Source organism: Pavona decussata, unplaced genomic scaffold (assembly GCF_977016875.1).
Source record: "Pavona decussata unplaced genomic scaffold, jaPavDecu1.1 SCAFFOLD_170, whole genome shotgun sequence".
Classification (NCBI taxonomy): Eukaryota; Metazoa; Cnidaria; class Anthozoa; order Scleractinia; family Agariciidae; genus Pavona; species Pavona decussata.
This window is the reverse complement of record NW_028145581.1, coordinates 12578-84666: the sequence shown is the minus strand read 5'-3', so window position 1 is coordinate 84666 and position 72089 is coordinate 12578. Positions and strand designations below refer to the sequence as shown.

Sequence of the window (72089 nt, the reverse complement as noted above, 5' to 3'; positions counted from 1 at the left end):
AGTCATTTCCTTAGTTTTACAACCTCGTTAATCCGACCAACCCGTTAAATTATTACGATCACATTTTCGAGGCCCGAAGGTGATCGTGTTAACGGGGTTCCACTGTAGTTCGATGAGTAATCTTGTTAAGTGTCACCCACCCATAAAAAAAAAAAAAAAAAAAAAAAAAAAAAAAAAAAAAAAAAAAAAAAAAAAAAAAATGTACATTTATCCAGTTAAATGAATGTAATACTTATGAATATAAAATATACATATCACCTCATTTTTTGCAAAAGCTATGACGTTCCACGAAGGAGACCGATTTACGTTTTTAGTACTCGTGACTACATTTGTGTTTTAATAGTTATGTCACTCTGCAATACCCATTGCAAGTGTCCTCTTCTTTCTCAATGAAAAGAAGAAAAAAGCTTCCAGAGTGACTAATTTATCTGATTGGAAGTGTCCTCTTCTTTCTCAATGAAAAGAAGAAAAAAGCTTCCAGAGTACTAATTTATCTGATTGGAAGTGTCCTCTTCTTTCTCAATGAAAAGAAGAAAAAAGCTTCCAGAGTACTAATTTATCTGATTGGAAGTGTCCTCTTCTTTCTCAATGAAAAGAAGAAAAAAGCTTCCAGAGTGACTAATTTATCCTTTTTGCGTTTCTCTTCCCCGTTAAAAGCCATTGTTTATAGGTTCCTTTCATGTCATTTTTCAAACGTTTCTCCTTTTCGTAAAGGACTTGCTTGGATGCAAAACTAAGACCAATCAAAAAGAAAAAAGACCCTCGCAGTTATTCATGCAACTTAATTAGTTGCGAAAAGAGTTTTTTGGATAAAAGAATGCCCGATGATTAAAACTCGAGTGGGCGCCATTTCGCAAAAAAGTTGCGATACAAATGAAAAAGAAAATTAAACTACTCTAGAAGAACACAAATGCCAAAAAACAAGGGATTGCTTCGACAAAAAAACAAAAACAAGAATATTCAAAGTGAATAGGAATATAAGTGATAACTTGACTGAATTGGTTTGTGAGGAAAATAACTTGTCTCTTGATATGAACACTCTGATAACAAGGGAAAGAAGGACGCTTTTAACAAGGACTGTCGGCTATAAACCTAGTCGGAACCGCCCTAACACCTCATTGGTTAGACTTTACGCAATCTTGGTACCTAGCACCGATGACCTCAACGCGTTTTTACGAGGGCATCATGTCGAGAGATAAATAACATTATGGCTTCCATAGTGCTTGTTTTTTTTTGTTTTGTTTTTTTTCTTTTTCAGGCTTTCTTTTCGCAAATGCTTATTAATAGTTACATAAATCACTGTGAGGGTCTTTCTTCTATTAACGCTTTTACCCATAGTCAAATGTATATCTCATATATTCACATTATATTCAAAAACAAGTCCATTGATTTATTTATAAAAGCTTGTGTAATTTCAACTTATGCAACCGGATATCGCAAGTTGGAAAAAAGGATGAGTTTTCAGTACTTGTAAGCATCTCAAGTACGTGAAAGCGACACAGCCTTGAACATTTTTAATCTGATTACACAGTGATTACTTTATTAATTTGATAATCATTGTTTGACTAAAGGGCCCCGAACATTTTGTTAAGGTAGACGACATATTTACCGTATTATTTCAGGCAAGCTTTGGTAAACAAAAACAAGCGCCTGACCCTAAATAAATATTTGATCTGAGGGATGACCGGGGCAGACTCACGAAACTCACGATAAGAGATATCATCGGTTTCTTAGCAATAGTCAATTGATATACCATCGAGAGACTTGGTCAAGAAAAAGTATTAAGCATACATGTGAACTTGGGAGAGCTTCGTGTATCTTGCCCTTTGCCACGGCATTGTCAGTTTTGACAAGGACAGAAGGACCAATTGTCGCTAGTTTGCGACATGTATTTGTTCTTATCCAATATTTGGGAATATTTTCCGATGAAAGTTGTTAATGGCATTACATGTAGCGACTGGAATTTGTCTCAAGTCGTCCTTTGGAGGTTTTGACTTTCATGCATTTTTTCCGCATTAATCAACCGATAAGATCGATATGTTTATGCGTTACAAAAGAGATGGCTGCAAGCTAACAGGGCTAGCCGTGTAAACGACACGGAACCAGCTCTTTAAGGCCGGATAATCGGTGGAAAACAGTTCGTTGCTAGGTAATTTGGCACGAAACGATAAACGTCCAATTCACGGACGTCTCGGAAGATTAAATTCCTTTTAACGGATTGACGTTTTTTATGAAAATTGGAGCGCCCGAAGATTTAATTTACCGAATTGGTTTAATTTACGGTGAGGGTAAAAGGAGGAATGAGTTTGCGGAATGGAATGTGGAATGACGTGCGGTATGGCATAATTATGCAAAATACGAATTGCGGAATGACATAATTATGCGAGATACGATTTATGCATAATGACTCACAGAAATACATTAAACTGAAAAAGCGCGCCATTTTTTTGGGCGTCAATTTGCAAATACAGCCTTTTTGTAACCATTCAACCGAAGAATACATCACAAAAACCCAAACGATGGTATCCTCGAATTCAAACTTTTTTCCTTCGATTCTCATCGCATGGCCGTTGATGCAACATAGCAGCTCGTGGACTTTTATCGTTCGCGAGTGAACACAAGATTTGTAATACATTTGCATTAAAGGGGCTTGTTTATTTACGTGACCTGGTTCCCATTCCACAGGAGTCGTCCGCCATTACGGGAGATGTATACAACTCAATCGAAGGCTGGTTAAACTTGACATGTTTCAAGCTTTCACAGCGCCTCGCAGGAAAAAGACGTGAGTAAAGAACCGCCTCTGTTTATTTTTGAAACGATTTATGTCACTTGTCGAGGATTTATCTGGTTATGACGAATGTGTTGTGGTTCGGTCATGCTCATTTCCGTTGTTTTACGTTTTATATTAATCAATTTATCATACACAGCCAAACACACACACACGCAAAAAAATAAATAAATAAATAAATGAAAACGAAAATTAAAATTTAACCCCAATCTAAACCGCAAAACTCTTTCCTCGTATTTTGACGTGGAGATTTCGGTTTTTTATTTTCGAAGGAAGCATCTTGATGTAACAAATTTTCAACTCCAACATTTTATAAGAAACTATATCTAAGCAATTCGGGAAAGATTTCCGCACAGCTCCATACATTATTTATCCATGCACAACTGGCTAGGTTCCACATTAAATCATTTTTTTTTTTTGACATTTTACAAACTGTAAGCAAGAACATTACAACATCACTTTGAAAACGATAAGTTTGTTGAGTTGTTTTCAAATTACATTACATAACTAATTATGTAATGAACAACTCATTTTTTGGCGTGAAAACAGCCTTGTTTTTATTATGCTTAAGTATCTTCAAACTTTATGTTAAATGAAGATACTGTTTGTAGAGTTTTCATATTACAAGCGTTATATATGTTGACATGGAAACTGCTATGACAACTAGATAGAATTACCAGCTAAAGTTATGGTGGATATAGTTTTGGTTGTCATAAGAGAGGATCAAGTTTATGTGTGGGCTTAATCCTCTAATGGTCATACATGACTTTTTGGAATGATGACGATTCCCCTTGGTTTATATTTAGGTCAGTCATCAAGAATCATAAAAATTAATTTTTAAAAAATTCTGTGTACGTAAACAAAAAAAAAAAAAAAAACTGGTTGTATGGTTGACCTAAAAAAAAGTCATAAATAGTGAACAGCTGGGTAAGTATCGGAACATGTATGGAGAATTCATACTTTTGATCCTCTCTTGCTTGTTGTTGTTGTTGCCAAACGTTAACTCCATGTGAACAGTTAGTTATTATTGCTCTACACCCCTAGGGGAAATGGGAGGTCAATTTTAGGGCGATTTAAAAATGCTTGTCCCTGACAGGGGTTGAAAATGTGCAGTTTTGTACCATTGCGGTGGAAATCTAAATCTCTGTTTTCCAAACCTCAAAGGAAAGCTTTTTTGTTCTGTGCAATGAGGAAACTGCTTGATTATTTCAATATTTTGTTTTGGTAACCCTTAAGGAAACTACATTGGGGCCACACCTATGCCAAGAGAATCTGCTACAATTGGGAACATTCTGTTCAACATTTTTGACGGCTTGTCCCTTCAGTTTTATGGAAGAGTCCCCCCTTCCCCTAGGGTGTAAGTGTAGTTACATTACATGTTTGTAGAGCTACTTGAGTTACTGTTGTTGAGCTACTGAGCAATCCAACCATTTATGGGTTTACCTCTGCGAGACCTGTGATACTCACCAATCAAATAAAACAAGGAAAACCAAAAAAGTCAAAAATAGGTTGAGTCTAGAAAAACTTCACAGGTTCTTGTAATGAGGCACAGACCATAATACCGGAAAATTCCGGTTATGGGTGGGGATACATAAAAGGGAAATGTCACCGGCTTTTTTAGGGGCAAGGGGGCAAGGGGTGTTACGTGTTTATATAAAGATCAAAGATGGGCCTATAAGTGGAAGGGTGGTAGGGTTTTATCACGGAATAAAATTTTCGTTTACAAATAGATGGCCCAAAAGTCGAGGCGATTTATTAGCAGGGGAGGGGGACTTAAAACCGGGATTTCATGGTATGGGATAACCAGTACAATACAAGCTTATATCGATTCTTTAAAATAAAAAAAAAAAAGAAAAAGAAAAGAAAGTAGATAAGAATTACGGTATGGTATTAATTACCATAACTTCAAGTGACATTAGTCTCTTACAGTATTTTTAGTACGAGTTGCGTCAAGATATCTGCACAGCCCCATGCATAATTATCTATACATTTTGCGACTCACACTCTGTTTTCACGCTCGTCGTTTTTGGAAGTGGGTTAGTGTGACAGTTGTGCATGGATGAATAATGTATGGGGCTGTGCGGAAATCTTTCCCGAATTGCTTAGATATAGTTTCTTATAAAATGTTGGAGTTGAAAATTTGTTACATCAAGATCCTTCCGTCGAAAATAAAAAACCGAAATCTACACGTCAAAATACGGGGAAAGAGTTTTGCGGTATAGATTGCGGTTAAATTTTAATTTCCGTTTTCATTTATTTATTTATTTTTTGCGGCGTGTGTGAGTGTTCGGCTGTGAGCATGACCGAACCACAACACATTCGTCATAACCAGATAAATCCTCGACAAGTGACATAAATCGTTTCAAAAATAAACAGAGGCGGTTCTTCACTCGCGTCTTTTTCCTGCGAGGCGCTGTGAAAGCTTGAAACATGTCAAGTTTAATCAGCCTTCGATTGAGTTGTATACATCTCCCGTAATGGCGGACGACTCCTGTGGAATGGAAACCAGGTCACGTAAATAAACAAGCCCCTTTAATGCAAATGTATTACAAATCTTGTGTTCACTCGCGAACGATAAAAGTCCACGAGCTGCTATGTTGCATCAACGGCCATGCGATGAGAATCGAAGGAAAAAAGTTTGAATTCGAGGATACCATCGTTTGGGTTTTTGTGATGTATTCTTCGGTTGAATGGTTACAAAAAGGCTGTATTTGCAAATTGACGCCCAAAAAAATGGCGCGCTTTTTCAGTTTAATGTATTTCTGTGAGTCATTATGCATAAATCGTATCTCGCATAATTATGTCATTCCGCAATTCGTATTTTGCATAATTATGCCATACCGCACGTCATTCCACATTCCATTCCGCAAACTCATTCCTCCTTTTACCCTCACCGCTTTTATTCTCCGTGCTTATGGTACCAAGCTTGTGCAACATGTTTCGGAGTAATCGGTGTGAATGCAAAAAAAAAAAAAAAAATAAAAAAAAAAAAAATAAAAAGAAGAAGAATTGAATTTTTTTTATCATTTTTTTTTTTATTACTGAGCAGTTAAGGTACTTTCTTTCAATTACAAAATGTTTGGGATTTTTAGCAGGAAGCTGTGTTAAGATTTAGGTGATATGTTTTCAGAAGATTATATTCATATAATCCGACATTCTTGAAGTTTCAAACCGGATGCGAAACCTAAGTGATTTTGCACGGAACGCCTTTTTTACGAGAGTAATTTTGGAACTATTGAAATCTCGTGATTTGAGCAAACAAAAAAGTGCTGATTGCCTATGATGAAACAGGTGACAGGTTCGGAGACAGCTTGGAATCGACAAAGTGTGACCTTATTGGCTAAGTCCTCAAGTACCTAAGTGATTTTGCACGGAACGCCCTTCTAATAGGAGTTATTTTGGAAAAAAAAAATAGAAATCCCGTAATTTGGGTAAACAAAAAAGTGCTAACTGCTTATGATGACAGATACGGATTGGAAGCGACAACGTAGAAGCGACAACGCGGAAGCGACAACTTGGAAGTGACAGTGTACGGTGAGACCCTTATCGGCAATACGGTCAAGCGAACGCAATCGTAGTTCATCCTCTCTTAACAGTATAGATAACGATATTTCACGTTAGCACTTTCTGCTAATGCATTAATGGAGGTGAACAGTTGTTTTGGGCTTAGTTTGAAGCCCGTATCAGTCGAAGGTTTGGAACAAGACCATTGTTTAGAAGGGTCTTCGAGTTAACTAAATATTACAGCACCATTTTTTTTTTAAGAGGTGCCCCGCCTTTTTTCAAATCTGAATGCATGTCCCTTACAGCGGTATTAACAAGATAAACTTTAGCTTTAGAAATTCTTTTATTCGTTTTTATACTGTTAATTGGAAACGATTTGCAGGAAATTTAATGTTAAGAATAATTTAGGATAGTTTGTTCTGCCGTGCTCTAACCGGTTCGAAACTGTCCTTAAAGGTTCCTGTAGTGTGACGAAATCAGAAAAGCGTTAAATGGATTTATCTCGGTTGACCTCTTCCGGCTGCTCCAATAAACAGCTGACCAATCTACATAATTAAACGAGGAACAATCAAACTTCTTAAATGATTTCATCCACAAACCGAAAACATGGAACCATTTTGTGTAGTGCAGTAGAGAGCTACACCGTGGCGAGAGGGGTTTGGGAGCTTTTTTAACTGGACGGTCAAACTTGAGCTTTTCGTCTGTGTAGACTCAAAAGTGAGAACTAGTCCATGTTGTGAATCAAGAATAACGCCGAGAGTGAAAGAGATACTTGAAGCTGACAGCAGGGAATATTTTTCCTAAGTAAATCAGTCATAGCGGAGCTCCCGCGCGCGCCGCAAGGCGCGCGCGAGCGGAGCCCCGTAGCTAAGAGATTTTGGTAAACCCATCAGTGCGAGAAATTTTGGTCTGGTTATGACGTCACTCCCGATCGACGTCCGACCGACCGACCGACCGTACATACGTTCGCTACTCCATGTATGCCAATTTGAAATGAGACACTCAAACCCTGTGCAGCAACCCAGGCGGGAAATTGCATGGCTAACTGAGCTGCCACCTGCGTTTCTTTGGCGGGAAGTTACATCGCCAACAGCGTTTGAGAAAAAGAAAATCATTTTTAAGGCCATTATGAAATGAGACAGTCAAACCCTGTGCTGCAACGCGGGTTAATTTTTCGGCGGGAAATTGCATGGCCAACTGCGCTGCCACCCGCGTTTCTTTGGCGAAAAGTTGCATCGCCAACAGCGTTTGAGAAAAAAAAAAATTTGAACGCGAAAAAAATACAAAGTCAGCTTCAATTTTAATATGAATAATTCTTCAGACATGGAAAGCAAAGAAAGGGAGATAGAAAGAGATCGAGAAAACAGGCGACGAAGAAGCGAAGTTCGACGTGAAAGAGATCGATCGAATGAGAGTGCTAGCAAACAGGCGAAATATGAGTGACGAACAACGAGTGAAAGAACAGGACAGGGCTCGAGAAAGCAGGCTGAATTTTACTGAACAACAACGAGAGAAAGAGCAGGATAGGGCTCGAGAAAACAGGCTGAATTTTACTGAAGAACAGCGGGAAAAAGAGCAAGAAAGAAATAGAGAAAAGAGGCGGAATGTTAGAGTAGAACAGCGGGAAAAAGAGCAAGAAAGAAATCGAGAAAAGAGGCAACGAAATTGTGAGGAACAGCTAGAGAAAGAAAGAGAAAGATGTCGTGAAAAAAGGAGGCGAATTAGTGAAGAACAACGAAAAAAAGAGCTCGACTGAAAGGAAACGAGGAAGCAGGCGAAGAAGTAACTCTAGTAACGAACAGCAAAGAGAAAGAAAAGGAGGTGAGTGTCACTTTATTTTACATTATATAGCAATCACAGCATTTGAAAATGCTTTTGTCGATTTTTTTAGTTTAAGCTGTTTTTTTTCTGAAGAAAAAATGTTAGCAGTTTCAATCGTTTTTCTTGACCAATCACCATATCCAAATGTCGCTTGCTTGTCAAGCTGTCAAAAGTAAGCGAGATTTTTATTATAACCTATACTGTTGTTGATCGAGATATTTGTTTGGATTTGTGTGGATTTACAATTTTTGGGACATTTCTGTTAAAGCCTTGGTTGTCTGAAAATATCGATGCACGTAAATACGTGGATATTATGGAAAATACTGTTCAGAATGGCTTCTCACTGAACCGAATGTTGTGTTGTAGAAATGAGACCCATCGCCGTTTATTTTATGAGTGGGTTAATCATGCAGACAATGAATTGTGTTTGAGATTAGAAGTCAAAAATTAACAACTAAAATTTTAGTTGTCAGAGGATTTCAACCGCTATGGAAGCAAATCATGGTTTCTTCTTATTTGTGATCTGATGTTTTCGTTTAGCAGTGGAGGGACAACACGACGAACGTGTGCGTGAAGATGTGCAAGACGAAGACGAGTCTCAGATATCGTCGAACCTACCGCCTGTTGAAAAAGATCCAATTCAGTTTGGTGATAATCATGCAGGTATAATCATACATTCAGTTAGTGTAGGCTGTGGTTAATTTACGATTCTGAGAAAGCTTATTGTCGTGGAATGTCTTTGTGTACGCTTACTGTATTTTGCGAAACGAAACGAAATGAAAACAAATAGAGTAAAAAAATGATATCAAGTGAGATCATTGTTTGGCGCGCGTTGTAATGTAAACAAAATTGAAGAATAAACACCGGAAGTGCAGAGTTTTGAAATTAAAAATCTGTATTTTGCGAAACGAGCTCTTTTCAGATCACAGCAAACTTCAACCTGTTTTATAACATGCGTAAACCCTTTTCGTAAATATTTCTCGTTGTAATGATGGATTTTGAACAAAAAGCGGCGAGCCAAGAGGTCAGAAATGCCCCGTTTCGCAAATTACAGATCTGTATTTCGCAAAACGAGCTCTTGTCAGATCACAGCGAACTTTTACCTGCGTCATTACATTCGTAACGCTTTTCGTAAATATTCCTCGTTTCAATGATGAATTCTGAACAAAAAGCGGCGAGCCAAGAGGTCGAAATACTCCGTTTCGCAAATTACAGATCTGTAGCCGCGACCTGACGCAAGTTGTGTTTTCACAGTATAGGCCGCGCGAACAGTTAATTGTGCTTTTAAGAGGTTAGAGGAATACAGCTTGTGATTGTAATGTGAATCTCAAGTGTTATAAGCATGAAACCAATTATGGTTTGTTCTTGTTTGTGAATTGATGATTTAACTTGTTTTCAGTGGAGGAAGAACAGCATGAGCTGGACTGTGTGCATATATAAGGAGGTCAAATTGAAAGAAATTACAATCTGCAAGACAGTCCTGAGGTATCGTGGAACGTGTCGCCTGTTGAAAGAGATTCCGTTCAGTTTGGTCACGATAATGCGCCAGGTAAAAACATTACAATTATTGCATTCATTGAGAATGTGCTGTGGTTTTGGTGTGAGATTTTGAAGCCAATTGTAGTGGAATCTAGTCACACATGTACTTTGGTGGCTTAAGTAGATCCTGAATATTTACCTACATAATATTTTAATTTGTATTTTGTAGCTCCCAGCTGCACATAATAATTTTGTGCTAAAGGATGTCAGTTACATGATTGTACATGTATGTTGAGTTGGTTTTCTTCTGGTTTATGCCGGTACAATTACATTGTACCCTGTATAACAGATAGATATTTTTATTATATATGACTGCTATTGTTGGTATTAATAATACTTAGCACTTTGCTGCATATTTATGCCCCAAAAATATAAATCTCTAGGAAGGGATGAGGAATTTGTAAGGTTATTATTATAATTATTTGCCGCCAGAAATTTTTGCAAAATTTATTGTTGTCATTTCTGTCAAGAATGTCAGTGTAAATCTTGTCAAATTGTGACAAATCTGTTCATTATTTCACCCTATTTGTTTTCATTTCGTTTCATTTTGTTTCGCAAAATACAGTAAGCCTTTGTGTAGAGAAAATTGCAACAGAGTTTGTGGACCGGTCTTTACCATGCAATCGCAGTACAGTGTAGGTGGCTTATCAAGCTATCAAAACCATAGCAAGCGTTGAGTTTGGCTTTCCGCCTCATATTTCCCTGCGTATGTTAATATATTCCAAAAATTGTAATTTCTTTTTCTCCAGCGGATGAAAAAAAGAACGGAAGGGCTTAACGCAAAGCTTTTGCATCTGTGGTTTACCTGCAACAAAGAGGTAGTTAATATATCATTTCTGTTGGTCTGGGTGTTACCACAAGACTCAGTGACATTATATGGCGGGCCCTCTTTTTTTATGCAAAGATGACTCAATTGAGTGTCAGTTAAGATATCCTGGTTGTCAAAAAGTGTCCACACTGCCTACGTAGGATGACACGTAGGATGACATTTCTTTCATCTTCAGGCACTGTGAAGGTAACTCTCGTTTACAAGCTGCGGATATAATGAACTTCCTTGTTTTTCCTTCTCGAGACACTCATCCCCTTATTTTTCTTCTTCTCTTCAGGAGAGAAAAAAAGATCTCCTTTTTTGGAAACGGTGTGAAAGTAAAACGATAGATCAGGTGAATAGGAGTGGAATCATTTAAGAGATTTAGGAAACGAGCTTATTACGTCATCGTTGCAATCCCTTTTTCTATAGGTGAACCAGTTGTTCGCAGAGGCAATGGATGGTGACACGCAAGAGCGAACGCTCAAGTGTGGCTTGAACCTTTCCGATATTACCAGGAGAAGATTTGAATGACAAGAGCTGATGTAAGTGTCGAACCGGTTTTATCAGCGTAAATAAATCTGGCGCTACATCATTTTAGTGCTATGTGCCACTTTTGAGTGCGGTAAGAGATATTAGAATTGACAGATGTCTCATTAAGTCTTTTTTCAGGTTATAAACTCATCGCTCGCATTTTTTTGCCGGAGAAATGGCTGCAGAGGTAAATTAAGTGATTTAATGGAATAATTATTAAATGCTCCACAACGACGCAAATTGCCCATGCACTTGATAAATGTCCTCTTTAACTCTTCTTACCACAGTGCAGTTCAATTCAATGTCATTGAACATAGACCACATGATCAGTGTTTTTTCCATTAACATTTACTGAAATTGAGGAAAAAATTAACACGAAAACAAATTTATTTCGAAGGGAGCTACTTTGGCATGCTATTCCTGTCATCTCCTGCTGAAGTTTCGACGCGACGGATTCATACAAGGGCACATGGGCCGCTGGTTCGCAAAGGTAAAAAGTCATTGAAATCCGCCTGATAGGTTTAGGTTTAAAATCTTCTACAAATAGGTAACTAACTTTCGGTCCTTCACGCAGATGAACCCCTTTGAGTCATTGGGGATGAAGGCTAGTGCGAACCTTTGCCACAAATATTTGGATAAGATTTGTTGTCGGTTCCTGTAGTTCGCACCTCGAATGAAATATTTTCATACGAATAAAAGGAAGGTTGACATTGTCAACGATTCCCTGTTTTTTTTCTTGGTTCCACACTACTTTGCGAAACAATGTCATTAGCTATGATAATTCAATAAGATTTATATGTACTATTTTATCTCGAGGTTCAGGAATATTGTTGACAGACAATACAGAATATGTTTTGAAGATTAAGATCGAACCTTTGTACCAAATGTTTCCAAGCTTCGAAAACATTGTCACGTATAGGTAAGAATGGTTGAGATCGAACCTTTGGAGCACATATTTCGACGATGTTTATTCTTCCTGTTTTTCACGGGGTTCGCATCTGTGAGGCGAGCATGTGTGCTTTTTGTTTCTAACGCCATCACTTTGAATGATTGATTATCACGAGATAACTCAAGTGCCTGAATATTACCGTTAAATGAACCACGTTTTAGCATGAGAACAAAAGTATTTCAAAATGAACCCTTTCATTTTTCTAGCGTCAAAGTTTCCCCATATGCAGGAACCATATAAATGAACCCATATAAATGAACCACGCTTTAGCGTGTGAACAAAAGTATTTCAAAATGAACCCTTTCATTTCTTTAGCGTCAAAGCTTCCCCATATGCATACGCAACCTTGTAATAACTTTGTACAATTCTGTGTTAACAATGCTTTGAGAAGGGTTCACTTCCATCTTTCGTGTTCTTTAATTGGCAGAAAACGAAACTTGTGTATGTGCTTCCTTTCTGCCTGCAGAGGTGAAAAAAATAACCACCGGCCATTCTTACATCAAGTTTATCAGACAAAATCAAAACGGTTATCGTTCAATTGGCTGAATAAAGTTCCTAAGACCACTCCCCTGGGTGTTAAAAGCCTCAGCAACGGTATTTATCGGTTGATTAAGTACGACTCGAGAGCTCAAGAATTTATATTTTCTGCGGGTGGCGGGTTTAAATTCCCGGAATTGGGTCATAGAAACTGGGGGAGGCAGAGCAAGCTAAAGAGAACAAAAAAAAAAAAAAAAAAAAAACACAATGAGGAGTTCATATACGTGTTGAAGAATCCTCATTAAAGACTGTAATGTCAAGGGCATAGTAAGTTAGCTACAAGTGCAAAAGCTTTATCAAATTAAAGTGGTTCCTTATTGAAAGATCTACACCGACAACGTTAAACACCTTTACATTTCGCTCGACAAGTAAATTCACTGACTATTGATCTGCTCTGCCTATTTCTTTGCTTCGTTGTTTTTAACCCTTTCTCATTTTAAGGAAAGCGAAAAATAAAAAGTAAAATTGGAATACAATTTATGGCAAATTATTACGTAAATTTTGAGCCTTCTTTAACATCTTACCCAAGGCGAAAAAAGATGTCGATTTTCACTCAAGCATGCATGTATAGTTTGTTCACTGAATTCTGCTTTTCTTTGGTCAACACCCCCTCCCCCAACCCTCCACCTTCTCTTGGGCTCACTCCCTGTGTTCTTGTTTTCTTAACCTTTTCTCCGAAAGCGAAACATGTCAAATAAGCCATATAAGATAATTAGAACGTCATCTTAAAACTCGTGCCCGAATCGAGAACATCGCGGATGTGGTTGAAGCAGAAGCAGAGGTTGAAGCAGATATCTCCAAATTCAAGAAAGAAGTGATGGAATGGTATTTTGCAGAAGCTTTGCTACTTGCATCTCTGCTATTCATACCAGGTAAGATTTAGGATAGAAAAATTACGAGTGCGAGTTTCCGCAAGTAAAAGTTCGCGTGTCGCACACAATGTTACCAAACAAGGATACAGAAAATCTAGCCGGCTTGATCCATCTCCGGAATTTGGCAGAGAGAAGTTTTGTTTTTCATGTGGTTAGGGTTTTAATATTAGGAAATTCCGAATCACTTTCCCCGGTGATAACTGGTAACGGATATTAGAAGAAAAGTGGGTATGTTCTAAAATTAATTGTTGGAAAGAAGTGATGGAATGCTATTTTGCAGTAGTAGTAGCTTTGCTATTTGCATCTCTGCTATTTATACCAGGTAAGATTCAGGATAGAAAAATTACGAAGGTGCGAGTTTCTGCAAGTTAAAGTTCGCGTGTCGCACACAATGTTACCAAACGGGGAAAACAGAGAATCTAGCCGGCTTGATCCATCTCCAGAATTTGCCAGAAAGAAGTTTTGTTTTCGTGTGGTTAAGGTTTTAATATTTGGGAAATTCCGAATCACTTTCCCCGGTGATAACTGGTAACGGATATTAGAAGGAAAGTGGGTATGTTCTAAAATTAATTGTTGGAAATCTGCGAATTGGATCTCCGCGCCCACCCCATGAAAAATAAGAAGTCATTTAAATTTCTGAGGTAACAATTACCTTAAAAAGCTTTTCTCTTCCTCCAGCATTCTTCAGCAACAGAAAGTGCTATAGTGGAATGACTACTGTTGAAAGGACAATCAATTTGCACACACATGGTTGTGTTTCCGAGGCCATTGGCATAGGGTTTATGCGTTCGGCGTAGACTTATACTGTACCGTTACAAAAGATTCCTTGCCCACTTCAAATCTAAATCCTTTTTTGGGCATAACTGCGCTCACAAACATTACCGGAGCCTTCGCTTGGACGAGGCAAATTTATAAAAAAAAGTGTAAATTACTCATCCAATTTATTTGAGTCAAATCTCAAATTATTTCAATATCTGCTTCTAACTGAATCTTCCACGGTCCGCGAACCTAAGTTCACACTAAGTATTTTCATTTGAATTGTCACATTGTGCAGCACTTCAAATTTCAGGTGGTACTGTTTATTATACTGTACGAGATGGCACCAAGTCGTTTTAACCCTTTAAGCTCGAATATCAACCTACATATTCTTGTCACTGTTTTCCTTATTTTTCGTATGGAGCTAGTTAGGAGTAGTTGTTAAAACATCAAGACTTTTTGTCTGTGGTGATGATGTCCTTTTTTCTCCTAAGCTGAATGCTTGATCAGGTTGTGATATTTTGAGGAGAAATTACGTGATTGTCACCCTTTGGGCTAAAAGGGTTAAACAATTTAGATGAAATCCTTAAGCTAGTGTAACTTAGGCTGCGTTTGGTCAATTTCTCCGTCGGCGTTCTCCTATACCGTACAACTTAATATAGCTACTGTAAATCCCAGCAGCCTTAGAACTATTATCCGGTGCCTTCACAGATTTCACCCCTTCAATCCCAGAGGTAAACATCACTAACGTTTGATTCCCAGGATGATATACTAAGGAATGAAGGCTATTAAGGTGCTTTTTGCTCCACTGTATAATTTGTCTGGAACTCTCGAATCTCTTAACGGTGGCCGAATTAACCTGATCTGAAACTCTGCCAAATATTCAATTAAATGAAAGCTGGTTAACAGTTCTTTTCTTTTTAGTTATTTGCTTTTCAACATTTTACACCAAGAAATTCGAATATTATTTTTCTTGCTACGCACCTGTCATTTAATTATCGAGAACTTCTATAGACTTACCGTCTTGACCCTTCACAAACAGAATTCCAGAAGAATCGAGAATGAATTTAATTGACCATTACTGCGGTGAAAACACTCGAGACAACCACGTATTGGATAACAACCTAAATGGCTCCTAAACACGCAAGGTTGACTTGACACGGAAACATTGTAACGCCAAGAAGGTTTGACTGTCAACGGTTGACAGTAAACCTTCTGGGCGTCACAATGTTTCTCGTTCTCTTCACCGCATGTCGGGATTCCTTGGTCGGAATTAATTCTGTTATTTGACAATTTTCAAGTCAGATTGATCTTTAAAATACATCCACCTGTGTCTTCGTTTTAAAACTCTTTTTACATCCTATGCAATATAAATGCAATTATGGTTACTATGATGCAAAGGAACTTCAAACGACCTGCATTTTACAAGAAATAATTTACACGTGTAAAAGTTTCTGGATTTTCTTTCGAACAACGTATATTTTAAACTTCGCGTAGGTCGGGCATGTACAATACAATTTTCTAGCCATATTTTCGTTCACTCTCCTATGCTTAGAACACTTTCCGACCAAATATAAAATGTTCGATTGAGTTTGAAAGAAACCTTTTACTTCAGTGTAATAACCTTAAAATCTTCCAAACATCATCCAAAGCCATAGGCGTACGGGCAGTTTTTTGCCAGGGGGGCGGTGAACCATTTGCCCGAAAACATTTTTTTGCACGTTGCCCGGCAAATTTTTACGAAACAGTCGAAAAGGAACGGGGGTCATACGATGTACCAACACAGGCCTACATATGAATTGAAAATATTCTTACATATGAATCTATCATATGAGCTCACGAAACACGTGAAAAGAAATAGCTGTCTCTGCCATTTCGACGGCCGAAGATATCAATAAGTTGGCATATGTCCTTTCAGTGTTAATAAGTACGCTGTTAATGACACGTTGTTGCCCCATGGTGCTGCGGAGGTATTTTTTCAATCTGAGCAACGCACTGAATGATCCTTCTGCAGAACACGATGTAGTAGGTATCACTCGGCAAGGATACGTACCACCAAAAAAAAGAAACCCTGGAAACATATCAAATTGATCATTCTCGTGCATTGTCTCCAGTGTTTCTGAAACGGCCATGTAGCCTAATCAGGGCACACGACGAAAACTCGCCTACATTTTCTGCTCGGCTTCCAGAAAGTCGCCGTCGATTTTGTAAAATTTAGCGACGCGCCAGAAACTTTCTTTATCAGGTGTTTCACTGTGACAGCCGGATATTTCCCAAGGCACAGAGTATTTCCTGATCCTGAACTCAAGCTCGGATAGCAGCTTGTCGATGGACGCATAGTAAGCGTTAATAAGGCGGTGCGATTCCGGTTTCAGCTGCGTTTGTCTTTGCGCGTGTTTACATACAAGGGCTTGAAGGTAACGCGATGGGGATTGTCTGGATGCCCTGGTGAATAAAAGATCAAATAGAAGATCGCAGCTTCTTCGCAACTGCTTAAGAACTGCGAAGATCTTTTTTCTATTTGATCTTTCAACCGCAGTTCAAAATATATGCGTCATATATTTACATTCATTTATTCATCCTTCTTTCATGGGTATATTACGAACTCACAATATGACCAGCTGGCTTCGTAGGTCAGCTAGTAGAATACTGCACCGGCATCGCAGAGGTTATGGGTTCGATTTCCGTTCAAGCTTGAATTTTTTTTCGGGATTTGTTTTCGTAACAGCTTAAGTGTCATTGTCTGAGAAAGTGTTCCAGGGGCCAAAACTTTTGGTCAACCGATTTGGCTGAAACTTGGCACAGAAGTTGGTTGCCATGAGATATTTGAAAAGCCAATTTGGCTCACTTCTCTGACTTTAAGTTTTAGAGTTTCAGGGGGGATCTCATTTTTAGCCTTTTGAGCACAAAAAATCCAGCCTTTCGGAGGTCATTTTGAAAGTGCCATAAAACCCAACTGGTAAATTGTGCTGCCAAATGAATTTGACTATGAATAGTACTATAATAGAGCTTTCATTTCATGAATGTAACTTTGTGCTCAAAGTATTGGACAGAGAGGAGCCTGGGGCTAGAGTTTGGCCAAAATTAATGTCAAAATTACAACTCAAAATTGCTATTTTTCAAAAAATCAGTGTATCTACCTGCCTTCTTGCATAACATCCGTACCTAAACCGTTATTTACTTTAGTGACCCAATTATCAAAATCAGTTGAGAAAAATTTGGCTTATCACGGTTTGTTGAATTTTTTTCACAAACACTCCATGCCTCTATAAGGTCATGCAAAATGGAATTTTGAGCATAATTCATGCCATAAACAAACCAAATTGTTGATATGAAGCCCTTATTCTGTATTTGGTCAGTGAAAATGAATTGTTTAAGGCAAATCAGTTTAATTGTTTAGAAATACTCTGATTCTTACCGTACAATTGCTCTTAAAAGCCTTTGATTAGCACAACAAATACCCTGATTTAGCAAAACAAGGTTTAATTTGTACTTTGAAAACCTAGTACCCATCAAACAGCACAAATGATGGAGGCCTTACCTCGATATAACAATTTTTCTAAACGATGCTTGAATTTTTCATTGATTAATATTCAGTTCCAAGTCATATTTCTTCTTCGTTCCTCCAAGCATGGAAAGTCTCTATATTTTGTCAGGCCTGCTTTTTATTATGATTACAAGATAAAGTTAGCTCAGTTAACGAAAACGTTCGTTAGCATATAATCTATGTCTGTTAACACCCTGAACAGTTCTTGTAAATACCCACCAATAAAGGAGCATGGCCATGCATACATAGATATATAAACTTACGTAGAGATATACGAGCTGCAGTTCATAGCAGTGCCGATGTGACTCGTTACTTCAGAGTCCTCTAGAGCGGAGTAAATGAAACCATCCGTCAAGAAGGAATGCACAGTTAGGAGAGCTCGATAGTAAAACAAAAAACTTGTGTTGCTAAATACAATAACCAAACGAGGCCAGGGCATTGAGATGATGCAAAATCAACTGGCCCGCCATTTTGGACATAGGAGAGAGTGGGGACTAAACCGAGGTTACGTTCCTCTTCCGTTTCGCGGCTATGTTTTATCAGGTGCAAGAAATTCAAGGGTAATTTCACGATGGCACTTTGTTCCTTTGAAGGGGTAAGTGATCCGTGCGGTGCCACCGCATGGGCTCCGCACGAAACAGGAATGGTTCCTTTATTATCCTGCGAGAATGATATGACTGAATGGTTGAAGGAAAAGTACAAGGGGTCAGGTGCGTCTAGGGCAAGAGGAAGACCTGGTCATACCAAAGCAGCAGGTGATTCAAAATATCTGTTAGGGATCATACACGCGCACAAATGGCTTTTATCGCGATCCAGTGGACTCTTTTCTGTTAAAGAGAGACCACGATATTTTACGATATTGTCGTCTCAAATTGTTTGTTTATGACTGATTAAAGATTTTCCAAGGTAATTTACTTGATTCTTGCGAAGAGAAACAAACATTCAACAAATTGTTTACAGGAAGGGCAAGGGGGTTGACTAAAACCCTAACTTTGAAAGGTAAGAGTGCAGTTAATTTATCGCAACAATCTCTATGACCAAAAACAACGATAAGAATAACTTGAAGTTGAAGGCTGTTTTTCGTCTGCTCGCTCTGTTTGTTTACATTCAGCTTTACCTGTTCAGACGCTTATCACGCAATCACAATTCGAGCGTGAAACCCTACCGGTTTCCTATATTTGCCAGTTTCGTCTAAGATAAGAGAACTTGAAAAATCTTTGCAAACATGCTGCATCGAAGCTTTTCGATGAAATTGACATTTTGAGCGAGTAAATGTCTTGTTTCACGGATAACTTTGTTGGTAACAAAAATTATTCGGAAACATTTTTTAATTACTTATAATTAGTTATTTTAGTATGTAAATAGAGGCGGTATAATTTTAGGAATCTTATATACCCAGTTTAAAACTTATCTCAGATTTATTGTTGTATTCTGAGCTCAACTAATTGATTAAACATTTTTTTCTACAAGAATAGATGAATCACGATAAAAAGAAACTACATTCGATTTTGAGACGGTATTACTGACTTGATAATGACACCATGACATACGTACAGAATGTTTTCCCGTATATGGACTCTCTGCTTCGCATCGTTAAGAAGCCCTTATATTGTCTCAAAATCTGCCGATTTGTTATGGGATTTGCTTGGAAGATTTGCTTCGATGCAGCATGTTTGCAAAGATTTTTCAAGTTCTCTTATCTTAGACGAAACTGGCAAATACAGGAAACCGGTAGGGTTTCACGCTCAAATTGTGATTGCGTGATGAGCGTCTGAACAGGTAAAGCTGAATGTAAACAAACAGAGCGAGCAGACGAAAAACAGCCTTCAACTTCAAGTTATTCTTATCGTTGTTTTTGGTCATAGAGATTGTTGCGATAAATTAACTGCACTCTTACCTTTCAAAGTTAGGGTTTTAGTCAACCCCTTTCCCCTTCCTGTGAACCATTTGTTGAATGTTTGTTTCTCTTCGCAAGAATCAAGTAAATTAGCTCGGGAAATCTTCAATCAGTCATAAACAAACAATTTGAGACGACAATATCGTAAAGTATCGTGGTCTCTCTTCAACAGAAAAGAGTCCACTGGATCGCGATAAAAGCCATTTGTGCGCGTGTATGATCCCTAACAGATATTTTGAATCACCTGCTGCTTTGGTATGACCAGGTCTTCCTCTTGCCCCAGACGCACCTGACCCCTTGTACTTTTCCTTCAACCATTCAGTCATATCATTCTCGCAGGATAATAAAGGAACCATTCCTGTTTCGTGCGGAGCCCATGCGGTGGCACCGCACTGATCACTTACCCCTTCAAAGGAACAAAGTGCCATCGTGAAATTACCCTTGAATTTCTTACACCTGATAAAACAGAGCCGCGAAACGGAAGGGGAACGTAACCTCGGTTTAGTCCCCACTCTCTCCTATGTCCAAAATGGCGGGCCAGTTGATTTTGCATCATCTCAATGCCCTGGCCTCGTTTGGTTATTGTATTTAGCAACACAAGTTTTTTGTTTTGCTATCGAGCTCTCCTAACTGTGCATTCCTTCTTGACGGATGGTTTCATTTACTCCGCTCTAGAGGACTCTGAAGTAACGGGTCACATCGGCACTGCTATGAACTGCAGCTCGTATATCTCTACGTAAGTTTATATGTCTATGTATGCATGGCCATGCTCCTTTACTGGTGGGTATTTACAAGAACTGTTCAGGGTGTTAACAGACATAGATATATGCGTTATTGACCAAGCGTGAGGTCAAGATGGCTGGATATTGGCCAAGTTCTTTTTTTGCGTTTTTATGGACCGAGACGAAGTCGAGGTCCATAAAAACGCAAAAAAAGAACGAGGCCAATATCCAGCCATCTTGACCGAACAAGCTTAGTCAATAAAGGATTTATTATATGGCTTTACCATCAAGTTAAAACTACAACAACAAAACAAAACACGGCATGAAACTGCTCTACTCGGAAAGAAATTCTTCGTAGCCGACCGGTGCAAGATTTATTTTCAGTGCATTTTTGGATTAGCAAGTAATCGTGGAAAACAACGAATCCTAAATTATCTTAGGGCTCTAACTTTATTATGTTTTAAAGGGAGTATACAATTATTAAGAACGAAAAATTTAGATTCTCGCAAGAACGGGAAGATTTGAATAGAATCCGGCAAACTCGCCATTTTTAGCCGATCGCGCGGTGGCGTAACTTTTTACACAGTTTTCGGCCTCCAATCATTAATTCTTGAATGAAACAATAGATTTTGAGATTATATGCAAACATAAGCCGAAAAAAAGAGCAGTTAAATCAGAAAACTGGGCGAAACTTTGACAAGATTTTGTTGTTTACAAGAAGCAAGACGCGGCTAAATTAAGAACGTGAGCTTCTTCGGCGAACTTAAAAAAAATACTTTTCTGAACTGCTTTAAACACTAACCGCAACTTCCACTACGCTATGATTTAAATACAGTCATTGCAAACCTATAGAACTTATCAATTTGGCACTTGACTTGAGACAATAAGTTTTTCAAAATCAATTCTATCTTAAATACTACACGCAGAGCAACTCACCGATTCAACTCACATTCATTGTAGCTGAAACAAAGTTTTCACTACACCAGGACGATTCCATTCTATTTCCTTTACCTTTAGGTAAATGTTGAAAGTTTACCGAACTTTTTAGTGAGCGTTTTCCCCCAAAACAACGGGAAAATCGAAGAAAACCCGCATTGTTGTTGTGATTAACCTTTCCATGCCAAGCAGACGGGCAACGGGTAATCCCGAGCGGGCAAGATAGCTCCATCTTGCCCGCTCGGGTAGCCAATCACAGCGCAGGATTTGACTCATCTTGCCCGCTCGCGGAGCCAGCCATATAATAAATATGCGTTATTGACCAAGCGTGAGGTCAAGATGGCTGGATATTGGCCAAGTTCTTTTTTTGCGTTTTTATGGAACGAGACGAAGTCGAGGTCCATAAAAACGCAAAAAAAGAACGAGGCCAATATCCAGCCATCTTGACCGAACAAGCTTGGTCAATAAAGGATTTATTATATGGCTTTACCTTCAAGTTAAAACTACAACAACAAAGCAAAACAGGACATGAAACTGCTCTACTCGGAAAGAAATTCTTCATAGCCGGCCGGTGCAATATTTATTTTCAGTGCATTTTTGGATTAGCATGTAATCGTGGAAAACAAGGAATCCTAAATTATCTTAGGGCTCTAACTTCATAATGGCTTAAAGGGAGTATACAATTATTGAAAACGAAAAATTTGGATTTTCGCAAGAGCGGGAAGATTTGAATAGAATCCGGCAAACTCGCCATTTTCAGCCGATCGCGCGGTTGCGTAAATAATAAACATTTTTCAGGATTTTTACACAGTTTTCGGCTTCCAATCATTAATTCTTGAATGAAACAATAGATTTTGAGATTATATGCAAACGTAAGTCGAAAAAAAAAAACGGGTGAATCAGAAAACTGGGCGAAACTTTGACAAGATTTTGTTGTTTACAACAAGCAAGACGTGGCTGAATTAAAAACGTGAGCTTCTTCGGCGAACTTGAAAAAAATACTTTTCTGAACTGCTCTAAACACTTAACGCAACTCCCGGCGCAACTTCCACTACGCTATGATTTAAATACAGTCATTTCAAACCTAGAGAACTTATCAATTTGGCATTCGACTAGAGACAATAAGTTTTACAAAATCAATTCTATCTAAAATTACTACACGCAGAGCAACTCACCGATTCAACTCACATTCATTGTAGCTGAAACAAAATTTTCACTACACCAGGACGATTCCATTCTCTTTTCTTTCCTTTAGGTAAATGTTGAGAAAGTTTACCGAACTTTTTAGTGAGCGTTTTCCCCAAAAACAACGAAAATCGAAGAAAAGATTGCATTGTTGTTCGGATTAAACTTTCGATGCCAAGCGGACGGGCAACGGGTAGTCCCGAGCGGGCAAGATAGCTCCATCTTGCCCGCTCGGGTAGCCAATCACAGCGCAGGATTTGACTCATCTTGCCCGCTCGCGGAGCCAGCCATATAATAAATATGCGTTATTGACCAAGCGTGAGGTCAAGATGGCTGGATATTGGCCAAGTTCTTTTTTTTTCGTTTTTATGGACCGAGACGAAGTCGAGGTCCATAAAAACGCAAAAAAAGAACGAGGCCAATATCCAGCCATCTTGACCGCACAAGCTTGGTCAATAAAGGATTTATTATATGGCTTTACCATCAAGTTAAAACTACAACAACAAAACAAAACACGACATGAAACTGCTCTACTCGGAAAGAAATTCTTCATAGCCGGCCGGTGCAAGCCGGATTTATTTTTAGTGCATTTTTGGATTAGCATGTAATCTTGGAAAACAAGGAATCCTAAATTATCTTAGGGTTCTAACTTTATAATGGCTTAAAGGGAGTATACAATTAATTATTGAGAACGAAAAATTTAGATTTTCGCAAGAGCGGGAAGATTTGAATAGAATCCGGCAAATTCGCCATTTTCAGCCGATCGCGCGGTGGCGTAAATAATAAAAATTTTTACACAGTTTTCGGCTTCCAATCATTAATTCTTGAATGAAACAATAGATTTTGAGATTATATGCAAACATAAGCCGAAAAAAAGAGCAGTTAAATCAGAAAACTGGGCGAAACTTTAACAAGATTTTGTTGTTTACAACAAGCAAGACGCGGCTAAATGAAAAACGTGAGCTTCTTCGGCGAACTTAAAAAAAATACTTTTCTGAACTGCTCTAAATACTAACCGCAACTCCCACTACGCTATGGTTTAAATACAGTCATTGCAAACCTAGAGAATGTATCAATTTGGCACTCGACTTGAGACAATAAGTTTTTCAAAATCAATTCTATCTAAAATACTACCCGCAGAGCAACTCACCGATTCAACTCACATTCATTGTAGCTGAAACAAAGTTTTCACTACACCAGGACGATTCCATTCTCTATCCTTGCCTTTAGGTAAATGTTTAGAGTATACCGAACTTTTTAGTGAGCGTTTTCCCCCAAAACAGCGAGAAAATCGAAGAAAACCCGCATTGTTGTTGGGATTAGACTTTCGATGCCAAGCGGACGGGCAACGGGTAATCCCGAGCGGGCAAGATAGCTCCATCTTGCCCGCACGGGTAGCCAATCACAGCGCAGGATTTGACTCATCTTGCCCGCTCGCGGAGCCAGCCATATAATAATATATGCTAACGAACGTTTTCGTTAACTGAGCTAACTTTATCTTGTAATCATAATAAAAAGCAGGCCTGACAAAATATAGAGATTTTCCATGCTTGGAGGAACGAAGAAGAAATATGTCTTGGAACTGAATATTAATCAATGAAAAATTCAAGCATCGTTTAGAAAAATTGTTATATCGAGGTAAGGCCTCCATCATTTGTGCTGTTTGATGGGTACTAGGTTTTCAAAGTACAAATTAAACCTTGTTTTGCTAAATCAGGGTATTTGTTGTGCTAATCAAAGGCTTTTAAGAGCAATTGTACGGTAAGAATCAGAGTATTTCTAAACAATTAAACTGATTTGCCTTAAACAATTCATTTTCACTGACCAAATACAGAATAAGGGCTTCATATCAACAATTTGGTTTGTTTATGGCATGAATTATGCTCAAAATTCCATTTTGCATGACCTTATAGAGGCATGGAGTGTTTGTGAAAAAAATTCAACAAACCGTGATAAGCCAAATTTTTCTCAACTGATTTTGATAATTGGGTCACTAAAGTAAATAACGGTTTAGGTACGGATGTTATGCAAGAAGGCAGGTAGATACACTGATTTTTTGAAAAATAGCAATTTTGAGTTGTAATTTTGACATTAATTTTGGCCAAACTCTAGCCCCAGGCTCCTCTCTGTCCAATACTTTGAGCACAAAGTTACATTCATGAAATGAAAGCTCTATTATAGTACTATTCATAGTCAAATTCATTTGGCAGCACAATTTACCAGTTGGGTTTTATGGCACTTTCAAAATGACCTTCGAAAGGCTGGATTTTTTGTGCTCAAAGGGCTAAAAATGAGATCCCCCCTGAAACTCTAAAACTTAAAGTCAGAGAAGTGAGCCAAATTGGCTTTTCAAATATCTCATGGCAACCAACTTCTGTGCCAAGTTTCAGCCAAATCGGTTGACCACAAGTTTTGGCCCCTGGAACACTTTCTCAGACAATGACACTTAAGTTGCGTACTAGCTGCGAGGATCTTTCTTCTATTAAATAACCAGAAAGTCATCAAGTGTTAGGCAACAACTATCTTGCGTGAATTTAACTGGCTTTCACGCCGACTTCATGTTAAAATAGAAATTATCTATCTCTTCCAAAGGAAAAAAAAAAAAATTAAAAAAGGGGCTTTGCACAAATTTATCTTGCTGCCCAAAACATCTGAGCTGCCCAGAATTTGTGGAGGCTGCAGTCCCCCAGGCCCGTACGCCTATGTCCAAAGCTGCTGCAAAAACCTGGGCACCCTATTTTGAGCCACCAGCAGAGCCAAAGTGAGCATCAACCCTAAATGTACTTTGTTGCTGGACTCCACCTATGATATTGACATGCCTTGCCTAGGTCTTTTGCAAGAGACTGCTCCTGCCACCGTGCTTAAGGTTAAGACTCTTTTCTGATGTTTATTATATGTTTTAATGTTGGTTGTACCTCGCATGGGTCTCGTTGTCCCTTTTTGGGTAATACCCTTTACACCATTCATTTTGTTTCTTGTATTTCTGTTTTGTTCTTTGTATTGAAATTGATGTGTCCAATAAAGCTGATGAAATAAAATAATAAATCAAATCAAATCAAATCAAATCAAAAGGTAGCCAAACTAGGTAATGTAATGTTTTGAACAGGTGTCAGCGGTAAAAGAGCTAAACTCGTCCCAGTTCCTGGCAAAGTAGTGGCAAGGCGGGGCTCCAATGTGACCTTAGTTTGTCTCGGAAGTGATGCGAGTAAATTGGATACCTATATCTATTGGAACTTCAACGGCAAGGAAATCAGTAGAGGCGATTCCGAGTGGCCAACAGAAGAGAAAGCAAATTTCTATCTGCATATCACAAATGTGTCTGAGAAGGATATTGGTGAATACGATTGCGTTGCAATGGTGCCTAAAGGCCTAGAACCTCCAGACGTCACTGAGGCTTCGATAGAGTTACAGTTATATGAGAGGGGTACGTAAATGCTGGGATCTGTTATTCATCTCCGCATAATACATCAGAACAGTAATTAATATTGACAACAAGAGATATGAGTAACAGTCGGTGTCATCGTCCCAGGTGAACCTGGAGGGAACTCATTCAGAGTCCGGGAGAGGAAGCCGCATTTAAAAGCTGAAGGTGCACGTCCTTATACATAATTAAAATCCCCAGTAGGACACACCGACTAATATATAACCCACGAAAATACTATGCCCTTGCTTAGTAGTATACCTTCAGCAAAGATAAGCCCCGTTACTGCCTTCCCCTGCCTTCCCCTGCCTTCCCTTAATTAACATTCCTAAGCGTCGAGTCCATGACGTCATCTATTGTTATAACCTAGGGAAAAAATGTCTTCCTGCATACTAATAAGTGTCGAGGTTTACTAATGAGCGTCACTCTTGCACAAAGGAAACAATAGACATGCCCAGGCTTGCCCGCTCTATACTTATCCTGATTGGATCTTAAGATTTATATTGTCTGTTTTGAATAAAAAGCGGTTAGATTTCGAAAGTGTCATTCCTTCATTCAACTTAAACTCGCTGGGAAAACTTTTTTTCGATTTTCAAAACGTTAGTACCGTTGAAAATGGCATTTTTCACCAACGTTATTGATCTTCAAGCTGCCTTGAGCGCTTGTTTAACTGTCCGCGACTGGGAGGTGTTGTTTGAAGCCCCGTTTGCTGGGAAAATTTATCTCCGATATTTCAGGTTATTCGTGACGATTATCGATCATTACCGTTAAAAAACAAAACACACACACATATATACACAAAGTGGCGCTGAAAACTCTATATTTCAAGTTTGTTTGACTATTACAAGACCGTTTTCTCCTACCTATCTCGAGGAAATAAAAAACTATGAAAGTCACGCACCGTTAGTCAGTTAATTATGCGGATCCACGAGCCTTAAGTTGCATACAAATTAGTTCAGTTCTGCTGGAAAAACCCAAGGGAGTATCTTGACGCATTAGTATATAATCAATTTTATATAACTTAACAAGGATCAATTAAAACACGCGACTTATAATTGCTAGCAATAGAACCAGACAAGAGATACCGTTTAAAAAACTTTATTAAAAAACAATGAAAAAAAGAGTCCGATACACAGCGATTTTAAGCGGATGAAATTAATTAATCTTCATCTTCTTCACCCATGGAGTACTTGTAAGGATTAAATTTCTTTTGCCGACGTTTCCTCAGCCGTTTGCCATGAGCTTCATGATCATCCAAATAATTTACAAATTGAATCCGACGCCTTTTTCGCTTCGGGGCTTGTTGTGATGGGGTTTCTACTGTGGGAGGAGGGGTCAGGAAAGCAGGGTTTGAGGGTGGTGCAGGCGTGAGGCTTTCTTTGTATGGTTTTTGAGAGATAGCCGCTTGTGTTAATTCAGGTGTTACGTTAAAAGGGTTGAGGGGAGTGGGGAATGCTGCCGTTGCTGTTGAAGAATCTAGTGCCCTTGATGTTAAGTCTGGAACAGCGCTGATTATTTCTTCCGGTCGTGTTCTTGAATTTAATTGTTCTTTAAAAGCCAGGTATCTGTTTTGCAACTGAAAGTATCGTTTAGCTTTTTCATCTTCCCGGAGATCGTTTCGAGAAAGCATGCCATCCATACTGCCCTTTATTTCTTCCATAGCTGGAAGTACCGGGGATGTCGCTATGTTTTGCTGCTTCAGATATTTTAAAAGCTCTTGAGGAATGTTTTCTTGAAATATTGCTTGGTTAAAGCCTTCTTCGCTGGGGAGGTCGTTTGTTCGCAATCTACAGTTGTCTTGGGTAGTGGTTTTCAGATCAATCAACAGATAACCAAAAGGTCTTTTCACAGCCTCTTCGTACTGATTTAAAAAGAAATCCGTTTGGCCGGGATACATTTGCTTCGCCAGAGTCAAGATTTGCAATTTGTCTCGTGGATTCTTAAATAACACCAAATAATGACTGTTAAGGCTTATGCTGCGGCTACCTTTTCCCTGATGGAATAGATTCTGCACGATATAAATCACACTGAGATTACGATGATGAGAACCACGAGTAAAGAGGTTCACAATTCGCTTGTCTTTACTGGCGTCAATCATCTGATCATCAAACAAGATCAAATTCCGTGTGTTTACATTAAAATAGGAATCCTGCTCCAAAGCCTTAGGAATGCCCTTGACGAATTCAATATGTGGCATGGCGACTAGCATTTGTGTGTACGCAGGCTGCCATTGTGAATAACACCAAACGATCCTCTCCGGGGGAGGGTGAATTGTCTCTGAAGCTTGTTGCAATAGAGATCGAACCCAGGCCGTTTTTCCAGACCCCATCATCCCGGCAATCATGGAAGTAAAAGGATGCTGGAAGCGAAACCGCTGACATTTTTCTGGAGAAAACGGCATAGCTCTGAATGGTGTGAAACTCGGCGACTCATTAAGCTTATTATACATATGTCTTTGCATGTTATCTTTTCTACTAAAGGATTTTTCGCAGAAAGAACAGAACCAACTCATGTCAACTCAGTGAAGACTTAACGTGAACTGAAAAAGACATCGAATGTGTCACATTTATATAGAATTAACCCCTATTGTTTTCCCTCCTCCTCCTCCTCCTCCTCCTCCTCCTCCTCCTCCTCCTCCTCCTCAATTCTATTGTTTTTCCTCCTCCTTATTTCTGGTGTTTTCCTTCTCCTCAAGTCTATTGCTTCCCCCACACCCTACACAATAAAAGGGGGGAACTTACTTTCTTAAACTCATTCCATGATCATGTCTCGCGTTGTAAAGAACAACCGAGCTTTCCTTCAGCTCCTTTCTGATTGCCCTTCCAAGCAGCGTCAGTTTCTCTTGAGAACAGCTACTCCACAACAGTTGCATGCGTTATTGCAAGTTATTTATAATGTACTTACAGAAAACATACCAGTGTCTGAAGAAGTTAGGGCCATATTGCGTTCGCATAAGGATGCTCTTCTAAATCTTGCTCAGCGAAATGTTCCTTACAAGACAAAGAAACGCGTCCTTGTGCAAGAAGGCACTGGGTTTATACAAGAATTACTGACCCCTGCAATTAGTAGCTTGTGGTATCTTATGTTATAAAAGAGACCGTGGATTCTGAAATTTGGTCATTTGTGTCTCTCTTTTAACGAGTGCTGATCAATATGAAGAGAAAGATAGATTTGGTTGAAGAAGAACACGAGAGTGAACATGAAGAAAGCGAAAGTTCTGATGATGAAAGCGAGAGTGAAGAACCAAGAATAAAAGATGTCTTGAACAACCTTTCCAACGCCGTTTCCAGAGAGCACGCTTCTGAACTATTGCATAGTATGGCTGCTTCTAAAAATATCTTGTTCTGGACACCTAGTGGACTGTTACTCCGAAACCAGCGCGTAATACCAGTAACAAACATCTCAGAGCTGGTCGAGTATGTGTTACTCCCTCATAACGAAGATGTCGCCAAACCCCGTGCGTTCAATACTTTCCTAGATGGACTGGCAGAGCTCGGAGTGAATAAGCGACTGGTCAAAAATAAAAAACTTCTAAGCGATTTGTTAGAAAAAGAAAGAGGATACCGGGATAAAGAGGACGAATCAGGTAATGAGGCTAATGATGAAAACTTGTCAGACAGCAGTGAAGAGGAGGAAACCAGTTCTGAAAATAGTCAACCTGAAGAGTCTCATAACAGCGGCCTGGAAAATGATAGGGAAGAAGAGGCCGAGAATAGTAGCGACTCAGTTGAAAATTAAACTATAGCTCAGGCAAAAGTTCATGGTCCGTGCCGACACTGCAACAGTTCACATGGATATGATACCGTAGTCATGAAATGTCCTAAGTGCTTTTGGGAAGATAACTGTAAAGTTTGCCCTATATGTGATCACAAGATTCCTCTTGAACGAAAGCAAGCCAAGGAATCTCTCCGTCGATGTTATGATTGTGGAGCGATCACACACAAGGATGAAAGGACATCAAACATGACATTCTATCCCCCTAGCGATGACGAGGATAAAGATCAGGATTAACGCTGTCATTAGAACTTTGCTTTGTACTTGAATTGTTAAACGATTTAAATAAAGAATTTTCAGTAAATTCTAAGCGTGTTTTACTTTTTCAGTGCGCGCCAAACATAACATGCAAATTAATTTAAGCAGGCAGGTATCGCTGTGCATCGGACTCTTTTTTTCATTGTTTTTTAATAAAGTTTTTTAAACGGTATCTCTTGTCTGGTTCTATTGCTAGCAATTATAAGTCGCGTGTTTTAATTGATCCTTGTTAAGTTATATAAAATTGATTATATACTAATGCATCAAGATACTCCCTTGGGTTTTTCCAGCAGAACTGAACTAATTTGTATGCAACTTAAGGCTCGTGGATCCGCATAATTAACTGACTAACGGTGCGTGACTTTCATAGTTTTTTATTTCCTCGAGATAGGTAGAAGAAAACGGTCTTGTAATAGTCAAACAAACTTGAAATATAGAGTTTTCAGCGCCACTTTGTGTATATATGTGTGTGTGTTTTGTTTTTTAACGGTAATGATCGATAATCGTCACGAATAACCTGAAATATCGGAGATAAATTTTCCCAGCAAACGGGGCTTCAAACAACACCTCCCAGTCGCGGACAGTTAAACAAGCGCTCAAGGCAGCTTGAAGATCAATAACGTTGGTGAAAAATGCCATTTTCAACGGTACTAACGTTTTGAAAATCGAAAAAAAGTTTTCCCAGCGAGTTTAAGTTGAATGAAGGAATGACACTTTCGAAATCTAACCGCTTTTTATTCAAAACAGACAATATAAATCTTAAGATCCAATCAGGGTGGGTATAGAGCGGGCAAGCCTGGGCATGTCTATTGTTTCCTTTGTGCAAGAGTGACGCTCATTAGTAAACCTCGACACTTATTAGTATGCAGGAAGACATTTTTTCCCTAGGTTATAACAATAGATGACGTCATGGACTCGACGCCTAGGAATATTAATTAAGGGAAGGCAGGGGAAGGCAAGGGAAGGCACTAACGGGGCTTATCTTTGCTGAAGGTATACTACTTTGCTTATATTTAAATTAAACATAACATAATATGTTAAGGTGGTGCTACGGTTTGCTTAATTATATACTTACTATTTCCCTTCCAAGCCGTAAGGGTCCATTGAAGGTGGAGGATCCAGGTAAAATGTTGGTGGCAGCCACAGTGTCCTGTAAAATTGGAAAAGCGATTTTCATACATAACTGAACTAAGATTACTGTTTTTAAGCTATTGGAATTAGAAATGTTGGTGAGGTACATACCCCGGCTTCTGCGATGTTTGGTTGGTGAAGATATCTTCTAGTTTGTCAATGCCGGCCATCTTCAGCTGAAAAATTGAAATAAAAAGGGAAGTACCAGAGATACCAGAGTTGAACTTTTTTGTTCTGTTTTTTGTTGATTTTGCTTATTTGTCATAGCCCTTTCTCTTCTTGACCTCTGTAAATTTCAGCAGCTAATGTAATCGTTCTAGTACTTTTTTCTACAAAGTTAAACCGTTGCAACTGTAAGGTTCGGTTTTGATATGAAACAGATAAGAAAAGTTGAAAAATACCATAGATTTTCCCAGATTCTTCGTGATCTTAACTGGCCAAGCTTAGGTGAGAGACGAGATACCGATTTTATAAACTGTAGCAAACTATAAATACAACAAGTACCTAAATATTTTTGGTGAAAAAATCATTATGACGAATACTATCCAAATGTTCGGGGCTCGGAACATAATCTTCTTATACCAAAACCAAATACAGTTGGCCCTCAAAAAGAGTTTCGTTTACTGGGGTGCTGTTTGGTGGAACAGTTTGTCACTAGCAAGCTTGAAGCAAAGCAAGCTATTAGCTAATCTTTTGTTGGAAACATTACATCTAAAACAGCTTATTAACATAAGGCACCAGGTAACCTATTATATAATTTTTATTGTAATTTATTGAAATTTAGATTAAACTGCTCGGCTCCTTGGAAGAGCACGAAACCAGTGATAATGGAGCCACTGATAAAATAAAGATTTCGTTATAAATCCGTTGCGGAGCACGTGCCTGTATAAGTAACATAACTTGGTACACGCATGAATTACTTCTAACATAAATAACGTAATATATCAAACACGAGGAAGGGTGTTTCCTCCGATTTCGAAACACCGAGAAGTAGATTAGAAAAACGAGGTGCAGCCAACTTCGAGGTATTTGTAAATAGGTAGAAACACTCTTTCGAGTGTTTGATATAGCTTCTCAAACTTTTGATAATTTTTGGAGAAATTTCAAAGTTCAAAGAATTTTAAGATAATAGGTCATTTCCGAGTTGCTGTGAACCTTACTATGAAAGATAGGCTAAGTGCAAAGCTTTTCATATGAAAATTAGTTTTGTTTGCATATAAATGAAAACTAATTTTCATACCAAAAACTTTGCACTTACCCTCGCTTTCATAATGAGGATTAAAGCAGCTAAGAAATGGTCTATTAAGATCGCATTTCTAAACCTCCTGCACGGTAGTGATTTGTTTTGTTTTGGCTTAACGATTTTTTAATGAGTTTGAGAAAGCATCTTTGAGATCGCTTTAACGCTTGCAAAAACTTCATTGTAACTATAGTTTCTTACTTTGACTCATATAGTAAGATGGCCGGGAGGGACCTACGCTTTACCAATGCCGGACAGTGGGTGCCCACGATCAAGGAGGGTCAGCTGGTCAGAAGGATCTCTACAGCAAAACACGGAGGACACCAGTCCACTGAGTAACTGGTCACGGCCAATTCACTTAAAAGGTCGCCAGAAAAACAACGAGATCACCCAGCATTTTTGTGTGAAAGAAAACAAAGGTGGATCCAGAGACTGGCCGGCGGGAAAGTACTGTATATACAAAAAGGGGAAATGCCCACACGGTAAGAATAAGCTAAAACTGTGTTGGTCTTGATGGATGTTAAGTAACGCCGGCCTTCTTTATTGACTCAGTTGAGTTTCTCAAAGCAAATTTCTGTTGTTGAGTCTGGCCTATTAAATTTATTTACATGGCGTTACGTTCTAAACGCGCTAATGGAGCTACTTTCAAATCAGTACCAATCATCCCCAAAAGGCACATCATTGTTTTCGGTGATTTTTACTCAAATGATTCATGAAAAGGTTAAATGATCCTCATCGACAGGATAAGTTTAACAACAAGACATGGATGATTATTGCAAGTGAAGAAAGGCTCCTCTAGACAGAAAGTTGAATGACTGTAAATTGCCCTTTTGGTTTCCATGACAACAGGTTTCAGTGAAGGCCGGATCAAGTGGGACGACGAAGACACGAAAAATGATAACTTGCACACTGGTATTCTCCCGGACGGTACTTATGGCAAGGATACTGTCGTGTATTTTTGTTGTAGATCAGATGGGTCAGCGAAAGCACCTATCGAACTGCCCATGCGTGATCCTTTCTTTCTGTTAAAACACTCTAGTAAATGTCAAGCTGTCATGGGCATGCGGATTGTGAAGACAAGGAAAACAAAAACGTGTGGTCTGGTAACTTGCCTGAATCATTGGTTGCCAAAGACATTAAACTTTACTTCTGCTATTACTCCGAGTACAGATCTTCCCCGATATTTAAGGAAATCAAAGGGGAAAATTGAACATATACCACAGTGGCAGTTTTTTTTTCAGGGGATCTCTTGATCATCAAAGACTTTCCTTAAACTTGTAAATAAACCAACCAACGCCTTCTGCCGCAACAAAACAGCAAAAGTATACTTCTTTTTTAATAATTGAACAATGACGTTAATAACAACTCTGTTAAATAGCACAGACTAGAGATTACAATGGGATGCGAAGCCAGGGGCTTATATGGCACAAGAGGTCAAGCGAAGAAAGTTAGAAGATGTGTTGCTATGTTGTAATTCCAAAAATAAATAATACATAATAAACTGACATAACATACAATATATAACAAACTAATATTTCTTTACACGTTCAGAAACATTAACAAGATTACATATTCACACGCCCAGTTTGTCATGTTATATGTTCTGTAAATTGCTTCACTATTAAAGACTCTGCCAGCACAAATAACTTGTTAAATTGCGTTAATGGAAGCCATTTACATGTAGCAAAAAACCCAAACCTAAATCTACAAATTCTACACCTTTATCCGCGCTTTGTTACCTTGTCACCTCATAAGTATTACAGTCAACTCTCGCCTTGCGGACACCCCGCAATCACGGACACCCTCTAATACGGACAAAATCCAGATCCCGGCGAAAACTATAGGGGTTGGACTCAAACTGATTCCCGCTATTACGGAATTACGGACACATTAGTGGTACAAACATGACAATTAAATTGTTTTGACTCTCGATAAAGCGGACACCATGAACTTCGCATGTAACATGAATTGCAGTCTGATGTGCGTCATTTGTCAAAACATACTTCAAAGGACTTCTAGAATTTTTATTTTCGAGTAAATTTCATTAGTGGTTGTACAACAGACTCTGCTTTTTCTCTCTTGCGCCTTTTCCTTCCAGATTCTTTAGGAGAGACCAAGCCCTCATCCTTCATTCTTAACGACTGCTCAGCAGATTCACTATTATCGATAAGCTTGTTCTTACAAGATATTTTGGGTCGCCACGTAACTCACAAATAACTGGAATCTCAATCCCAAGGCCACCACCTCTGCTAATCCTCACACCCCGTTATTACGGACTCTCGCTATTACGGACACTAAACGACGTCCCGAGGGTGTCCGCTATAACGCGAGTTGACTGTATTCTAGCATGCAATGTGATTTATGTTGTAAATGTCATGTACTTACTTTGTTATAATGATTGTCTCTTTATAAGTTTATCAGAAAAAAATTGTGCGTCAAGTTTCATAAGTACAGAGGACATTTTAGTCTGTCAAAGACTGTTTTATAAACGAATAAATGTCTTTTTTACATCTATAATTTAAAGAGATATAGAATGAAATAACAAAATTGAAAATATCTGTCGCTGTGTTGACATCACCGCCGCCAGGTCCATTCAATGAAAAGCGAGCGAGCGACTTTGAGAAAGTCTAATCACTACCATGAATTATAAACCGTTAAGAATTTAGCCAGCGTCTCCTCGTCAAAAGTTACCTTAATTTATGTGAAACACCTTGCTCATACATAAATTGCTGGTGAATCACCAATGAGGTGAAATAAAGCGAATTTTCAAAGAAAAAATGAGCCACAATATGTTATTAGCGATTTCATTCAATACTAGACACAACGAAAGCGGATATCCATTTCCATCTTGCCATCCGCACCCCAAAACATTAAATGAATAGTTTCCTTGGATTATAATAGCCGTTTTTAAAAAAGAAGATATAGCCATTGTTTTCGTTCTCCATTGATGGATAAGTTTCCTTCGGATTTTCAAAGCGTTTCTAAAAACAGATGACACCTTAATATTGTTGACTAACCGGAAAATTAACTCAAATTTTATTCACCATGTTTACCAAGCAATCTATCTCAAATGGACGCCCCTGTAGTGTCATAAAATCAGAAATGGCTACCAATACTTCAGTAGTGAAAAGCATTGTTGAAAGAGAGTACGAGACGAGAGAAGGTTAAATCTACCTACCAGACGCTTGGTGCCGAGAAAAAACAATAATAATAATAGTAATAATAATAATGATGATGATCATGATGATGATAGTAATAATAATAATAAAAACAACGACGAAACTTGTATACAATAGCCCTTTTCACGGTTAATTTTTCAATTTGCATTACAATGTTATCCAACGTGGATGCGAGGCAATCTCGGGCTAAAACTGCAAAATAGCCCGAAATTGCCTCACATACATGCTAGATTTCATTGTAATTCAAATGAGCAGATTTAATCGTGAAAAGGGCTATTCAAGCCAGTTTTTATGAGTTTTGAAAGAGCGAAAGTACGAAATTCCCGCTGGCTCGAAGAGACTATTTTTGAATGCATTTTTACTTGAAAGTGCAAACAGTAGCTCATTTTGACATATCTAATACCATTTTCGAAACTAATAAATAAATTAAGTATACATTTGCTTTTTAATCTTTACTTTCATTTGAAAGAGGACGACTGTGTGCAACGAAGATAATGATATGAACCTGACAAAAATACAGTTCAAACAGCTGTAAGATTCCCTGAGGAAAATGGCGACTCTGACAACTTAGTGTCATGTACTCGTGTGGTACCCTGCGGATTTCCTAAAATGATACTTTAATTTAACACGAATCACTTGTAGTGTTTTGTAATAATACCTTCTTTCATGTGAAAGTTCGGATGGAAAATTGGCGAAGCCAGTTTATTTCAATAAAAGTTGTTGAACAGACTTGTCAATGGGTTTGTTTGTTTGTTTGTTTTGTACAGCTAAAAACTGTGCCGTCTTTTTTTTAACTTTCGAGATCGGTTATTATTTGGAGACTGATACAGATAAAGTAATTCATTTATGAAGCATCGAATGGTCTTTGCAAGCATTTGCGAGCATGCGAGCAGTGTGTTTATTTTTGCGAGCACGAGCAGTTGTCAAATTCTTCTTGCGAGCAGTGAGCACTTTAGAAAAATACAGATGGCGAGCAGCGAGCACTTCGAGTACTTCGTAAATTTTCCACTAGCCGAAATCTTTTTTTATAATAGAATAAATGTTTTGCGCCAAGTAATAGCTAATAATCTGACACCTACAAAACAGAACAATAGTTACAGGCTCAGTGAACTGTTGAAGAAAGACTAAGTCAAAGGTAAGGATGTTTAAACTTTTTTGTTTTAACCCTATCACAACTGATTTATCGTTTAAATATGTGTAAAATAATAGAAAATAACTACAAAGGAGGATTAACGAAATGTCGAGCAATTGTTAACGAGAATGCGAGCATGCGAGCAGATATAAAAATGTTGCGAGCACGAGCAAGCGAGCACCCATGTAATTTTTGCGAGCAGTTCGAGCAAAGGCCAAATTTTGCGAGCACTTTTAAATTAAATGGGGCCATTCGATACCCGTCTTACTTCGTAACTAAAATTTGATTTGATTCACCCTATAAAGAAAAATAAAAGGTTCTATTCTCGGCTCTTTCCTTATAATTATTACGACCGTGGCAGGAGAAATGTGCGCTATTTTTAGTTTTATTGATATAAGCCTTATTCCAAAATGGCTACCATTTTAATATTCTTTTGTTGGTATTCAAATTAGCCCGTCTTACCTCGTTCTTAACCTCAAATATCAAAAGAATATTTTATCTTGAACGAGGCAAGAAGGGCTAATTTGAATGCAAACAAAAGAATATTAAAAGGGAAGCCATTTTGGAATAAGGTGTATACTAATCTCCAATGACACTATCCGCAAATTTGGCAGACTTAAAATCGTGGATCGAAGAAATATTAATTTTAATTTACAAAATTTAATAAAATTCAGAACATGAGTTTGTTATTTTGTTATTTTCTTAATGTCCTATGGATATTTTTACGAATATGAACACAGTTAAAATTCTCTCAAGTAACCAATTCCGATCCATGACCAAATGAAATAGTGTTTCACTTACCCGGACGAATTTAAACATGGTTAATAGTGCCTTTGTGCCTTTCAAGTATGATTCTCGTTTAGAGAGAAATTGAACAGCATATGCTCACATTCTTCGGCAATTATTATTTGTATTTTGATATTTTCTTTCCATAGTTCCAGTTTATACATCTACGTGGTAAAGAAAAATGACCGACCATGTTTTTATAGTACAGAAGTGCAAGGGTCTCGCTTTTCCCGTGCGATGCCATTGTTTTGGCATTTAATTATGGATAGCACGCTGATATTTTGATTTCAAAAAGAATATTTCCTTCTTAATTGGGTTCATGGGCATGGGAAGAAGACAATAAAATAGAGAAAAAAACAGCATGAATATTTATTTACACTGCAAAGCCGATTGTTAACTTTAAGAAAAGGTTGTCAGGGAATAAAAAAGGACCTTAGACAAGATTGTACAAGGGCTTTGAATGAAAAAAAAAAAAAAAACACGCCCCAGTCATTCACCTGGAATATTTTATTCCCTTTATAAAAGCCTTAACTAACTTCAATTCACTGCTGTCACCGATACACCTGTTATCCAATCAGAATCAAGCGTCTGATTTTCAATGCATGCATTTGCAAAGACCACTCAGATAATGTATTTTTCAAAGCTTGGTTTCTTTTTTTCACCGAAGGAGTTTAAAAAAGTCAGTTTCTTTACAATTTCTTTACAATTTCTTTACAATTAAAAGAAACCGCACGTTAGTATGAATGCTGAGAAAACTTCACTTCAGTTGTATTTTCACAGAAACATAAGATGCAGGGTTGGCCAGCTGGCTTGAGCACTAATTTTTGAAGCAAATGACACTCGTGTTGAAACATTAGCTGAACAAGCCACTAGCAAGGAGCAAAGCAGCCTTTAATTGACGTTGGAAATGTTTTAACATTTCTTTTAAGTTACATTGGTAATGCAAGATCCAAATAAAGAAGGTAAGTTGTGATACAGTTTCTTCGTAAATTACCTTCTCTTTCAGTTCATGGATTTGGACTTTTAGTCCGACAGTGTCACAGTTGAAACGAAGAAACTTTTGGCGAACCCGCGCATTTGTTTTAGTTTAAATTCGCGTCTATGACTCCTAGAACTCGCGGAATGTATTTTCTAAGTGTCTTCCTTTGCTATTTTGATTTAAATTGGAATATCGCTTGAGGTTACGGCTAAGGGAATCTTCATAACCAGATGGCGCAAGGAAGTGTTTTACAGTTTTAATTTCAAGTTGGCATACTTTCTTGAATCATGATCAGATTCGCTTCGATTTGACGAACACATTTTGCATGACTTGTCATTTCAATAATTTCAGGTTGCCTCTATTTTCCCATCGGCTTTTCTCTAGAAGAATATATTTACAGGGAGAATATTGTTTTTTTTTTGTATGCAAGGGCGATTTTATAAACATGTAATAGCCACAGTATAAACTGTAAAACAGCTGAAATAGCAAGACGGACAAATATCAGAAATTGCAGGATTTTGTGGACAGATTATTGAAAACTTGTTGAAGCCATTACTCCAACGGAACAACTGAGGTTGGACTATTGAGCGACAAGGTTAGAAATCGGGTCTCATACGCTAAGTTACTGACCAATATTGAATTCCAAGCTTGAGACCGCTCAATATCAGGAAATTTCGTCAATGGACTACATTTATTTATTTATTTATTTATTTATTTATTTATTTATTTATTTACCTAGTTATTATTATGTTTTTCATAAGAACGTCTCATTTTGGGGGTGAGATTGAGCGTTTTAAAATTTGAACCTGGAAAGTTCTTAAGATGTTGTAAGCTACCTTCTATAGTATTTCAATAAATATATGCGGACGTGACCAAGAAATCATTTATTTGGGTTTATTGGACAATCAGAGTATAGACTGTTATGTTATTCGTATTTATACTGTTCATTTTAAAAACAATTGGTCGAAATAAAAATGTTCATAAGTGACTTTCAGCCTGTTTAATGTTCTTAGTGTGTTCTTAAACTTTAGTTAATCTCAGCCTCAACGTTCTTATAAAAATGGTTTTTATAAAAGAAACTGTACTTTTAAACACTGATCACTGAATGCCATAAACCTATTGGGACGAACCGAAGCGGAGGAAATACATGGCCATTTCAATTATTATGAACGTTGTCAGATTTTCAACCTTTGGACCTTCGCGACAAAACCGAAAGGTGGTGTGGATTGCCGTCAATCCTTTGTGATTGGGAAGTAATTTCACAGTTGTTGGTGGCATAGGATAAGAGAAAAGACCATAAACATTTCCCCCTGTGATTCATTTACTGTAGTGGTGAGCCATAGTCGAGTTTGGTAAATGCATTAATAAATTATTCATAACTCATTGAGGTATTTTCGCCTATTGGTATGCTTTCGTTGATTGAAATTAGCAGCTGTATAACATTGTCATCATGGGTTACAAAGACTCTAGTCAACACCCTAGAGGTCAAGATTGGAAACTCAAGCAAGAAATATACAGAGTTATATAAAACTTACAAAGACGCACTCTTCAAATATACGAGATTGCGTTGGAAGAAACTTTTTATCCTCATACTTGTTTAACCAACCTTTAAACCGCGCCACTTTTTTCTCACCCGGTTTATATGGAACGTACTCCCACTCATGCTGTAACTAATAAGGGAAAGTACGAGTGGCAAAAAAATCAGAAAAAAAAAAAAAGACTAGAAGTTCAGGACAATGGATAAAGTCTGCAAATTATATCTTCATTCGAGAATTTTTTCATCACCTAATGAATGCGTGTTCTCTCCCAAAACGGTTGCCAAAGAGGAAAACCGCGAGAGACAAGCAGATATTAACTATCAGATAAGCCGATTATTGACCATCTGTCGGGTGTTGTCTTTACATCAGTACATTCTCTAATTTTATACATTTAAGTATCGATGAAAACCTTTTAACATACCTTCTGCATTCGATGATTGGTTAACCACTTCCCAACGCCGTAGGGAACATTTCTTAAAAGCACTAAATGGTGGGAATTTTTTAAAGGTTTTCGATCAAAAATTGTTCTGAAATCAAAGTAAGTAGCTTTTACTCATACACGAAGTGCTCTTTGAGCAACAATGGAAATATATCAAGTGATCTTGTTTTCAAGTGGATGACCTACCCGCATAATTAATAAGAGGTTTTAACGAGTTTTCCAACACAATCAGAAGATGTTTTTTCTTTCAAATTGCAATCCAATGGTATCCTAGCTAGGGTTCCATGACGAAAGACAGTTTTGTCATAAGTTTACAGAACTGAACAGTAATTTAAGTGAGGTAAACAAAAGTTCTATTTTGGGATCTCCTTTGATCCAAATGTGAAACATATCGTTTAATTTTTTTTAAGCTAAACTTGATGATATATTCATTTTTTCGAGATGATTTCAATATCTCTCACGGAATAGAGAGACATATAGATTATTAAAAACACTTCAAAATGGCACATGATAAATAGAATGGGCTCCCGCTGATAAACTGCACTAATGCATCATGGTCGATCTTGCATTTCGATTCATAGTTCACGGTCGAAAAATTATTAATGACAACTGATTAATTTTTTGCTATTTTAAAACATGTTGATCACTGGTCCCTGGAAACTTGTAGAGATATGATTGTACTTTAGTGTAAAGGAAGATAACGAGCCTAATTTGAAATTATTTTCCTAATTAATTCATTTCCAGGCGTACAACAGTGGCTTCACTGATCCTCATCTGGATTTTTGCACTGAGTGTGTCATTTATTGAGCTGTTTTGGATCAGCCTAGACTCCACCCAAACGCTGACACACGAGCGATGTATGGACGCTATTTACAGCTACTGTTGTTTTGTATTCCTCGTGGTGCTTCCTGTGATCCTCCTTGCAATCGTCTACGTTCGCATTTTCCTTGTCCTCCGATCACAGCTAAAGAAAATTCGTCGGCAGCTCTCTCATATTACACGCATTAAACGTGTGAGGCAAAAACGCGTCCAAAAGCGAGCGGTGATCATGTTTGGCTCAATGATCCTTGCCTTTATCTTAGGTTGGTTTAGTACTTTCTCAGTGGAATTTCTATGACGAGAATGTTGCGCTCCATGTTCCACCGATTGTTAACACCATTCTTGTCTTTTTGAGGTTTGGCACCTCTCTTGCCACTCCGCTGTTGTACATGTTGTTTAAAGAGGATTTTAAAAGCGTTTTAAAGTGGTACTTTTACAAAAATCTACCGAGTTGCTTGGACAAAATTCCCTTGAGTAGTATCGCTCTTTCGTAAGAAGGACACGGCATCTCTTACTGAGTTTTCCTCCCATCAGAATAATCTAATCCTGCATATAACAATATAGGTTTTTTGTATAACCTTGTTAAAAATATGGAAGGAATTTCAAAATTATAGCAGGCAAATAAAGTTTGAATACATGCACGTATAAAAATACCTCAATGACAAGGCTTGAAACTTACCGTTGAGGTTGAACCTAGCCTATGCAACAACACCATGAAGCGGTAAGGTATTTACTTTCTCGTGATAAATGAAGACTGTACAACGGCGACATTACAGAATAGAATATGACTGCTCTGTACTCTCAAACCAGCCGGGGTTGCATTAATTTTTCCTTCTTTTTCTATAAAACTACGTAGAAAATTACAGAACCATGTGTAAATCGGATGTTTGCTGTAAATCGACAAATCGCACCCCCTTTTACAGCGTTTCTGTTAAGTCTGTACATTATTATTAGTGTTTCATCCTTAAATCAAACTAGTAATGGATATCTAACAAATAAGCAAAATAAAATTCTCGGTATGAAGTGTCTGTAAAATATACTTTTTGAAAACATTTTATTATTAACACACTCTGAATACAAGCTGTAAATTTTGAAGCTATAAAAAGTCTAACAAGGTAAAATTCGGGTCTCACACGCTAAGTTCCTGACCGATTAAATTCCAAGCTTGAGGCTCAGTAACAGTAAATTTTGTGACTGGCCTACACCGATTTTTTTTTTTACAAGGACATGAACATGAAACTTATTGTTGGGTTAATTGGACAATATAGACAAAAGTTTTACATGTATTTTTTTTATATTAAAAACAACAAAAACCGTTCGTAAAAAATAAAAATGTTCTTAACCGACTCTCAGCCTGGGTAATGTTCTTAGTATGCTCTATTTTGGTCAGTATCTCAGCCTCAACATTCTTATAAAAAAGGTTCTTATTAAAAAAAGTGTACCCTTAAACAAGTGATAACTGAAAGGCCCTAAACCTATTGGAGCGAACCGACGCGGAGGAAATACATGGTCATTTCAATTATTATGCCAATGAACGTTGTCGGATTTTCAACCCTTGGACTTACGCGACGATATGGATTGCTGTCAATCCTTTGAAATTCGGAAGTAATTTCACAGTTTTTGGTGGCAAAGGATAAGAGAAAAGACCATAAACATTTCCCCGTGTGATTCATTTACTGTAGTGGTGAGCCATAGTCGAGTTTGGTAAATTTATTAATAAATTATTCATAACTCATTGGGGTAATTTCGTCTATTGGTATGCTTACGTTGATTGAAATTAACAGCTGTATAAGGACGTCATCATGGATTACAAGGACTCTATTCAACACCCTAGAGGACAAGATTGAAAACTCAAGCAAGAAATTTCCAAAGTTATATAAAATTTACAAAGACGCAGTCTTTAAATATATGATTTTGGGTTGGAAGACACATTTTAACCTCGTACTTTATTGAAGAACTTTAAACCGCGCCAGTTTTTTCTCACCCAGTTTATATGGAATGTACTCCCACTCATGCTGTTACTAATAAGGGAAAGCACGAGTGGCAAAATAATCAGAAAAAAAAAGACAAGAAGTTCAGGACGATGGATAAAGTCTGCAAATTATATCTTCTTTCGAGAATTTTTTCATCGCCTAATGAATGCGTGTTCTCTCTCAAAACGGTTGCCAAAGAGGAAAACCGCGAGAGATAAGCAGATAATTATTAGCTGTCAAATAAGCCGATTATTGACCATATCTGTCGGGTTTTGTCTTCACATACATTCTCTAATTTTATGCATTTAAGTATCAATGAAAACCTTTTAACATACCTTCTGCGTTCGATAATTGGTTAACCATTTCCCCACACCGTAGGGAACACTAAATGGTGCAAAATTTTTTTAAAGGTTTTCGGTCAAAATTTGTTCTGAAATCAAAGTAAGTAGCTTTTACTCATACACGAAGTGCTCTCAGAACAACAATGGAAAGATATCAAGTGATCGTTTTTCAAAAGGATGACAGACCCGCATAATAAATAACAGGTATTAACGAGTTTTCCAACACACAATCAGAAGATGTTTTTTTTTCAAATTACAACCCAATGGCATCCAGGGTGTCCATGCCCAAAGACAGCTTTGTGATAAGTTTAAAAAACTAGAACAGTAATTTCAATCAGCTAAACAAAAGTTAATTTTGCTGCTTTGATCCAAATATGAAAAATATCGTTTATTTTTTTAAACTAAACTTGATGACATATTCATTTCCGAGATGATTTCAATATCTCCCACGGTATTGAAACATATAGATTATTAAAAACCCTTCAAAATGGCACATGATCAATAGAGTGGGCTGCACTGCACTGCTTTAATGCCATATGGTGGATATTGTATTTCGATCCATAGTTCCCGTTTGAAAAATTATTAATGACAACTGATTAATTTTTTTGCTATTTAACAGGTTTGTCACTGGTCCCTGGAAACTTGCAGTGATATGTTTTTCCCTCAGTGTAAAGTACGATAACAAGTCTAATTCGGAATTGCAATACGGCTCGTTTTAACCAAGTACCAACCTTTGCTACACGACTCAGAAACATTGGTTTAACGTAAACAAAGGTCTGTACGGGCGCAGGAAAAAAAGCTCTAGCCTCAAGACGATTAAGTTATGAAGGAACATAGGGGATAGTTATAAAATGGACGCTATCATATCCAAAACGATGACTGGATAGAAGTCAATCATGAGCTACATCGATCATACAGCTACTGTTGTTTCGTATTCCTCGTGGTCACGAGACTTCCTGTGATCCTCCTTGCAATCGTCTATGTTCGCATTTCCCTAGTCCTCCGATCACAGCTAAAGAAAATTCGCCAAAAGCGAGCGGTGATCATTTTTTGGCTCAATGATCCTTGCCTTTATCTTAGGTTGGTTTTCGTACTTTCTAAGTGGAATTTTCTATGACGAGATTGTTGCTATCCATGTACCACCGATTGTTAATACGATTATTCTCTTTATGAGGTTTGGCACCTCTTCTGTCAATCCTCTGTTGTACATTTTGTTTAAAGAGGATTTTAAAACCGTTTTGAAATCGTACTTTTTCATAAATCCACTGGTTGCTTGGACAAAATTCCCTTGAGTAGTATCGCTCTTTCGTAAGAAGGGCACGACATCTCTTACTGAGTTTTCCTCCCATCAGAATAATTTAATCCTGCATATAATAATATCGTTTTTTTTATAGCCTTGTTAAAAACATGAAAGGAATTTCAAAATTATAGCAGGCAAATAAAGTTTGAATACATGCACGTGTAAAAATACCTCAATGACAAGGCTTGAAACTTACCGTTGAGGTTGAACCTAGCCTATGCAACAACACCATGGGGTGGTAAAGTATTAAGTTTTTCTTGATAAACTTGATAATAGACTTGGCAAGTCTGTACAACGGCGACATTACAGAATAGAATATTAGTGCTCTGTACTCCCTTTTCAGCGGTGCGTGCATTGATTTTTACTTCTTTTATTTATAGAACTACGCAGAAAATTATACAACAATCGGTAAATCGGATGTTCCCTGTAAATCGACAAATCGTACCCCTTTAACAGCGTTTCTGTTAAGTTTGTACACTGTTTCATACTCAAATCACACTAGTAATGTATATCTAACAAATTAACAAAATAAAATTTTCTATGAAGTGTTTGTAGAATATACTTCATCAATCGGTCAGGAACTTAGCGTGTGAGACCCGGATTTAACCTTGTCAGACTTTTTATCGCTTTAAAATTTACAGCTTGTATTCAGAGTTTCTTAACAATAAAATGTTTTCAAAAAGTTTGTTGTAAAAAAGTGTTAAACACTGATCACTAAATGCCCTAAACCCATTGGGACGAACCAACGCGGTGGAAATACATTGCCATTTCTATTATGAATGTTGTCGGATTTTCAACCCTTGAACCTACCCTACAAAACCGAAAGGTTGTATGAATTGCTGTCAATCCTTTGTAATTCAGAAGTAATTTCACAGTTGTTGGTGGCATAGGATAAGAGAAGAGACCATAAACATTTCCCCCTGTGATTCATTTACTGTAGTGGTGAGCCATAGTCGAGTTTGGTAAATTTATTAATAAATTATTCATAACTCATTGGGGTAATTTCGTCTATTGGTATGCTTTCGTTGATTGAAATTAACAGCTGTATAACAACGTCATCATGGGTTACAAAGACTCTAGTCAACACCCTAGAGGACAAGATTGAAAATTCAAGCAAGAAATTTCCAGAGTTATACAAAATTTATAAAGACGCACTCTTTAAATATACGAGATTGCGTTGGAAGACACTTTTTATTCTCGTACTTGATTCAACAACTTTAAACCGCGCCAGTTTTTTCTCACCCAGTACGTATCGAATTTACTCCCACTCATGCTGTTACTAATAAGAGAAAGCACGAGTGGCAAAATAATCAGAAAAAATGACAAGAAGATCAGGACGATGGATAAAGTCTGCAAATTATATGTTCATTCGAGAATTTTTTCATGGCCTAATGAATGAGAGTTCGCTCCAAAAAGGTTTGCCAAAGAGGAAACCGCGAGAGATAAGCAGATATTAGCTATCAGATTAGCCGATTATTGACCATCTGTCGGGTGTCGTCTTTAGATACATTCTCTAATTTTATACATTTAGGTATCAATAGCTTCTGCATTCGAGGATTGATTAACCACTTCCCACGCCGTAGGGAATATTTCTTAAAGGCGCTATGTGGTGGAAATTTTTTAGAGGTTTTCTGTCAAAATTTGTTCTGAAATCAAAGTAAGTAGCTTTTACCTATACACGAAGCGCTCTTAGAGCAATAATGAAAAGATATCAAGTGATCTTTGTTTGTTTTTTAAATGGCTGACAGAACGCACATTAAATTAAAGGTTTTGACGAGTTTCCAACACACAATCAAAAGATGTTTTTTCTGTCAAATTGCAACCCAATAACATGCTGGGATTCCATGCCCAAAGACAGCTTTGTTATAAGGTTAGAAAACTAGAACAGTAGTTTCTGTCAGCTAAACAAAAGTGTTTTTTGCTGCTTTGGGGTCTCCTTTGACCCAGATATGAAATATGTCGTTTATATATATTTTTTTAAAGCTAAACTTGATGACATATTCATTTCCCGGGATGATTTCAATCATCTCTCACGGAATTCAGAGACATATAAATTATTAAAAACACTTAAAATGAAAATGGCACATGATAAATAGAATGCAAAATTATTAATGACAACTGATTAATTTTTGGCTATTTAAGAGTGCCTGACTGTAACTTTCGAGAATCGCTGGCCAAGCTTGAAAAATCGAAACTCCTGATAATTTGCCTGAAGTTTACTTTTGGGGAACTATCTTCGAAAATATTATTTGAATGTTCTGGAAATTTTTAGTTTTCGAGAATTTTGGAGAAAACGAAATAACGGGTTTTGCCTCATTAATTATGCAAAAATCTCACTCAAAATTAGCCAAGTTCAATACGCTTGTGTTGAAACAGCACGCAACACTAGAAAGCGAGGTCGGTTTTGAATAAGAGCATAACTCACCTACTTTCTATCAATGGGACCTATGTAAACTTTTGTAGAACTTTGGAGGGTTTTATGGCTCTTTGAAAAAGTGACATTTTGAGGACTTCGCGATGAGGCGAAAATTGAGTAAGTTTGAAGGTTTAAAATGCATCTTGGTATGTCAGGTATCGACTCGAGAGGAACATTGTGATAAAGCTTGGGTCTTCGTCTTTAATAATACGAAATAAAAAATCTGGGCAATCAATGCACGCCCTGACGAAAACCAAAGTTAGCGAGGCTTCGTTAACAAATTTGCATAATTCGCAGCTGTTGAGAAAATGCTATGTTGTGGCGACTCGGTGAAAACATTGACCCAGGCTATCTTCAAATGGTTATTTTACCCCACATTGCATTTGTCTGTTTCTCTTTCTTGTTTTAATAAGGTGTTAGAAAAGGTCTGGAAAAAAATGCGTGATCGGAAAAGAAAATATTCGTCAAATTCTGGTGGGAAATTTGCATAATGCAAATCTTCCAATAAATCTTTCTGCAAAGGAATCAGATTGGGAAGGTTTCGTTAAGAGACCATTTGACCGAAACACCCCACATAAAAGGAGTCAAAACAACGTTTAATAATTCGATTTTAACCAATTATTGTCGAATCTTAACCTTTAAATTAATAGTGCCAAAGTGATACTCGCTATTGCGTTATCTGCGTCACGTCAGTAGCTGTCGATAAGTCTTAGAATATAATGCCCACAAACCAACTTGTGCTGCGAAATTTCCAATTACAACAACTAGAAAAAAGACCTTTATTTACTGGCATATGAGTGGTTTTGATAAAAGTAAAACGTTCACATGACACTTGAATAACGTTTAAAAGATACATGCTTCTCAAATGAGATGCGAAAGTTGGACACAGGGTCGGTCAAAGTGAATATTTTTAATTAAATCAAGTTTGTTTATTGGAATGCATGCTTTTTCAAATAGCTAGTCCAACCTTCTTCAGTGGCCTTCCAAATAATGATCACCCAGAATTGGGTCAGTCAAAAAAGCTCTCAATTCGTGTTGTTTGATACTGTACCTTCGCAAGTGACTGAAAAACAATGTCAGCTGGCACGCCATATTTTAACGTAATTACTGGTATGAAATATCACACATGCACGGATACACGCTTCAAAAAACCTGTGTGCCAATTTCCGTTTGACAAAATAATAACCTACCTACAGTCCACATTGGCTGTAGGAGATGCATTTATCTTTGTCGAATGTCAACAACAGAAACACGGGTATCTCAGTGACACTGTATGCACGCAATGTCTACTGCATACATCACAGGTAGCCGAAGCTCTATGACCTTTGTTTGACCTTTATATTTTGATGTCATTATGAGTGTTACGCAATGGCGTAAATCGTTACGGTTTGTATGGGAATTTACGAACGTGTTTTGGAGTCGAAAAGAAAGGACATAAATTGAACAAGAATTGCTTACCTTGTCTCCTTGATCTCTTGCCAGTGTTTGTGCGCCATATTTTGGCCATTTTAGTACGATTCCAGTGGGTATTTAAAGGTTTGTTGAACATTTTCCTTGCTCTATATCCTGCTATAAATGTCCCCAAAAGGTTGGTCACTTCAGTAGCAATAGTTTTCGTTGCAACGTCAACAATGAGGTCAGTACAAAGTCTGAGTCGCAGACAAAGGACTGCGGACCACGGACTGGGTATAAAAGAGAAACTAAAGTAAGCTTCGGACTTCGGACTACGGACTACGGACTACGGACTGGGTTTAAAGGAGAACTGAAGTCTGAAAATCATATTTTTCTTGTATTCATTCTCAGTAAGTTTAATATGTATCAAATCAAGTTTCGGTAGTTGTTTTTGTCCCTTTATTGTTTTTTTTTTTTTTAGAAACAAAACAAGGACTTGGAATAAAATAGTGAGGATCGACAGTGCAAACATAAAATCTTGCTTTATCTCAGCGAAACAGCTGGATTTTAAATACGCGCTGAAGAGAGCCGTCATTTTAGTTTTAAGCATTCATCTCAGGGTTCGATATGGTGAAAACTGGCGTAATTAAATTCGCAAAAGGATGTTTGATGATCATGATCGTGATCAGCCAATGAGCCCACGTGCACAATCATCTAGATGTCGTACAAATACATGTATGCAGTAGACATTTCGTGTATACAGTGTCACTGAGATACCCGTGTTTCTATTGTTGACATTCGACAAAGATAAATGCATGCCCTACAGCCAATGTAAACTGTAGGGCGTGGAGTCAGTCCATAGTTCGTAGTCCAAAGTCCTCCTATCCTAATACGAACTTTATGCGCACCGTCCGCAGTTCTTCGTCTGCGACTCGTGTTTTAAAATGACCGCGTTGTTAACGTTGCAATTTATTTCAAAGAATACTATTGCTACCAAAGTGACCACGATTTTGGGGATATATATCTATAGTGGGATATCGTATAGAGAGAGGAAAATTTTCAGCAAACCTTTTAATTTTTTTTTTTTTATTTTACTTATTTCCTCATCCTTTGGTACCACCTTGTAAACGTCATTTCCGCTGCTCCCATGTATTGCAACATCCTCCATGATATATATTGTAATTTCATTTATATAATTTAGTAACATCTAAACCTGAAGAAGGCTGGTTTGGCCAGCCGAAATATTGTTTTAAAATATATTACGTTGTGTCAGCTTTGCAGTAGTCTTTGGACTTCTCATCGTCTACTTTTAAAACCCACTGGAATCGTACTAAAATGGCCAAAATATGGCGCACAAACACTGGCAAGAGATCAAGGAGACAAGGTAAGCAATTTTTGTTCAATTCATGCCCTTTACTTTCGACTCCAAAACACATTCGTAAATTCCCATACAAACCCTTATAATTTACGCCATTGCGTAACACTCATCGTGACATCAAAATATAAAGGTCAAACAAAGGTCATAGAGCTTCGGCTAACTGTGATGTATGCACTAGACATTGCGTGTATACAGTGTCACTGAGATACCCGTGTTTCTGTTGTTGACATTCGACAAAGATAAATGCATGCCCTACAGCCAATGTGGACTGTAGGTAGGTTATTATTTTGTCAAACGGAAATTGGCACACAGGTTTTTTGAAGCGTGTATCCGTGCATGTGTGACATTTCATACCAGTAATTACGTTAAAATATGGCGTGCCAGCTGACATTGTTTTTCAGTCACTTCCGAAGGTACAGTATCAAACAACACGAATTGAGAGCTTTTTTGACTGACCCAATTCTGGGTGATCATTAAAATCGTTAAAATATGGCGTGCCAGCTGACATTGTTTTTCAGTCACTTGCGAAGGTACAGTATCAAACAACACGAATTGAGAGCTTTTTTGACTGACCCAATTCTGGGTGATCATTATTTGGAAGGCCACTGAAGAAGGTTGGACTAGCTATTTGAAAAAGCATGCATTCCAGTAAACAAACTTGATTTAATTAAAAATATTCACTTTGACCGACCCTGTGTCCAACTTTCGCGTCTCATTTGACAAGCATGTATCTTTTAAACGTGATTCAAGTGTCATGTGAACGTTTTATTTTTATCAAAACCACTCATATGCCAGTAAATAAAGGTCTTTTTTCTAGTTGTTGTAATTGGCAATTTCGCAGCACAAATTGGTTTGTGGGCATTATATTCTAAGACTTATCGACAGCTACTGACGTGACGCAGATAACGCAATAGCGAGTATCACTTTGGCACTATTAATTTAAAGGTTAAGATTCGACAATAATTGGTTAAAATCGAATTATTAAACGTTGTTTTGACTCCTTTTATGTGGGGTGTTTCGGTAAAATGGTCTCTTAACGAAACCTTCCCAATCAGATTCCTTTGCAGAAAGATTTATTGGAAGATTTGCATTATGCAAATTTCCCACCAGAATTTGACGAATATTTTCTTTTCCGATCACGCATTTTTTTCCAGACCTTTTCTAACACCTTATTAAAACAAGAAAGAGAAACAGACAAATGCAATGTGGGGTAAAATAACCATTTGAAGATAGCCTGGGTCAATGTTTTCACCGAGTCGCCACAACATAGCATTTTCTCAACAGCTGCGAATTATGCAAATTTGTTAACGAAGCCTCGCTAACTTTGGTTTTCGTCAGGGCGTGCATTGATTGCCCAGATTTTCTATTTCGTATTATTAAAGACGAAGACCCAAGCTTTATCACAATGTTCCTCTCGAGTCGATACCTGACATACCAAGATGCATTTTAAACCTTCAAACTTACTCAATTTTCGCCTCATCGCGAAGTCCTCAAAATGTCACTTTTTCAAAGAGCCATAAAACCCTCCAAAGTTCTACAAAAGTTTACATAGGTCCCATTGATAGAAAGCAGGTGAGTTATGCTCTTATTCAAAACCGACCTCGCTTTCTAGCGTTGCGTGCTGTTTCAACACAAGCGTATTGAACTTGGCTAATTTTGAGTGAGATTTTTGCATAATTAATGAGGCAAAACCCGTTATTTCGTTTTCTCCAAAATTCTCGAAAACTAAAAATTTCCAGAACATTCAAATAATATTTTCGAAGATAGTTCCCCAAAAGTAAACTTCAGGCAAATTATCAGGAGTTTCGATTTTTCAAGCTTGGCCAGCGATTCTCGAAAGTTACAGTCAGGCACTCTTAACAGGTTTATCACTGGTCACTGGAGATGTGATTTTCCTTTAGTGTAAAGGAAGATAACAAGCCTAATTCGAAACTACAATACGGCTCGTTTTAACAAAGTACCAACCTTTGTTACACGACTCAGAAACATTGGTTTAACGTGAACAACGGTCTTTACTGGCACAGGAAAAAAGCCCTAGCCTAAAGACGATTAAGTTATCAAGGAGCATAGGGGCTAGTTATAAAACGGACGCTATCATATCCAAAACGACGAATGCATAGAAGTCAATCATGAACAACACATTATTTAACGGTAGCTTTCCAAATTATTATGATGATAACAAAACAATCAACCTGTCGGGAAATGAATCCAATACCACAAACAAACACATTCCATTTTCGAGTGACATCCATCTCCCTCTTGTGTTTTTGGGCGTCTTTGCCTGTCTCATCATTACGGCCAGTTCACTGGTCATTGTTTTGGTTTACAGCAACAAGTGATTGCGAGCAACTACTAACTCATATCTAGCATGTCTGGCCTTGTCTGATCTACTATCAGGATTGATTGCAATTCCTTTGATATTTGCCTGCAATCTCATGCTATTTGAAGACAACATTGCTGCTTGCATTGCATGTATGTATGTATGTATGCTAAGGATCTTGCATCTCGGTTTATCGCCTTCTCCACGATACTGCATCTGGCGATTGTCACTTTTGAGCGTTATGTGATGATAATCCACCCAATGCAGTACCGCAAGATCATTTCCAAACAAACAACAGTGGCTTCATTGATCCTCATCTGGATTTTTTCAGTGAGTGTGTCATTTATCAGGGGCACCCAACGACAATTTTCTCTCAGATCCTTTGAAACGTTATTTTAGGCGATCTGGAGTGCCTTTAAAGTTCTATAGGTTTATTTTAGGCAGCGCTATAATATTTTTATCTGTTTGGTCATTCTAGGGGAACTTGAGTCTTTTCGAAATTAGTAGGACATTTTTGTCCATTTCTCGAAAACCTTAGGTCTTATTTCCTTTCCGAAAATCTTAGCTGACCTTTTTTCGGTACCCGAACCAACATTTTTATCAATCCGAAAACACCAGGCCTTAAATTTCCCATATCACGAAAGTTCGTGGTGGAAATTTCCTCTAGAAAATTGTAGGGGATTAAGGGCCTTCCGAACAGATAATTTACCGAAACGATCTGTTGGGTGCCCCTGATTTATTGAGCTGTTTTGGATCAGCCTAGACTCCACGCAAACGCTGACTTACGAGCGACGTATGGACGCTATTCACAGCTACTGTTGTTTCGTATTCCTCGTGGTGCTTCCTGTTATCCTCTACGTTCTCATTTTCCTTGTCCTCCGATCACAACTAAATAAAATTCGTCAACAGCTCTCTCATATTACAGAGAGGCGTGTGAGGCAAAAACGCGGGCAAAAGCGAGCGATGATCATTTTTGGCTCAATGATTCTTCCCTTTATCTTGGGTTGGTTTTCATACTTTCTATGTGGAATTTTTTTATGACGAGAATGTTGCGATCCAAGTTATACCCGGATTGTTAATACGATTCTTCTCTTTATGAGGTTTGGCACCTCTTTTATCAATCCTCTGTTGTACACGTTGTTTAAAGAGGATTTTAAAACCGTTTTAATATTGTACTTTTACAAAAATCCACCAAGTTGTTTGGACAAAATTACCTTCAGTAGTATCGCTCTTTCGTAAGAAGGACGTGACATATCTTACTGAGTTTTCCTCCCATCAGAATAATTTAATCCTGCATATAACAAGATTGTTGTTCGTATTTCTTCGTTAAAGACATGGAATGAATTTCAAAATTATAGCACTTACCGTTGAGATTGAACCCAGGCTACAGTCGTTTTTATTTTTATGAGAAGTTGTTTTCTAAGAACATCGAGGCTGAAATTTGCGAAATTTTACTAATATTTTAAGAATAAGCCTAGGCTGAGATTTTGAAAAGAATATATTTTTGTGTGTTGAAAATTTGTAAATACAATTTACAATTACATCTTTTAACTAAACTATAAAAATCTTTCTTTCTCTAAACGGTAAAACTAGCCAATAAAACGATAAAAACCTGCACTAACCAAAATTCGAGGCTAAGGACAGTTCGATACAGTTCTGGGCACCAAACACTTGTAATCGATACACCAATACATTCTAAAAAGAAAATGTCATACGCTATAATCTAAGAATACATGTAGTCATAAGAATATTTTTAGCCTAACATCTTTAGAGAAATAAGAATATTCAGTCTGGGCTGGAAAAACAATGTTCCAGTATAAAAAGAAAAGAGTGTTTGTGACAACAAACAGTATTTACTTTCTTGATAAATCAAGGCTGTACAATCACAGAGCAGACGCCTTTTCGGTTTGTTACATAAACTTGAATCGACAAAGGCGACATTACACAATTGAATATGGTTGCTCCATACTCCCTATACAGCCGGGCGTGCATTCTTTCTTTCTTCTTCTCCTTTTTTTTTATAGTAGCACACAGAAATTACAGAACAATCGGTAAATCGGATGTTCGCTGTAAATCGACAAACGGCGTACCCCTTTTACAGGGTTTCTCCTAAGTCTGTAAACTTATGATAAGTGTTTCATATTCAAATACACTAGCAATGGATATCTAAAAAATTAACAAAATAAAAATTTTCTATGAATAAATTTTGCGGGAGCTATAAAAAGTTTGTAAAATTCCGATTGACAGCAATTTTATAAATTGACCAGATTTTATAGATTAGTAGATATTTTACTGGCAGCCAATGAAGCTGGTGTAAGGTTGGAGTGCCTTACGACCGTTTCGTCATTATCAGTTGCAAGTAAAGTTTTGAACAGCCTGGCCAGCTTCTTTATGTTTGCATGTAGCAGATGTGTTAGACCGCAATACACAAGTTTACTGATTACAAGGGCGTAAACTGAACTAATATTCGCGAGACTAATTTACTAAATATGGCAGTCATTAGATGTCAAGTGGGAATCCAAGATGTCTCCCAAGTCCTTCACTGATGTAACAGGCTTGATGGTTTTACTAAAAAAAGTCAGCTTCAAGTTTGTCATCCTTTGAAGCAATTGACGGGTGTATCGAATAAAAAACCTGCTGTGAAGTTGAACTTGAGCCAACATCGCAGTCATGGTATCGATTAAGACCCGTGCATGGGATATCCTGTGATGCAGACTTCTCATATTAGTTGTCTCTCACGAAATTAACACGTCACGCCCGTGTAAATGTTTAAAATATAAAATAAAATATTTTACGCATGTGCTTCACGCCCCGGCCATTCACTCCTTGCTGAAGCATGTAACTTGTTTCCTTTAAGTAAATCCGTAAACGTGTTGTATGGTTTATGTTTTGTGCATATATTCACTAGGTATGCATGCAACTATCACTTGTAAAACAAATCCCTGATCCCTGCGTAAGCACTAGTTTAGCCTTCTAATGATACTTCAGGAAACTGGATGGCGGATCGACGGCTGTTCAACAAAATCAATCCGCGCGGAGTTTTACAGGTGTTGCTCTACGTAAATAGTTTTTCCTTTCCGGTTTATGCCTCGTATCGGCGGCATAAGGGCGCATTCTTCGAAACTCGTGATCCCGGAATGACCGAGTACACGAAATGCACGGTGTTCATGTTCTTTTAAGACCTACTCTGGTTTTCGTATTGAACAGAATAGTATGCTGAAAACCGATAACGGAATGAACGGAATACAGCTCGCTCAAAATAAGGGAAATTGGATTCCGTTTGGGAAGCTTTTCGTTTGAATGGGAAGACCTGGAATTGTATTCTTTTGGTAACTGATATTCTGTGTATTCTGTCATAACTGAACCCGGACAAAAATAGCCAGAATTGTTCCAATACTATGCACCAGGGTCAGTTTTGGCAGAGCCGGAAAGCGAATTACTGAAAGGCTGCTACAAAAAGCTGATAAAAGAATGTCTGGCGTTAAATACTAAGTTTATTAGCTTTAATATAACGCTTGTGAATATCAATGTGTGAGGAAAAACAGGAAGTACTGTATTATAAGTGGCTGGTACTACACAATCTTTATGAGCAGAGCTTGGGAGAATTCGCTCGGCGAGGAGACCAGAGATCTGACGCAGTGGTGAGAGCACTCTTCTCCCACCAATGTGACCTGGGTTCAATTCATGGATTCGCATTCATATGTGGGTTGGACTTTTTCAGGTTGACTTCAACAAACCTAACCAGTATTGTAGGTGCTTCCGCCGAACATTTTGGTGTGTAACTGGGTATGGTTTTGCTCTTGGTATCAGTCATGCAGTGAACATGGGTTTAGTTTTTAAGGGAGTGTACAGATAAAATAAAATAAATCAATCAATGTCAATGTATCAGCGCAGAGCACTAATTAGGGACACTTTCCAGATCGAATTGGAATTTAGAAATGTTGGGCGTTTGAGGAGAGATTGGAAAACCGGAGTAACGGAGAAAAACCTCTCGGAGCAAGGACGAGAACCAACAACAAACCAAGATATTTGATCGCTTTTCGAAAGAGAGAAGAGGCGAATTTTTTTCCGTTTGTCTGCGAGAAATGTTCAAGTTCAAGTTCAAGTTCAAGTTTGTTTATTTACCAATTACAAAAAAAGCAAAATAAAAGTAAAAAAGATATATATTACAGAGGAAGTGGCGAGGAAGCCTTAGGAGAAACCATAGGGCTTAAAGAATAAGGCTTCCTCATTACGGAGTTGCTACATATAATGTTTGAAGACTGTGAGACGGTTGATACAATTACGGTTGAAACTATTAGACGGGAAACGCGAAATCTATAAACATTTGAGAAAAAAATAACATGCAAGGTCAAAAATAGAGATTCAGATTGAGTAGTTGCTGTAGATATATTGTTTCCTGAAGGCTAGATTTTGAGGCGGAACTTGAAGAGATACTGAGTATTGAAAAATTTTATAGCCTAGAAACCGCACGTGCCTTTATTTCCTAACAAGAAGAACATTTTACCAGGAAGGTGTTGAGTCTTATCGTTCACAGTTTATACCTTTTACGTGAAGAAGAAGAAGAAGAAGAAGAAGAAGAAGAAGAAGAAGAAGAAGAAGAAGAAGAAGAAGAAGAAGAAGAAGAAGAAGAAGAAGAAGAAAAGAAAAAGAATTATTTTAATTTACATATAGTTTAACTTTCACTTGGTGACTATTTTGGAAGAGATCTTGCTCATCCTGTATGAACTTCCTTTTGGTTTTTTATCAGCTGTTATTTCCGTTAAAAGTTAAGATTCAAAATAACCTAACGAACAAACAAACTAATAAAATACCGGATGAGCGTTAAACAAAAAAAAAAAAAAAAGTTGATAGTGAGCCAAGAACTGTTCTGTGGATCACGTTCTTACTATTCCTTCACAATCCTGGTTTTTCCTAGAACGGAAGAAATCAGTCAACAAGCTATATTTGTACAAAAGCAAACATTATGGCCCGACATAATGTAATTTATATCGAGGCGTGGGGTTCACGTGATAATCCGGTGGAGGTGGGTCGTACCAGGTGCGGATAGCACCGTAAGTGTAGCCAATGAGCTTATAGCAAATGATCAGCGTGATTATGAAATAGAAATTTTGCCGAGGTAGTCTTCCTTCTTCTCCTCGCCATCAGATTGAACAGATCCCCAGAAATCTCTTTAACAATTCGCCAAGAAATATCTTTTCAGGCAAGTAGCTCATTAATTGTTTTCTTTCTCATTGTTGGAGACCTTAACTCCTTTAGTTTATATTTGTTTCAAATTTTGGATTTCGGCTTTTTCCTTTCTATTATGGCACCGACACGAGTTTCAGTTCTCGTCTACCCATTTATTCGCCGTTTCCACGATTTTCTTTGTCACAATTTTAACTGATCAGAAATTTACGGAAAACTTGCACATACCTGGGGATCTTTGTATCAAATGGCATAGCATAGGGGGAAGAACTATTGCTAAAGTTCTTCAATATGATTTGAAGATAGTTCAGTCCTTTGCCTCAGACATTGTTGTTTTACAGTTGGGTACAAATCAGTGGGGACATTCTTTTCTAAAACCGGATTTTAGACATGTTGAAGAAGGTGGTGTCCTCCCAGTAACAATAACTCTTTGAATAGGAAATCTGATGCCAACCGACCTTTATAAACTGACATTTCGTGTATGTGCGTATTTAACATTAGAGCCGAATTGATCTATTCAGTTGATCGAGGATCCTGAGGACAAGTGGACGAACTACTAAATGGATTTAAAACACATCTCTACAGTAAGTAAACGGCTAGATAGCTTAACTGTTAGATTTTAAAGAATCAAGGCTTACAATTTGGGTTGGTTATATTGGGAGTTCATGATTTTTTTGGTGTTTCGCAGGACCTATTAAGGTTTTGCCAGGTGAAAAAAATATTTGCTTTCACAAATTAAAGGCACGTCTTAGACTAGGATGTCTTCGTAAAAAGGTTGCTAAGAGCTTTCTTAAAAATTTAGGAGGTGCTTACAGTTAGCACAATAATTAGAGCATGAGAGGTCTATATACGAATGGGATTTATCTCCTAAAATTATATATTTGGTGATTCAAGGCTTAACATGCATTTCTCTCAAGATATAACAGAAAGAGGAAAATTTAGAACCTTCTTAGGGTATATCCTAACTTCTGATTCATACCTTATGACAAGCCGAACTGAAGAGTCTCCCAAGCTTACTTGTCGTGTGGCAGTTATCGATCGATTTGCAAAGCTTAGCCAACCAGGGATTGTTTTGTAATAATTTATAAATATCATCCATGAAGATTTTATTTCGATCGAATTGTTCATCGCGATCATTGGCAAAACCGATAACTAACGAAGGATTTGTTTTTGTTCAAGCTGCGCCGCTATATTCCTCCTATAAATTTGATTCATTAATTGACTTGTTTTCAAATTTCGCTTCCATTTACTGGAAATTGACATTTTGTCCTTGGGAAGGAGAGCAGCAACTGCATAATTTACGCACATAACTACGATGGTCGTTCACTTATTCAAACAATACTTAGGATACATGTTGGTGAATCTAGCTACAGGCTTTTATATGGAAATTTTTTTACAGGCTGTCCTCACTTTTTGCACTGGAAGGCTTTTCTTTCTTCGCAATGTACTGGTGGAAACACGGTCTTGAGAGAGGTATCAGGGCCTTGGGATATGTTTATTTTTATTAGGATTGAAGGCAAAATCGCACAAATTGCAAGAAAAAATTCAGATTCTGCAAAATATTTTATGCTATGCAGTATATCTCGTCATTTTTATTTCCCGTTTTGAAGTCCGCTGCGCCAGCCAACGAGGCGTATCAAGTGAGTCAGTTATGCATACTGTTAGATCGCCTACGTGATCAGTTCAGGTAAGTGCATATACATAACTCAAGTGTTTACATATCAATAAGGAAACAATCTGCCTATCACTGACGCTCAAACTGTGATGGAATTCTACTAGACTTCCCTTGTGTGAAAATGTTGTGATCATTTGGTGATAGGTCTTTTGCCGCCACGGCTCCCGCACTGTGGAATGCTTTACCTCTTGCGATAGGGAAATCTAGATCACTGCAGTATTTTAATTAAATCCTCACTGAAAACTTATCCTTTTAAATTAGCTTTTGATGCCTTAAACACCGAAAAGGCGTCTCTAAGCTGTCATTTACATGGAAATATATACCTTCTGAGTGAGCACAAGTCATGATTTTTACCTTATTGGTTTTTAGGTGTATTTAAAAGAAGACGGTATCCGTGACAATAATTCGTGATACGTAGCTGTAGAGAATCTGCCGGAATCATTTTTAACATACCACGAGGCCGGAGACCTTTATAAAAACATTTCATCTACGTGCCTAGTTAACATTAGAGCTGAATTGACCTATTCACTTGAGGTTCCTGAGGACAAGTGGACGAACTAAATGGATTTAAAACTCATCTCTACAGTAAGTAAAGCTGGACATAGACTTTTAGGAATTGATCAATGCTTACAAATTGCGTTGGTAATATCGATTTTTTTGGTATGTTGCAGGACCTATAATGGTTTTAAACGCAGCTTTCACCTCCTAAAAAAAGGAAAAAAATTAAACTAGGATCTCTTCGTAAGAAACCTGTTGAGCTTTTTAACTAGGAGTGTTTTCTTTTCTGTTTCGCAATAATTAGAGCATAAGAGGTCTATATACGAATGGGATTTATCTTCTACAAATACATCTGTGGTAATTCTCAAGGGTTAACATGCATTTCCCTCACAGTTGCTTAAGAGGAAATTATTTCGATAAACGAGGCGGCTGTTAAAAACAAAAAATTCAAAAATGGCAACAAAGTTTGGTTTGACGGCATTCAAGAAATGGTAAGTTATTTAATCTTTTCAACCTCGTATTCTAAGGCGAAAAATGAAAATACAATCCCTTGTTTACGAAAACTTCCGCGCACTAAAATTACAATGGAAACACTGAAACATCTAAATTTTTCAGCATGGTTTCAACAACAAGACGAATTTCACAGAAAAATTGAAGAAATGACATCGTAGGAACTAAACAATTGTCTCCAAAAGTTTTATTTGTCTGCAAGAAAGCGAGATGGAACTTTCTACAATAAGAAATCGCTTACCGCGAGGTGCGCGAGAATTTAAAATCATACCATTTTTTGGTATATTGTCAGAAGTAAAATAATTTTTTTTGGTCTACTAGTTATTCAACTTGTGTGGTATATACTAAAACAATTATTCACCTCAGTGTCGGTGAAAGTGAAGTATATTTACCTCGCAGCTTCACTCTTCACCTCCACTGAGGTGAGTAATTGTTAATTAATTGCGGGTGATTGCGGGAGACGTTGCTAACGATGAGATAAGCTTGTTAACAGGTCACTGAAAAAGAATTTAGAGTCGTTATTACTTAGGCTCGATTTCAAAGATTCAAAGGCTGACAAAGTACAAACATTCAAACAAATTAAACAACACTGGATAAACACCTTGGCGAGAGGATTAAAGCTAGTTTTGTTTTTGTTCGGTTGTTGTTGTTGTTTTATTTTGCTGGACAGTGGACAACTAGTCTGTGGATCGCTCTTCTATTATTCTTAAACACCGAAAAGGCTTCTATCAGGTGTCATTTACACGGAAATATGTACTTTCAGATGAGCGCGAGTCATGATTTTTAAGTTATCGGTTCTTAGGTGAGTTTTGAAGAAGGCGGTATCTTTGACGATAATTCGTGATACGTAGCTGTAGAGAATCTGCCGAAATCATTTTTAACGTACCAACCCAAAGACCTTTCAGTAAAAACTTTTTGTGTACGTGCGTAGTTAACATTAGAGCCGAATTGACCCATTTAGTAGAGGTTCCTGAGGACAAGTGGACGAACTAAATGGATTTAAAACTCATCTCTGCAGTAACTAAAGCTAGACAGCTTAATTGTTTAATGAATCAGGGCTTACAAATTGCTTTGGTTATATTGGGAATTTTCGAGGTTTTGGTGCGTTGCAGTACGTAAGGTTTTGCCTAGTGAAAAAAAAAAAAAAAAGCTTTGACCTAAAACAAGAGAAAAATTAAGGCTAGGGGTCTTCGTAAAAAACCTGTTGAGCGTCTTAAAAATTTAGGAGGTGCTTACTGTTAGCACAATCATTAGAGCATGAGAGATTCATATAAGAATAGGATTTACCTCCTACAATTATATCTTTGGTGATTATCAAGGCTTAACATGCTTAAAATCTCAAGTATAACAGGGGAGAATATAGAACCTTCCTAGAGTATCTCTTATAAACGATACCTTACGCATTTAATAAGTTACGGACAAGCGTAACTAGGAGGCTGAGCTACGTTTTATTACGGCATACTCTCATGAATAATAACTCACCAAAAAAAAAAAAAAAAAAGGAGAAAGAAGATTTGTTTTAATTCCACTGGATAAGTACCTAGGCGAGAGAATTAAAGCAAAAGTTGTTTTGATTTTCCTCGGAGAGTGGAATGTGGTCAGTGTCACGTAGCTACAGGCAATCTGAATCATTTTTAACATACCGAGCAGGCGACCTTTATAAAAGCATTTCGTGTGCGTGCCTATTTAACATCAGAGCCGTACTGATCTATTCATTTGAGGTTCCTGAGGACAAGTGGATGAACTAAATGGATTTAAAACACATCTCTGCAGTAAGTAAAGCTGAAAAGCTTAACTGTCAGATTTTACGGAATCAAGGCTTATAGTTTGGGTTGGTTACTGGGAATTTATTTATTTTGCAGGACCTATTAGGTTTTGCCGGGTGAAAAATATCTGCTTTCACCTTCTAAGAAAAGAGGAAAATTAAATTAAGGCAGATCTTAGACTAAAAGGTCTTCTTAAAAGAACCTGTTAAGAGCTTTCTTGAAAATTTAAGAGGTTGTTACTGTTAGCACAATAAAGAACATGAGAGGTCTTTATACGGAATAGGATTTATCTCCTAGAATTATATCTTTGGTGATTCTCTAGGCTTAACATGTTTATATCTCAAGATATAACCGAGTTTTGTTATATCTCGAGGAGGAAGATTTAGAACCTTTCTAGGGTATAGTCTAAATTTATTTATGAACGATACCTTAAACATTTAATAAGTTAAGACAAGCGTAAGTCAAGGAGTGTCCTAAGTTTATTTGTTACGTGGCAGTTATCGATTCGCAAACGAAGGGAGTCTACAGCATCCACATTCCAAAGGAAAATAAACACCTGGATAACCTTTTCATTGGATAGCTTAAGCCTGGATTGGACCACTAACGCGCATTGAAGTATGCGCTATCCCTGCCTCTTACACAGTCGTTTTTAGGGGACTTGCATTACCTCCTCCCCATAGAAGGAGGTAATACTTTAACTTCACTTGACAAAAAAAGTACAAATGGTCGCTTCCCGCCAATAGAATTGGCTGGTCGAGGCGGGAAGCGACAGAACTGGAGAGAAGGTTGTCATAACAGCTTGTCAAATTTGCACAAAATGAAAGAAAAAAAAAATGAAAGGTAGCCATTAATATATTAACATATACATGTAGAAAAGAAAGAAAGGTATAGATCGTTTATACAATACAAGGGTAGACATTATAGAGCAAATGCAAGAATAGTGTCGATGGTGCAATTTTAGCATAGATATAATAAAATAAACAACAAAATTAGCATTTGGAAGTCATTGTGAAAATGTTGATGTATTAGTTTCTGAATAATAATGGAAGGCGAATCAATGTACACATCGCTTCGAAGCCAGAAAAGACAGAAACATATTGTGGGTTACTTTTTTAAAACGCTTACGGGGGATCTCACGTGTAGTATAATAATAATAATAATAATAATAATAATAATAATAATAATAATAATAATAATAATAATAATAATAATAATAATAATAATAATAATAATGATAATGATAATGATAATGATAATGATAATGATAATGATAATGATAATGATAATGATAATGATAATGATAATGATAATGATAATGATAATGATAATGATAATGATAATGATAATGATAATGATAATGATAATGATAATGATAATGATAATGATAATGATAATGATAATGATAATGATAATGATAATAATTAATAATAATAATAATAATAATAATAATAATAATAATAATAATAATAATAACAACTTTATTTAAGTCTCAAATCTGGATAGCCGCGCACAAGTGCCCTACTAATTGGAAAGACTATAAAAAATATAAAAGTTTTTACGCAGAGAATTCCATAGATTTGGTCCTAATCTAGCGATAGAATCCCGCACTACGTTTGTTCTGGATAGTTTAACATAGTAATTACCAGCAGAAGAGAACTTTGTGTTATGCGAGTGAATGTGATTTGAAAGGCGGTAGAGATTTTGAAGGTTTAAATGTACAGAGTCATGGGCAACATCAGGCACAAAGATCGAAACCGGCTCGAATTTTAATTAAAATAAAGAAAATTACTTGGCAAGATATTAGAAGAAAAGAACAAAGGAAGGGTGTGATCTCTGTTAGGAAAAAAATGCATCAAACGAAAGGCGCGCTTCTTCAAGAGTAAGATTTTACGCAAATTTGATTTCGTAACCTGTCTCTAGGCGATTATGCCGTATGACAAGTACGGGGCAATCAGAGATCGATAAATAGTTAGTAAAGTACTCAGAGGGATAAAATGTCTCAATCTCGCTATAATACCAATAATTCTGTTAATCTTAGAGGTAACATAATCAATATGATATTTCCAAGTAAATTTCAGTATCGATTAGTGTGTTCATATATTTTACGTAATCCTGCATGTCGTTCCAGGTGAACTTCGCTAGCGGTGTTGGGATCAAATAAATTGATCTGAACTTGATAATTAATTTTTTTTTGTTTTTTTGGTAGGGATGGAAGATAACATAGTTTGATTTCTTTGTGTTTAATGTTTAATTTATTAGAATGAAACCAATCACTGACCTTTATCAATTCCGTATCAACAACTGTCTCTAGGAATTTTAGTACGAATCCCCCGATACAAGTTTTCATACGAGTACCCTAAAACGACTGCGTGGGAGGCTAGCAATAACCTGACCCTGGAATATCTTTTTATTTTGTTTTTGACCTCCCTTAATTATCAGCGACCAGTTAATCACAAACTGGTAAGAACCTCCCGGGAAGTTGATTTTAGATAAGACATGAAGACAGATTATCTCAGCAATAACTGCCAGTTTTGACTACTTGCACTACGTCTGGCTTTACGTCAGACCTTTCACAGCTACGGAGGTAAGAGTTTTGGAGGAAATTTGTGCTTGGTAGCTGAAGAGTTCCACTCACGAATTCAGCGTATTGAGTAGTAATTGCTGTAATGTGCAGTTGAACTCCAATTTCGGTGATGAAAAAAGGTTTTCGTATCACGAAAATGACGTGGGGAATATCAAGAAGTCAATCCGAGATCGATAAATTGGCTGTTTTGAATGTCAACTCCTTGCGAACAGAAGTGGCAGAATTCTACCGGAAGTCATGGATCATCTATGGAGAGCAATCGAAAGCATTTAAAATGTTTATTTTCTTTTTAATTAAGAGCCGAGTAAGGTTAACACCTCTCCAACCATTGAGTCTCGGGTCAGTAATTTTAGTTTATTTACCTTTTCTCTTGCCAATACTCGCAAAGTTATCAGCTTGTTAGTTTCAACGGTCCTTTAGCTGTTGACATAGCATGTCAACTGGTGGCATGTTGAAAGATAGTCGCTACTCTCCGCCACGCACGTAACACTGAAAATCGCTGTTAGCGTTGTGAACAAAAGCCCATTAATCCACCAAAATACCTTGCAGTAGCAACCTGGGTGGTATCCTTTGTTAAAGGTGCTGCGAAGTAATCTGAACCGAGGCCTTCATGGAGCGGAAATCGATATCCGTTAAAAAGGGATGTATTTAGCACTAGAACCGTAGTGATCTTCCCAGTCGACGTGGGAAACAAGAGTGCAGACTAAATGCATGCGCAGCTTAATTTGTCGGTAAGTGAAGATGCCTTAAGTTTTGCAAGGAAGCTTTTCACGGGCATGGGGATATTTCCGAAGCCCCTTTTTTAGACGAGAGGTTCTTTAGATTTAATTATCTCCGTTGCAAAAAACGTTTTCTGGCTTCACTCGGCGTGAACTTGCGTTAGTTGCAGTAATTTTTGTTAACTTCACCTCACTCAGTTGAAGAGTCCGTTAGATAAATCACGAGTGAGAAACTCCACTAAGCACACTAGACCACTCGCCAAGTTGAACCGGAAAAAAGACCTCTTTGATAGGGTACGTAATTCTCAAAAGTGCTACCTGCTCGTCTTTAAGTAGGTGGAGTCGGAAAACAAATTTGAACAATGCTCGTACTCGTAACAAGAGAGAAAACGCTATGCTCGTCGATTCTCGCAAACGCTTGCACTGAAGACCATCTATAATGTTCGGATTTGAAATGTTTTTTTCAGTTCTAGTTAAGTTTATTGACAGCTGTCCAGCGGTTCAATAGACTTTTCTAGTCTGCGGTTAGGTTCACTATCATTTCGAAATTATACTTTGCCAATTTGCAAATGTTCGGCAAAAACCATTTAATGTTTGAATAAAAAATCCAATCCTTTTTAGTTTATTGAATTTTTTGGTGGCAGCTATCCAGTTTGCAGAATAATAGTGAGGTCTCATTTCGAGATTATTTGTTGTTGCTCGTAAGTGGTGCGTACGCGCGAAGGAATTTTTTCCCGCTTTTATATTGATATTGTAAATATAACAAGAAAAGAAGAGAAGAGAAAAGAAAAGAAAAGAAAAGAAAAGAAAAGAAAACCGTGCTTGGAAGGCAACTTCTCATTCCATAAAAAAGGACAACAGCACTGAGACATTCTCGTGTTGAATTAATCAGCTTCTGAAACAATTTCTTTAGTTACCAAAGAACTATGGTTCGACCGTCTTGATTGAAACACGCGTCTTAATCACGCGAGGCGCACTTTATCAGAACAAACACATCACGAAATGTTTTTGGAGAGAACAAGATTTTACGTTGCACGCAATATTTAGACGTCGCAATATAAGTTCACCCGAGTAGTGACCATTGCACGCAACGGAAGGAGCACATCCATTGTTGTCTAAGAAAGTCTGCTTCTTCCAATTCTAAATATAAGGAAATGTAAGTAATACCTTCATTAACTGGAACCAAGACTGTACGATCGTTGACAAGTTGTTTGAAAAGACCCGTGGGAAAAAAAAAATGTTCGTCAATTCTTGAGCTCCAATATCGAAATGGATATTCTCCACACTGTTTTAGGTATATTTCTAGAGGCACAAGTTGGGAGAGTCTGTTTTAATGCATCAGTCATTTCCAGCACTGCACACTCCACCAGGACTAACCGGCCCCGTGGGCATTCGGATTTTTTGTAAAACTAGGTCGGCTAATGCCCCATGTCTGGGACTGAACGAGCTGTTTAATTGCCCGGCACAGTACAGGAAAAAAAAAACAAAAAAAAAACGTTTGATTCTTGCTTGGCTTATGGCTTACCTATATTGTGATCAAAGCTAAACAAGGCCAAGCTAAGTCTCAACCGGTCCTATGTCTCCGTATTGCTCTAGTCACCGTTATTACTGTGGATCTACCATCTCATTTTTATCCTCCCCAGAACACATGCTCTGAAAAAATTTCTTCAGTAGTTACCAAAGAACTATAACTATATAAGGTTTGACCGCCTTGATTGAAAAATGTGTTTTAAAAGCGTTTGAAACTTGTCAGCTGCAACTGACGGATTCCCTCGCTCGCCGGATGATGACAGCCTAACCCCTAACTAGAGTTCGAATGTCATTTCTTTTGACAGCGGTATTAAAAAAAATGCACGAAGAAATATTTCTGGAGATAACAGCTTTTTACGTTGCCTATCTCGCAGGCACGCAATAAACTCATTACGGAACAGCGGCTATTGCAGGCCATCTTTTCCAAGGAGCTCTTGTTTATAAATGCATTGATTACAGTTCGTCATAAGTCTTTGTCTCTAATACTTCTTAGAATAAAAGAAGTTAGCCCTTCCTACCCATTTTGTCCCCCTCCACCCTCCCCTCAGGAAGGCCTCATGCTAAGGTTACCTGATGGGAAACTTTTTCGGAAAACGAAAAAAAAGCTTTACAAACACGGCACAAAGTGCCGAGAGGAAACAATTGTATCAAAAGTTTGCATGACATTTTTTCCTTTTACACATAAAACTAGTGCCCCAGCTTGTCCCTAAAAAATGCATTTGTCAGCTAAAATTTGGACACGAGTAACAAAGATGGTCACTAAAACTTGCCACAGGAAGTTTGCTCGAGCGGCACATACATTCACGGTCTACTCAGGCTGTGAACGCAGACGTATTTCCGGCTGTCTGGTTTTGTTGAATCACTTTACAGCTGTCACTAAATAGATTCTGCACTAAACAATTACACGTCCAACTGGAAGTGAATATTAGGGACCTTAAGATTAAGAGTTTCCTTTGTATACCGCAAACCGCAAACCTCGACCAGCAGTTTGCAGTTCGGAGTTCGCTGTATGTACATAATCCGGGCCTTAAGATCGAAGGGTACTTTTTACGTACGCATCATGGCTTATTTTCAGGAAAACAAGCATGATGGCTGCTGCAAGGAGGATAGTATCGAGCTAGCTGTTGTTGTTTTAAATTTAATTTTTGTCATCTCGTAACTGAATCAAAAAAATCTCTAAATTCATCGAGATAACTCTTTAAAAACAGTAAATTTGACGTTTAAACGTCCCTTTAAAGTTTTAAAACCAGCGAAAAACTCTGCCGTAATCACTTACCTCTAAACAGTGTCCTTGACGATGAAACCTGAACCTCAAACGGGACGGCAGGATCGGAGTCACGTGACTTTTAGAATTTTGCCGTTTGCGGGAAACGAAAACAAACTTCAATCTTAAGGTCCCTATTGACTTGAAATTTCACGCGCGGCGTTGTATTTTTCTATTCTCAGGCTGTGGTCGTGTTTTTGTTGACGGCCTGTTTGGAGGTCAACCCTAAACCTCAGCCCTCATATTATCTTAGCTCCGTCTTCAGAGAAGAGCGTTTGAAATGCGCAAATGGGAGTGCCCTTGGAGTGCTTTGTACAGCTTCGTCTGGAGAGCGCCGATGTACATTAAAATGGAAAAGATTCACCAACACTGGTAAGTACACGCACATGACAGGTGAGCCCGACAAACTTGTGTGCTCGAAGTTGAGGACGGTGCCTCCTTTAAGAGATATTTTTGTACAGTTTATGACTATGCGCAAGAGAGGATCACCCTCTCTTGCTATGCGTGAAACGTAGATCTTACGAGGGTTATTGGGATTCAAAAAGGAAATTGTCAGCCAATCACAGAGCGCAGTTAAGTAATACCAAAGCAACTGACTCCGCCCCTTAATTGAAAGCCACTCTAGTGCGCACGTAATGTACAGTACCCCGTCCTGAGATCATCTCACAAGGATAAACGATTCGGAGAATATAATTGTCCAACCTCCGTCTCCAAACGATTACGGTGTAATAGAAGCCTTGAAGGATTTATGACTTTTTGGGAGAAGAAGATCTTACGAGGGCTATTCAGGGATCCATAAAGGTTGAAAGATGTTTTTAATTGCAATTAAATACTATTTCATTAAGGATTTCAGATAATGAATTTCAAAGGAAGGCGGGGATCAAAGTGTATTCAATTTACTGACCCACACAGCCGAATTCAGTACGCACTGAAAGCAGCAAAAGAAAATCAAGATTGGAAACTTGTGTTTGAGGTGAGTCACGCTCATGAACAAAAACTCTGTTCTTTTCTACTTTACCGTTAAGTTCTAAAAAAAAAAAAAAATCTGACGGAGCCCTCCTAATTTAAGGGGTATCTTAAGGAATGTTTCTTAACAATAGTCTATAGTTATTCCAGCAAAAGACTATTATAAGGAATAATACGTTGAAAACATCTTAATTTAGGAGAGGAGTATTAGCGTATTAGGCCCATTGGCCCTGTGGCTTTTGAGCGAAAGTGACAGTAAACTGCGAGCCTTGGTTAAGCTAATGTCAATGTCACAGAGGGCATTGTAAGCTCATCATTCAGTGTTCAACTTTTTGGTTATTCAAAACAAATCAGGAAAGATTTGCCTGATCGGGTTACTTTGAAAAGTTTGGGGCATATTGGCTGTGACTTCGAGTCACCACTGAGAGCTAATGTGAAATGCGGGAATCTGCACCACTTGGTTGCATCTGATTTCACAAATTGAACGCTCAGTTTTGGCTAATTCATGGGTCAGTGATACAAACCTCTTCCAGACCCTATTGGGAACTTTTGGCCAAACGTTCTCGTAAAATATAAAACATAAGGGAGGGTTGTCATCAAATTTCCAGACACAGAGAAGTGGGTGAATAAACAGTTTTTCAAACAACTTTTAGGTGCTTGAAAGAAACAGTCTTTGGAGTGTGTGATATATCTTCTCAAAACATAAAATAATTCTTGGAGAAATTCAGAGTAAAAGCTCACCAATTTTATGATAATTAAGATCACACTTCCAAACTTCCTTTACGGTAGAAATTTATTTTTTTTTCGTCATGAATTATTAATGATTTCGAGGGGATTAGATATTGAAGGTTAAAATACGTATACCTTCTGTTTTCGAATTCACGGTAATATATCCCGTGACGGTTAATTTTTTTATTCGTTTGATGGTTGGCAAATTAACACTTCGGCCACTAGAAGAGTACCTAGAAGAGCACTGATTTGTTTCTAACATTTCTTAAGTACGTTTAATAACATTTCCACTTGCATTCACAGCAACACCAATGCAGAAATACAAGTGACCAGGCCTTTGCGTTCAAGTTTGTTAGGACCGGCAAGAAACAAGGTCTGAGACGATCGGTATACCAACCCATTTTTGTTAACGTAACGATGTGTATTGGAGTAACCCGTGACTGCAGTGAAAACGTATCTCTTATAGAGACAGATGATATTCGTTCAGAAATATCTTGTAGATTTATAAGGCAGAAACGTCAGTTATCCTAAGAATTGGTTCGTGAAGGCCCAGGGAAGCTATTGCGATCAGTTTATAATTATGGAATATTCTTAATGAGTCAAATTTTCCCGCATATTACAAAAATTATAATTTCGTAATCCCCATAGGTGCTAATTTAGTTAAATTGTTAGTGAGAGGCCATGCCATTTACGAGTTGCCATTGGGATGGGCTCTTATGCTAGAAAAGGTTTATGCTAGCCTTGTAGATGGCAAATTAAGGAGGGTCTCAATAGGGGGGGGGGGGGTGCACCTTTTACGTTTGACGATTTAAAGTTACCGATCTTTTAATTGAAAAAAGGAGAAGGCCAACAAGGATTTTAGGAGCAGAATCGATTCTCTTGGTCCCTTTAAATGTTGTAAAGATACATTTCAAAGAGCGTGTCATTAGAAGCGACCTTTGACGCTTCCGTTTAATTTCCGTTTGAGATTAGGCTTCGAATAGATTACAATTCATGACATTTTCCGTTTACACGGTATGAAGGAGATCTGGTAATTCTTTTTAGAACCTCTTTCAAAACTAAACTGACTCACACACAGAATGGAACAGACACTCGAGTTAACTGCAAAAATAAATACTACTGGACAGTTGTGAAAGCCAGACCAGTTTCAGCTCGAGAACACTTCAGAGCGCACTTGAGCTGTATAAGCTGCGGTTCCTTTGTGGTTTTCGATACATACCAATTACTACACAAGGAATGTGTCGAAAAATCTTATCAGGGGAATCCCCGTACCTTATTTGTAGTTAATCTCTTAACCCCACAATAGGTAGATAGTACCGGCGTTGTTTTTTTATGTTGCTGTTTCTTTTCAAATGAGTCAAGTTTGATATGCTGTTCTTTTATTTTATTATCTCTTTGGTCTATTTAAGATGATGACTCATCACTTTCAATTAAGAAAACTTTGGCTGACCGATCGCTTTTCAAATATAAACAGTTAGAAACTTTTATCCATGAAAGGCTAACTAGATATTTGTTTGAGAGAAAAGTGATATTATGTTTTACGTCTGGTGAATAAATGATAGAGGTAGTTTGTTTCAGTCAGTGACACAGGAGTCGAACCTTTGACCACCCTATTACTAGTTCAGATGCTCTACGGCTGAGGTATACAGACTCGTGGCAGCCAGGCCAATAAACGACTGTAGACTAAGTAATGTTTAAAAGACGAGCAGGAGTGTTTTGTCGGGTCAAAACCACGAGGTACGGCCGAATGGTTTTAGACCCGATAAAACACGAGCTGAGAGTTTTTTGAACGGCTTTAAAAACATTCCCGGAAAAGCGTGTGTCAATAGAGTTGATAACAATTATGCTTTTGTGAACGTTGGAAATTAGCATACGAGAAAAACATCGCATACTAACCGGGGCTCAATTGTTCAAAAGGCGATTAACGCTAATCATCCGTGCATGTTTAAAAGTTAAGAGACATCTTTCATTTTGCTAACTGTTAAAAATGTTCTTAAAAGCTAATTCAAGGGGCTAAGGAAAAGTATAAGTCAAAACTAAGGGAAAAAATTCCTTTGGAAACATCCTTATTCATTAATAATTAAACTTGAATCAAAGTTCACGTTAACCCAGGATTAGCTTAATCGGGCTTTGCACAACTGGACCCGGATGAATAACTAACTCCTACAAAACGTTTCAAGTTCTTCAAGTTGCTAATGCCAGAAATAGAGAAAACAATTTACTAGTTTTAGTGTATACGGCAGTCAAACGAAGCTATTAATTATTAATTTTCACGAAAATTGAACAACTCTTGGGCATTGAAAATGCTCAAGACATCTTGTTAAGTGCCAATATCCCAGCAAAGATTGCGGGAAAATACCTCTGTGACCGAAATTTGAATATTGTTGACATAGACAGCATAGATACATGTATCCTAAGCGCTTTTCGATCATCAGTAAGCGTTGATTTAG

General features: G+C 37.7%; 1 protein-coding gene and 1 pseudogene across 2 annotated transcripts; both read left to right on the top strand.

The window, feature by feature from the left end:
- Positions 1 to 13192: 13192 nt before the first annotated feature.
- Positions 13193 to 34872, top strand: LOC146463969 (uncharacterized; annotated as a pseudogene). The gene is made up of 4 exons (XR_014856745.1): positions 13193 to 13352; positions 25502 to 25819; positions 32435 to 32701; positions 33069 to 34872. The product of XR_014856745.1 is annotated as an uncharacterized LOC146463969 (transcript).
- Positions 34873 to 65115: 30243 nt separating this feature from the next.
- LOC146463968 (uncharacterized) lies at positions 65116 to 70270 on the top strand. Its single transcript, XM_085083764.1, has 4 exons — positions 65116 to 65162; positions 68127 to 68316; positions 68790 to 68917; positions 69943 to 70270. The coding sequence occupies exons 1-4, from the start codon at positions 65139 to 65141 to the stop codon at positions 70168 to 70170; spliced, it is 570 nt and encodes a 189-aa protein (XP_084939890.1). The 5' UTR covers positions 65116 to 65138; the 3' UTR covers positions 70171 to 70270.
- Positions 70271 to 72089: the final 1819 nt, after the last annotated feature.

Excerpts from the sequence above, each read along its gene's own strand:
- LOC146463968 (XM_085083764.1), top strand. The coding sequence starts at position 65,139 with ATGCATGCGCAGCTTAATTTGTCG. Across the intron at positions 68,317-68,789 it reads GAAAAGATTCACCAACACTG|GATTTCAGATAATGAATTTC; the intron begins GTAAGTACACGC and ends TATTTCATTAAG. Across the intron at positions 68,918-69,942 it reads ATTGGAAACTTGTGTTTGAG|CAACACCAATGCAGAAATAC; the intron begins GTGAGTCACGCT and ends TTGCATTCACAG.